The sequence below is a fragment of the Mytilus californianus genome, unplaced genomic scaffold (genome assembly GCF_021869535.1).
Source record: "Mytilus californianus isolate M0D057914Y unplaced genomic scaffold, xbMytCali1.0.p SCAF_10, whole genome shotgun sequence".
In the NCBI taxonomy this organism is placed as follows: Eukaryota; Metazoa; Mollusca; class Bivalvia; order Mytilida; family Mytilidae; genus Mytilus; species Mytilus californianus.
The window spans coordinates 69,970,257-70,031,204 of NW_026262582.1; the positions used below are offsets into that span (position 1 = coordinate 69,970,257).

General features: G+C 32.0%; 1 protein-coding gene across 5 annotated transcripts; it reads left to right on the forward strand.

Moving 5' to 3' along the window:
* The first annotated feature begins 17,762 nt into the window (after positions 1-17,762).
* Positions 17,763-42,551, forward strand: LOC127718436 (uncharacterized). Of its 5 annotated transcripts, XM_052224450.1 has the most exons (16): positions 17,763-18,418; positions 19,105-19,198; positions 21,259-21,357; positions 22,707-22,769; positions 23,375-23,401; positions 24,090-24,181; positions 28,968-29,155; positions 30,580-30,873; positions 31,463-31,605; positions 34,247-34,499; positions 35,629-35,849; positions 36,168-36,312; positions 37,138-37,153; positions 38,944-39,179; positions 40,635-40,852; positions 41,654-42,551. In XM_052224450.1, exons 8-16 carry the CDS (start codon positions 30,594-30,596, stop codon positions 41,774-41,776), a joined length of 1,635 nt encoding a protein of 544 aa, XP_052080410.1. In that variant the 5' UTR covers positions 17,763-18,418; positions 19,105-19,198; positions 21,259-21,357; positions 22,707-22,769; positions 23,375-23,401; positions 24,090-24,181; positions 28,968-29,155; positions 30,580-30,593; the 3' UTR covers positions 41,777-42,551. The 5 variants fall into 5 exon arrangements, with proteins under 5 accessions (XP_052080410.1, XP_052080408.1, XP_052080412.1 ...); XM_052224448.1 differs by having other exon boundaries at positions 28,968-30,873; XM_052224452.1 differs by lacking the exons at positions 28,968-29,155; positions 30,580-30,873.
* Positions 42,552-60,948: the final 18,397 nt, after the last annotated feature.

A 60,948-nucleotide genomic window follows, 5' to 3' on the forward strand; every position in this document is an offset into this window, starting at 1 on the left:
GGCAGTATACCTTCATCAATGCAAACCTTGTGGTAGTTATATAAAACAAATACTGTAAATTCAGACTTTTTGCGATGTTTTTATTATTGTAACAATTGCGACGGAATAGGTTTCTAAAAAACAAAAAAAAAACGACATTTTAAATTGTAATAGTAATATGTGTATGCTGCATTTTTGAAATCGCAATGATTATTCTCACATTTGTATTGACTGTTCAAAAATGACATGGAAGCATACAAACATTTTTGAGTTAACAGTAACCTTTTTAATGGAATGTCAAAGTACCAGTTATGAGTTTTTTATTATCATATTAGCACTGTTAAATATGAGCTGCGAGTCATGCTATGAAGCTTTTAGTCAAGCCAGCAGCGAATGCGTTCCACAATACTTCGATATCACAAAGCCATGATATTCCACTTTATGAAGCCCTGAACAGAGTTATAATGGCAGAGAGAAGAACGTTTAGGTAATATTATCTGGGAATATTAAAACTAAATTACATAACGAACCTTGATATTCATTCAACCTCTTACCCTTTACATGAGTTATGCAGCAATCTATCGTAAAAAAAATGTATATGAAGACGCATGTTTATTTATTATATACGTGTTGTCTCCTGGTACATGTGGTAGCCTACTCCTCTAATGAGCTAAAATTAATATTCAAATAACCGTTTACATTATTCCTAGTTAAGGTGATCATCTATAAACATGAGTAACATCTACAGAAAAAAATGTGTTGTTTGATATGCTTTATAAACATATTATTATCTGAAACGCATAAATCGAATGAAAATCAATATTAAATTAGGTAACCCAGTTTTACAATTGAAAGCTTTACAAACTGTAAAACACTGTATGTTAGCATTTTTAGCAAATCCTCTCTTATTATAGTTCAATGAATATGCTTCAAGTATAAGTTCCAAAATAAATGAAACAAATGATAAGGAAAAATAAATCCTGCGCCCTATGTTTCGTACGTATATGACGAAATACTTCGATACGAAGCTGCTACTGGGGAAAGTCATAATCCAAAACAAACACCAGTAACCAATAATCTTAAAAAGTGCACTTTTTAGTAACCGGTGCCAAAATTGTCTGTTAGTACGATTTTTCTGATAGTATAAAAACGCATAAAAATAACAAGTTTATAATTTTAGTACGTCAAATGGTTATATCATATATACAAGACTCATCACTGACGTTCTAATCAAAACTGTTGGAAGGTCGATCAATTACGAAAGGTGAACAGCATGCAAAGCTAACATTCAAAACAGTTTTGCCAAAATTTGACCCACCGCGTTTCCCTAGGACATGTTATATATATGTATATTAAAGGACGTTTGTTTGTCATTCACTTTACCCGTTGTTATATAAGCAAACGAAGAACACCGGTTTCATATTCTACACTATAAAATGAATTTTTGACATCTTTACCTATTATGTCTGTTTGTTTTGTTCACACATCGTTGTCAATATAATGGAATTTTATGCGACTGTGATACAAGTGAGAGGTTTATCTAGCTATAAAACCAGGTTTAATCCATCATTTTCTACATAAGAAAATGCCTGTACCAAGTCAAGAATATGACAGTTGTTATCCATTCGTTTGATGTGTTTGAGCTTTTGATTTTTGCCATTTGCTTAGGGACTTTCCGTTTAGAATTTTCCTCGGAGTTCGGTATTTTTGTTATTTTCAATTTTATTATCTAAGACAGTAATTTTGATTTAAACATCATCTGAAAATTCTGAACAATAAAATATTCAGTTATTTACAATTGATTCGTAAACTTCATGTTAGATATAATGTTGGAATATTTTTATAAGTCGGAGTTCCTTCTGACACTTCAAAAACATGAAGATCAAATAAGCCAGATCATTTAATTTCACATTGTGATATATTAATGATGTTCTTTCCATTAAAAATCCAAACTGTTCTGATTGGGTGCCATTAATATATCCCCCAGAACTAGACATTAAGGAAACAACAGACACGGCTTCCACTGCCTCATTTTTTAGACGTTTACCTCGAATTTGACATAAGCGGTAAGCACAGTACCAGAATCTATGACAAACAAGACGATTCTAATTTTGAAATTATAAATGTCCTCCACCTAAGCAGCAATATACAAACATCACCTGCATATGGAATTTGAGAAGATATTGACACTATTTCTTGTGCTATTTAAATACTATGAATACATATTTCAAAATTTGGAAAATTATTTAAACTCCATGATATCAATATATTCACAAAAAAACCAATACTATGTCTTCACAAAATGATTTCTATATTTTGTGGCATTAACAAAAATATACACTTTAAAATATTGAATATTGAGCATTCATATAAATGATATATTTTGTATGAAAACGGTGATTGTTTTTCTTAATCTCGAAAACAGAGATCATGCAATTACTTCATATCTAATATCTGAGTGTACATTCAAGCAATTTAAACTTTACAACAGAAGATTCGCACCAATCAAAATTCTATTTTTCATAGCTGATATTTTGGGGAAATAAGTTTTCCATCTATTTTTTATAACGCGTGCAAACAAGCGTCTCATAAGGCAACCAAGTTTAAAAACAATTGTTTTGGTATGTGCAATCAATGCAGTCAAATATTTAAAAAATTAAATGTTGAGTTTTTGAAAGCTAATATCAACAACAGCAAAAGGAAAATCCAAGTTTCAGTTTAAAGTGAATGGAAAAAATTATGATAACGCTCGTCTAAGTGGTGCAGAGTGGAATCAAGCGTTTGGTGTGTAACGAGGTAGTATGTCTTCGAAAAATGTTACAAATGATAAACAGTGTTTTCGATAGACCCAGAACTGGTGCTTCTAGAGTGACGACACATCAGCAGGATGGCCATATCCGGTTGCAACGTTTCACCAACCGTTTTATGACAGCAACTTCAGCAGCAAGGGTAACCATCGGACGTCACAGACAAAGAATAGGTTAACAGACTTTTCGAAACATCTCCAAGACAACCGACTTCATGCACGCCATCCTCACAAAGTTCTTATCCTTAGACAGCGGCATAGAGCTCAACGTTTACAATGTCAATGTCAATGTCACATTTACTATGAATTCGCCAGCGATGGCATGAGGTGGTCTTTACGAATAAATCCCTCTTTAACATTTGAAATGCCGACAGTCGCAATGTTTCTAACTCATCCGGATTGAAGAGTATTCCAGCAGGACAACGTTCGTCTGCATACTACCCGAATCTCTGAAGCATTTCTAAATCATACTTACATTTGCGTGATGCCTTGGCCATCGCTATCTCCGGATATGGTGCCCATTGAACATATGTAAGATGACATAGGACGTCGTATTGGCAATCGACAACGAAGGCGTGCCTGAGTGTACGATTTACGTTGTGCATTGACCGAGAAATGCCACAAACTGTTCAGAATATTATCAAATTCATGCTCCTTTGAAGCATGACACTTGTTGATGCTAGGATGCAAGATACTGACTTTTTTAATTGAAGGTTGTGGTCTTTGATATGGTGTGTGACGTCATTGTTGACACTCGATGCAACACATGTGACATGATATTTATTACAATATGCTGTTATGTGTTTATTTAATATCAATATGTGACAATATAAGTGGAGCGTTTCTATTAGTGTTCAGTATATATTCGACATATAGAAAAATTCACAAACATTCGATTTTAAGAGTATACATGAAAGTTGTGTTACTAACGAATAAATTTGATTTAAGGTAGTTCGGGGGTATAGAAAAAAAAGACAGAATTTTCTTATACTTTGTAGATTTAAACTTTGTTGCATGGTTATTGAAAAACAAACAATAAAATTTGGGGGTCACCGGCCATCCAAGAGATTTTTTACCTCTGAAAATGAGTGCAAATAGGTTAATTTATCAATGGATGTATAGGGAAAATGGACATTAAACCTCTTTGATTGAATATTTACAGCAAAACAAATGACAAAAGTTTTTCATTTTTGTTCATACTGAAAAGCTTGATGTCTTTTTTGTTTTAAATTGGAATAAACTTTGGGGTCACGTGTAATATAAGAAAAATAATTTATTTTTTATGACAGGCTTACCGTGAAAGCAGACTAAAAGTAACAATTCTGAAAGAGCAATTTTTTGAATGGAGAAGCTTATATCAACATATATTTTTTAAAGTTTCCATGGAAATTCAGTTAAATTTGGAAGGGTAATTAGGGCCTATTTGCAGAAGCAAAAATTGATTGTAAGAGTTTCCCGTGGTAAAACACGGACATAGCCATTACTTCATTTTAAATGTCGTCAACATGTTTGTTTCAATTTCCATCAGTAAGAATCAATTAAAACTTTAAGGTTCCACTTTGTAAATACAGCTGTTTCACAAACCACGCCTCTTTTGGGGAGATATATAATATTCATAGATATTTTGTTTTGTTTACGTACTGGTTCCCATTTATGGTCCCTATGTTTCATCTCATATAGACATACCTTAGGAGTGTTTTTTTTCATTTTTTACCAGTTTAAATATACATGGAAGCTGCGAAAATTTAATTCTTAGGAAGACCGTAAGTAAAGGGAGGGATAGTACAGAATTTTAGTATTAGTTTAAACTCTTAGAAGTTCGGGGCACATAAAAGTTAAAAATATGACGCGCAGCCACTTGTTTTGACCTTTGAATAAAATAGTAGTGCATATCAACTTTCCATTCTAGGATTTATATTTATTTTACGAAACTTCATAGTAAAAGGGGCACAGTTTTAGCGGTAAAGAGAGTTCCTGTTGGAAATTGCATTGTCTATATTTACAGAAGAGCGGCGAAAGATACCAGAGGGACATTCAAACTCATAAACCAAAAATAATCTAACAGCGCCATGGCTAAAAAAGAAAAAGACCAACAGACAAACTATAGTACACAAAACACAACATAGAAAAACTAAAGGTTAAGCAACACAAACCCCACCAAAAACTCGGGGTGATCTCAGAAGCTCCGGAAGGATAAGCAGATCCTGTTCCACGAGTGGCACCCGTCGTGTTGCTCATGTTAGTACAAACCCGGTAATAAGTCTAAGTCGGTAGGTCAAAATCGTGAAAAGGGGACGAGATTGTAGTTACGACATTAGGAACATATCTGATATCATCCGTGATGAAAATAAAAAAACCTGCTTGAAGGCATCATGATCAGACATGTATATATCTCTAGGCAATAAAATATTCATATACATGTCTGATCATGATGCCTTCAAGCAGGTTTTTTATTTTCATCTTTGAAATTTACATAATCTAATTAGTTTCAGATACTTACGATATAATCAACAACGTAATCAAATATTTTATCTAAATGTTTAGCAAAGTCCCTTATATATTATCAAACTTGAAATATTTACATTTTCGACAGACTCCTTCCTACAACTTATTACAAATAAGATACCGCCCTCCCCGCCCCCATAGAGTTTCCACAAAACATATATTATAAAGCTTTCACAGTTTGCATGGTAAAGCATGGACATAACCATTTCTACTATAATTGTAATTTGTCATTATTCACATATCTCCTTTATCATGTACATGCAGCGTCCATAGGAGGGTTTTTTTTTTAGTTATTAATTTTAATGATTCCACCACTGATTACCATAATCTTTGAAGGCAGTCGTCTCCATACATTTCGTTCTCTTTTGTGCACAGTAACAAACATAGCTTGTCTTGCATGGATAGATAAATGCATCTTGGTTGAAAATAGCAAAGATTGGAAATAAGTATCATTTCCTCCAAAATGGTTTGGGGATGTAAATAAGAAATGATAGATTCTTCTTAAACTTTGCACAGTTGATCCTCACAATACGTTCATCGTAAAATAATTAACAAAAGTTGGAGGCTACCCGGTACCGGCCATTTAAAAAAAATATTAACTCAAGAAAAAAAATGCTTTTTAGCTTCTTTTGTTAAGATATAGGGGAACAATTACTCCTTTCCCCTTACATGCCTTACCAGTCATATTTTATGAAGAAATGAATGATAGACATTCTTCATTTATAGATATGAAGTACCACAATTTTAAGGTTTTAAAGCCTTTGCCATAGAAATATGTGCATCAGTAATATATTAGATGTTAAATTCTCCAAAAAAGTACACCTGTATATTAAATGGGAATTTTTGATTCACTAGTAAATAGTTGCTGCCAAAATTATTCAAAGAAATGTCGTTATATATAATATATATATTTATACGTCTTCGTAACAGACATAACTACTTATTCATATAGCTGTCTAACTTTCTTGCAATGCTTTTTCACAAAAGGAACAATGTAATACTTGGATTTTCTTTAAATTATACAGAGAGAAGCTTTTCAAATGAGATTTCAGGCCATTTTTAAAAAATTTAAAATGCCTCACATTGTGTCATTCACAGGCCAAAGCTGACTTTACAATACGGACGTTGCTAATTGTTGAAGTACTAAAGTTGTTTGTAGTGTTTAACATCATTGTTCTTTGGTCTCTGGCGGATATTTAAAGTAGAGAGGTTCAAAAAAGAAACTTTTTAAAACTTCTGACATTAAAGAGGACATTGCAGATATTTAGGCCCACTCAATGAGATATTTTAGTCCAATTGTCAGATATTTCAGTTGACATGTCATATCAAACTTAAAACAAAACTTGTATCTTATTTCTTAAATTGGGTGATTTGAGATGCCAGTTTGTCTATTTTTTTGGTATACTTTAAACACTAATCTATCACAATAGAATATACGTGTATGTTGTGTTTCATACTAAAATTGAGAATGGAAATGGGGAATATGTCAACGGGACAACAACCCGACCAAAGAGCAGACAACAGCTGAAGGCCATAATGTTTGTTTTTGCCAAAAGAGGGACGAAATATACCAGAGGGACAGTCAAATTAGTAAATTAGTACACAAGGATCCTACATTAGCAGATCCATAATAAAATTGAAAATGGAAACGGGTAATGTGTCAAAGAGACAACAACCCAACCAAAGAGCTGAAAACAACCCAAGGCCACCAATGGGTCTTCAACACAGTTAGAAAATTCACACCCGTTTTAGCTGTCCCATAAATAATAATGCATGTGCATCGTATGTCAGATGTTACATGCATTTAAATGTCGAAATAGCACTACCAACGTTCACTTCCTATGATGTATGTTTGTATATTTTTTCAAAATATTTCACATAATTTCTCTGTTGCTACATGCTCAAATTTGCATTTGTTATGCTGAAAGTACATTCATTGTGTGGAGAAGAAATTTTTGTATCAAATAACATTTTGCCATTTAGGGCAAAAATATAACTTTTATTGTATAAGAACTATTTGTCAATCTGATTGTTTTAGCATAGCCTGGTTTGAATTAATCTTCATTGTGGACTTTTTAATTATGTCCACGAAAAGTGTACTGTGCTAGTTAAACACATACTGGAACATGTATAATTTTATTAATTATAGTTAATTCTGCAAGGTGAATATAATCATGACGATCATTTTATTACTGTGCTTAAACAATTTTTGTGTCAACATATGATAAGTGTGAGCTAAGAGTCTGCAAGATTTTTATACATAAATGGCATTCTGACTTTCTATCTGACAGGTTTTCGTATTTTTATATTTGTGTTTCTAAGCTTTTATCAAGTTGTATTATTCATTTTTAAACTCTGAAATGTAGAGTATCACAAAAAAAGTTTGCAAAATGTCTTGTATGAATGGTCCTTGTTAAACAGCCTTTATGTAGCAAGTAAAATGTGAGGATCTAGTTGAAGTCCATCATAATGATTTCACTAAATTTGTATAAAAAGCACTTTGCAATGTCTAATGTACCTGTTTCATTTCACATACATGACATACTATCTTTCTTTTCTTCCGTAGGATAGTAAGTGGTTCAATTATATGCCTCTTGAGACTAAAATTACATGAAAGTTTTTCCCTGAAAAGTGAAAAAAAAGTTTTGTATCAGACCAGAATGTCTTTAAAAAAAATTGAATGCAAGAGTGTTTTTGTACTCACACTTCTGGTATCATGTCACCTGAGCATGGAAATGAACAATAAGAAACATTTTTTTATTAACTATAGCTTCAGTATAAGTTTTTAAATGTAAATATGTGCTACGGCCTAAATTGACCCTGAATTATTTTTAGTCTTATTTGGCATAAGACCATTTAATACTTAAATGATATGCTATTTGTAATTTTTTTTCCATACAATGTACATTTTGTAACAAACAAATTTCACAAATTTTAGATTGATGGAAATATTACATCTTCATGTAAGCCCCCCCCCCCCCCCCCCCCCCCCCCCCCCCCATCAATCGAAAACCTCTATTTTAAGGCACAGACTCATATAAGTTTAGTTTATGAATAATTTCAATAAATCTGACACATCAATTGAGTATTTTATTGCTTTAAATATATGATACATTTAATATTAGGTGATTTAAAATGTAATTTTTTGCAATATTTAAATTTTTAAAGCCCCGAATGGTGATTGTTGAAATTCTTCAATTCAAACATCAAAATTTATAACACCCAAAGTTCAATATGAAAGTGGTCATTTTGTCTATACTATATATCATACTTCAATGAAACTTGGTCCACAGTCATATTATTTATCAAGCTTTGTTCATAATAATTTTTATTAAGATTGCTTAAGTCTTTCTATCCCATCAGATAGGACCAGAGTTGTCGTCGTCCATAGTGTGAGCATTTTTATACTTACTATTTTTTCATACACCTTCCAAATCTATTTCTCCATGTTTTATGCCTTAAATAGAAAGAAAGGATAAATCTACACTGACAAAAAATGGGTAATGAATTCTAAAGTAAAGGTGTGAATTGGTTTGAATTAAAAAGGTTAAAAATTAGTATGTATGAGGCTGTCTAAAGTTTTCAAGACCCCCTCACCATAAAATTGTCCATATTTTGAGCTTGAGCTGATGAATTTTCTATAAAATGGATATCATTTGTCCAAAAGTAGTAAAAAATGCATTTATAATATTATTGAGAAAGCGCAGGTGCTATTTTAAATTTTCATTTATTGTTTTAAAGAAATGCAATACGAAATAACTGTGTCAAATGCTGACCAGTCAACAACAATATTATGAAAAGAGGTAAGCTAGTAAGCTATAAAAATAAAAAAAATATTTTTTATGACAAAACAGGTTTTCCTGTTTGGAAGTAAACGTTTTGGTTTTTCCCTTTTGAAGATTCTGCACGATCAAGTAGGAGGGTATGGATGAGTATTAAAGGATAGAGAATCATGCATATAATGTGCACAATAAATAAAAAAAAAAAAATAGAAAATAGACAAAACAGGAATTGATGCGAAAAAAAAAAACACCAACATTTTATTTGCAAAACAAATCCATGTGACGACTGTCATCGGGGCAAAATCACCTGCATTCGAATATTCCAGGTTTGCAACAAGAAAAAATGAAAATGCTGTTTGCAAAACCTCTTACTTTCATGATCTTCTATCCCAGAAACCCAAATGGTCCTCCTCCTATGGATAGGCAAAAACACCTGAACTCCGTCTAAGGTCATAAGTTATCAAATAAATTACACGAGTGAAGTACCATGAGCTATGGTTACATGTATATTTCAGACTCAGTGGTGGAGGGGTTATTGTTTTGTTGTGAAATCATTTCCGAACATCTTACGCTTGCAAATGTTTTTTCAGGGGTCATGAATCGCTCTTTGAGCACTTGGATTCAATTCCTTAGTAGACGATTTAAAATACTTAATTTACAGTTTTTCCCCTTTCCATGTTTTGTTTACATCCATAGTTCGCATATTTGCAGGACCTTTTTTATAGTATAAGACAAGGGTGAAACTGCTTCATAAGCTTCCAAAATGAAGATCGTAATCTATAATTTTTGATCGGCTTAATGGTATTCGTGAAAAGCAGTTCACCTGTTCGATTATTATGAATTGTCTTGTCTTTCTCTCCTCTTCGACGTCAGGAACATGCTCCTTCTTTTTAGAACGGAAGTACATTAGCAACAACGAAAATTGCAACAATAAACTCTATAAAGTTATGAAATTGCAGTTTTTAATAATTCAACTGTTCCTCAATGTATTAAAAAAATATTATTTCAATAATCAAATTTTATTGTTATAGCAATTTACGACAATAAGCTTGACCTACGATATCATTGTGCAACCTCCTGCACAGACGGCTCAAAAATTCAAACCCCCGAACTACCTTAAGATCTGCCAATTTGTCAAATTTTAATTTCTAATTTAAATAGAGTGGTTATCTATGTTTTAAATGATCTATTGAACCTGATATGAATACCTTCCAAATTCAAAAATCAAGTCTTACATCCAACAAATTTAAATTCAGAGACTGCTGTAGTCAGAAATGATTTGTTTTCAAAGTTCTACAGATGTTTTGAACAGTAATAATTACAACAATTGTCATAATAAAAATCAAACATATATATCCCCCTAACAAATATTGATTTCATGGGTCGTCTTTACTAGACAATTAAAAATTGAATGACTTTGACATACTTAATATAACCAAGCAAAGTTTTAAATCTCTTTAACCATGAAACTAATTTGATTTGTTGTTTGGTTTTTGTCTATGTTGCCTACTTTTTTGTTGATTTATTTATTGTTTGTTTTTGCCTGATTTTTTAGGGGGTAGGGACATTTGTCCGTTTGAAATTAGTTAAAGTCTAGCAATACATTTTTTAATTTTGTTTTCTATAGAGGTTATTCTATATACTTTTCATGAACATGAATTTACTATTAATTTGTATTGCCTACTTCTTTTATTTTCCACAGTTTTATACATTTGTACCCCATTTTTCCTTTCATATATTTATAATCATTTTTTCTATTTATTAATTTTACTACATCAAACTGATCGAAACACATGTTTAGTTTGAATAATATCAAGCCCAATATAGATATAATGTTCAAAACAACAAATGCATCAATATTTCCGGTACTCAGTGACCTTCCGGCACTCAATATTCATCCGTTTAAAATGACAGGCTAAAATGTTAAAATTGTGTTTTATGTCTAAGGATACTAAGACTTGTGTGGATATACTTGAATATCATTTGATGATGATACACAACATGGACGAATATTATATGAACCTAGTAAGACAAGTTAAAATTATAAACGTAATACAATTCAGTAAGTCGACCACGCTATATTTATGTATTGTTTAGTTTAAATGGAACACTTATGTGATATTTATAGAAACATGTCACCATTCAGATTTGATATACGTTTAATCGATTTTTTAGATTTCCAAAGGCATTTAACTTTAATAAGTTAAATCATGCATAAGTAAAGCACTTTTTCTATAGTTTACATAAAATGTGAATATAATACGATTTAATGTATAAAAAAGGAGATAAGCCTGATTTTGTAAAAACATTAACAATGGCTTCTCAAATTTTAATTCACCCATAAAGTGTGCATTATTCCTTATTATGAATTTTCAGATTTTAATGTATACACATACGATGTTCAGTATAGTCATGCTAATACCATCATTTTACTTTTTTTCCAGAATAAATTGATTGTTGTTTCGTTTCTCATATTAGTTTCAAGTTTTTATTATTAGTTTTGACCTAGTGCCCGATAGACTTTATATTTAGAAACATTGTTGTCCAAATAGTCAAGGTAGTGGATATTTAAACAGTTTAGTCATTTCCTTTTAATTCAAAAATGTCAAATAAACAAATATAAATTGTTCAAAATGAATTTAACAAAATTTCCTTCCAATGATCGAGGACATTTGTCATTTATTTTCACATAAACAAAACCTAATTGATTTTATTTGGTTTTTATACTCATAAAATGGTCGGATATAGTAAGCTTTGTACTGTTCTGTTTGATTTCGACAGAAAAAAAATGCTAAAAAAGGGTGAAGTTATCTAGTATGATATTCATAAACATTTTTGTACAACAAATTAAACAACTGTCGATGGTCAATCTGGACCATGCCATGTTAACTTGTTGTTGGTTGATTTACTTGTAGGTCTATTTTTCTGTTTGTGGTTCATCTGGTAGTTGTATTCGTCTAACATTTTTGGAAAACTATTTAACCCCAAAAGAAAGATTAAGTTACGAGAAACCATATCTTAGAAACCGGGATGAGATATAAACTTCAAATAACCGAATACTTATACATAATATTATAAAGATATAGGAAGATGTGGTATGAGCATGTATGTAAAACAAAGCTTATTCAATTTCAGTTGAACATACAACCGCTGTTATCCGCAATAGCACCAGGGTGGCAGTATGTCAGGTTTTATTGAATAATACAGTGATTACACATGCTTGCAACATGGGCTCTTTTGTTTTTTTCTATTCAATGTAACTATTTTCATGTTATAACTTCAGTAATATGTATAGAAAGGTGTTTTTTTCCAGAATCAGCTTCAGAGTTGTATCACCCTCTTGAAATCATCATCAATTGCATAGCCTTTAATATTATTTCCCTCTTCTCAAAAGTATTTACGTGTTTTTCAGGAGTCTGTTTTTAAAAAACACAAACTAAACATAGACCGTGTAGGTTGTACATGGGCTTCGTAATGCACCTAAAATAGTACAAATTGTACTGCCATTGAGGTCATTTCCACATTTTCTGTATATACAGTGATTGTCGAACCCAAACATTAACACCCAAAACTTAATACTAACGTTTAAAAAGATGCATCGATATCAAAACTGACCGGAGGTAAAGCCAATCTTAAAAGGAAATAAACATGATAAAGCTATGCATGAAGGAGATATAAAACAATTCTACATTGATTTCCTAAATTACACAATATTTCAAAACGTATTGACGAACCTTTTATGTTGTTCAAGATTGCATTGAAAATCTTAAACCTCATTCAAATTGAGAATATTGTCGAATCTAGATAATTGCCTATTGCATACGAAAGTGCCTGTGTCTTTTTCAAATGAGTCAAACTGTCCAAAAAATGAACAAATGTATACGTTTTGTCTAGAAATTCATAAAAAAAGTAACATATTGCATAAACATGGGGTTGTCATTGATTTTTTTTAATTTTTCATATTAATAGAACATATGTGTACATGGGATAAGATTGATTTATGACGAGGATAAAAATGAAGATGTTTGCATAACTTGTGTATTATAAAAACTCAGTTGTAAAGCTTGAAGCTTGTTATGAGAATAATTGAATAAGCACAAAAAATGCATGTTAGTCAGGGGGACTCGATGGCCTTAGTAGTTCATCCACTATATCAGTAGCCCGTCAGCGCTGAGGTTGTGATTTCAAACCCCGCATCTGGTTGGTGTATTAGACTCTTAATCTTAATTGACTAGGTTTGCCTGTTTTCCTGCCGAAGGTCAATAATTCTCTCCGGGCATTACGGCTGCCTTTAAAAATAAAAACTAGCCAACACATAAATAGCCAATAGAAATGAAAGTGGCATTAAGCACAATCAGTCAATCAATCAATACATCATAATAGTCAGTTTAGAACAATAAAAGTTACAGATACAAGTTCTTTGTATCATTCTATTTTTATTAAAATCTAGATTGTTCCCTTATATCAAATCAATGTTTTGATAACATTGGTGAGGTAGATCACCATTAAACAAGATTTAAAATTTTCATTCGTATTTCAGAATCGTCATATTTTTAATTGATATGCCTTGATCGTGTATCAACAATGAAATAAACAAATATGAAAAAAGTTTAAAAATATACATACAAAGATTCACAAATTTATCAACCCTATATGTCATTTAGTGTGAATTGTGTATTTTTTCCTTGTAAAATGTTATATTTCTGTGAGCATTTCACATGTTTGAACAGTATGCCTATTATATGTATAAAATCTTCCTGATTTTAATTGATCCAACCAGGTCTGCTTGATATATAAAATGATTTTGAGATATTCACAAGTATGTCTGAATAAAACCAAATATGTATTCTAAAGGTTAAGAAGCTTTTATCATTTCATTTGAAACATTTTTATTTTAAACGGTTAAAAAGAACTGTTTTAAAACTTTCCCTATGGCCGTGATTAGTAAATTTATATATTTAAATCAGATCCGCATATTCCTTTTTATATGCAATTCTAAATGATATTGGTTTTTCTCATTGTTGAAGCCTATATTTAGGACCATATGAGAATTTGGATCATACGTGTATGATCCGAATAATTAATACGATGACCGTTAAAAATTAAACGTTACTGTAAATATCATAGGGTAGCATGCTCTCTCAAGATTTTATACAACAATTATGACTTATTTAATCATATGTTAATAATTGTTACATGATAAAAGAGAAAAAAAATTATGACAGTTTAAATATATATTTCAAACATTTTTATTATATTCATTATTGATTTTTCCTTACGAAACACAATATTATGGCCTGGTAGAATGGTTGCAAGAACTAATTTGTTGTACTGTTTTTTTAGCCATGGCGTTGTCAGTTTATTTTCGACTTGTCAGTTTGAATGACCCTCTGGTATATATTGCCTCATTTTCAAGAAGAAGTCACCCGTTTTACTAACAGGCACTTAGAGCATTGAACCGTTCCTTATATTTAAGTGTTTCAATTCGTTTATATTTCAATTTGTTTTATTCTTTAAAGTGTTTTTGCTGCTATTCATACGATCTTGCAATACCAGTAGTTTATACGTTTTGTCCCTATATTCTTCTGAGGAAGAAAATAAAAATAGAGGGGCTGCACGTATTAATTACTGTTATTGTAAGCTTGTATAAATAGGACCTATCCAATAAATGAAAATAAGCAAATATTAGAAGATTATTTACGAATAAAAACTAATCAAAATACTTCGGGAAGAGATTATAAAAATACTTCGTTCCAAACGTATATTGTTTCACTTACGAACAAAAAAGTCGACAGGATACAGGCGCTTTGAATTGACGCTAGCGAAAGACAAGATAACAGATACACTTAGATTCCGACAAGATGTCAAAATAAAGGATTTCGGTTATTAACTACTGTGGATTCATTTATTTTCGTGGGTACCAATTTTCGTGGAATAAGGAAAACTTATATATTCGTGGATATTTAATTTCGTGGTTTTGCCAAAATCTGCATACAAGCCTATAGAAAATTTGTCATTCGTTAAACATTTAATTTCGGGGTTCACCTGTACCAACGAAATCCACGAAAATTGGTATCCAACGAATAATAAGGAATCTACAGTAACATACAATTAAAAAGATGTTGTATACATCAAGACTGTTTTACCCAAATGGCGAGCCAAGAAATGCAACCTAAATTGCATTGCTAAAGATAAGTATTTTTGAAAATAATCAAGAAATATTGAAAGATTTATTATCGTTAATGATTAATACCTTTATCTAGAATATGACATACATGGAAAATCCATCTTACTGTCCCCATTAGTAAATCAATTTTTCATTTCAGCCTGAACAGCTCTTTTAATACGAACACTAAATTATTTAGTCCTCTTATGTCATTTAATTAATTTTCTGACATACGTGTATACCCTACAGTAAATTTGGCACTGTTCAGAAAATTTGACTACCGTCAGTTTAGATCTGTTTTATGTTAAATATAAAACTAAAAGAACCAATAGATTCAAATGTACAAAACATCAACATACCAAATTGTCTAAAAGATGCGGATCCGTTTTATTATATAATCATTCGTTTACTTACATTGTGTCGGGAAAGTGAGAGGTTTAGCGCTATAAAACCAGGTTCAATCCACCATTTTCTACATTTGAAAATGGCTGTACCAAGTCAGGAATATGACAGTTGTTGTCCATTCGTTTGATGTGTTTTATCATTTGATTTTGCCATTTGATTAGGGACTTTCCGTTTTGAATTTTCCTCGGAATTCAGTATTTTTGTGATTTTACTTTTTATGTCGACTGCAAACTAAATGTCAATAGAAAATGTAAAAGACTTAGCGAATTTAGATTCAAGTTTTACAGTTAATGATTAATTTTTAGACGAAAATGCATTTAGTTGTGCCCTGTTCTAAGTCATTGTTACATATTTAAACAGTTCGACCCCTAGAACTGATCCTAACATATCTACCTAAGACCAGTTTTGGACAGTTCTCTTCTATATAGATATAGGAAGATGTGGTATGAGTGCCAATGAGACAACTCTCCATTCAAGTAACTATTTATAAAAGTAAACCATTATAGGTCAAGGTACGGCCATAGTCTACTAATTTTCAAAGCTTTATTTATGACAGATTGTTTGGACATTTTACAGAAGGTAAGATATAATTCCACCTACACATTGACAATGATTTAGAGTGCTAATATTTCCTTTTTTTATGCAAATCGTGTGCCAGCTTTAAATTCAGTTCTTTTTGTACCTCGGATAAATGTTTTTACGAATAAACGACTATATAATCATTCGTTTACTTAAATTGTTGTCGGGAAAAATTAGAAGTGCCCAAATTTCTTATTTTTCTTCAAGGAAAACATTTCATGCAAAATTGGATACAACTTACTAATGATTTTATATCAAATTATGAAATTAAGACTAATTTTGACAAGAAATAGATGTCATTCCCCCCCCCCCCCCCCCCTTCCAAACACACACAAATTAGTTTTTAAAGAATATGTGTGACACATATTATTACAACCCGTTAGCAACTGACTAGACACACACAAAGTACACGCACATGTACTCGGGTGCACATTGTAAATTCCCATTTTGACCGTGTTAATGTTTTTACATTATACGAACGTTTATTAAACCAGTTTGTCTTAAAATGTCCTGTACCAAATCAGGAATATGGCAGTTGTTAGCACACTGTACGTTTCTATGCATTTGGCGTTTGCTTTTGTTGTAGTTCAGTGTTTCTTTTGTTCCGTTGTTATCCTCTTATAATTGATGTGTTTCCCTCGGTTTTAGTTTGAGTCCCGGATGTTTTTTTGCTTAATCGAATTATGACTATTGCAAAGCGATATACTACTGTTGCCTCTATTGATAAGAAAACGAAATTCGTGCAATTGTCTTTAAAGGTTATGTTATGTTTGGTTTGCATCAAAGCGTATTTCATTTGATCAGTATTAATAGTAAAGTGGTCATGTCGACTATTGCTTCGGGGAAAGATTAACATTCTAGCTTACTGGTGTTTTGATTTTATTCTGTTCACAGATAATATATTATAGTTATTTAATTTATAAGAATTAAAAGACAAAAAAAAAAAACACACAATCGTTTTTTTCGCAGTTTTTGTTTTTGTTTTTGTTTTTATTTGTTGTTAGTTGTTTTTGTTTTCTTCTTATTTAGTTCATCATAATAACATTGTTTCTGGAAATAATCAGCCACGTGTGGTCTACTTATGACTTAAGAAAAATCTTGTTGCTTTACTATTTGATATATATTGAAATAGTGGCATGTCTATGCTTCACGCTAAAGTATAAGATACTATTGCTTTCATCCTTAAAATGCTTTAGCATACTATTTTACACAATATATATCTATTTTGCAGTGAAAGTATACAGTGGATAATACCGTACACCCAAAACCAGGAGAACTTCTTTAAGCTGTATAAATTTGTACATCTTTATGGGACAAATATAAACCGTGAATTATTGCAGAAGTTTATTGATTTAACAGGTGTAACGCTAGAAAAATTTATAAACGATAATCAGCATGAAATTTATTATTTTTTCTGTGATTTACCTTGTTGTCAATGTAAAAGGAACGCTGTATCGTATAAGTGTGCAAGAATCAGCAATAAAAAACAAATGCTTATAATTTTTGACAAATAGTCCAATCGCCTTGACTACCGTAAACAACAAAGACAACGACAACTTTGTTGTTTGAAGGCAACTAATAATGTAAAGCTGACAGATCTAGATCTTACTTTTATTCGATTCTTTCTTGTTAATTTTTGTTTTGAAGTATTTTGGGATTGCCATTTAAGGTATGTCAAAAAGACCTTTTCAGATTTCCTAGATGAAAGTGTACACAAAGTTTATCACTTATCGGTGAACAAGATATGCTGCTGCAAATTTAATACAGACAAGGATACTCCTGAAAAACGAATTAGCGAATCGCAGTTTGAAATCATTTTTAAAAAGGAGGGTACACCTTGTCAAGCATATTGCTCTTGTTTGTATAAGATAAACAGTGATATAACCTTACCTTCACTGATAAATCGGGATAAGGATTTGACTACTGAATTAACAAGGTACTTCTGTTCGTGTCATAAATATCTTGAAGATATTATTGAAATTCGGAACGAGATTGTCCATGTGTTGTCTGATTGTAGCATCAACGATGCTACATTTTAGCAATTTTGGAATACAATAAAAAAAAAGCATACTTGGTAGTGCAAAAGCTTTAAACAAGCATGACGTTTATGATGAAAATTTGCAAGAATTACAGAAGGAGTACAACAATTCGTGTTTTCAGAAGCAAGTGGTCGACTGGATAAAAAAATCCGAACAAGTAAGTATAGGACTTATATTCATGTATTTAATAAAAGCCTTAATAATCTTAATTATTCTTGATATTATATATAATACATTTTAACAACGAGATACATTTTTGTACGTTGTATATTTATAACTATATAATTTGTGACGTTAGAAAATATTACGGATGCCATCACTTGTTGGTTGACCATTCTGCAATATTTGATTCACAAATGACGACAAATATATTGCAATTGTTATAACCATTATCCTTTTTCAATTGTATGTGACATTACCACACAAGACTTATTTTGGGGCCCTTTATAGCTTGCTTTTCGGTGTGAGCCAAGGCTCCTTGTTGAAGGCCGTACTTTGACCTATAATGGTTTCCTTTTTACAATGCACTTAGATGGATAGTTGTCTCATTGTCACTTATACCACATCTTCTTATATCTAATTAGCAACCAAGTTTGTATTAACATTAACAACTTGACGGGGGTAACTTGATGTGCACGGCCTTGCTACCCTACCTCATGTTTTGTTTTGTAATCTGGAGTTTGCTTTTTGTTCGTTGTTCGTTTTCCCTCATAATCATTTTAATTGGTATTCCTGGTCTCTGCAATAACTTATTATTTTAGAAAAAAATAAGGATAACTTGTTGTATTACATTAGTGTAAATCTATTTGGATATATCTGCTCCACTATTCGTTGTAATAGTAGGTAAATGCAGAAATATTGGCCAAAATAACTGATTTAACTGAGGGAAAGGTTATGGCAATTCTGGAAGATATTAATCCGAGAACATCTAACAGTGGTAAGTACTATCTATCTATCTATCTATCTATCTATCTATCTATCTATCTATCTATCTATCTATCTATCTATCTATCTATCTATCTATCTATATATATATATAGATAGATAGATAGATAGATAGATAGATAGATAGATAGATAGATAGATAGATATATAGATAGATAGATAGATAGACATCTAACTGTGGATTCATTTATTTTCGTGTGTATCAATTTTCGTGGATTGCAGAAAACTAGACTTTTATTGATATGTGATTTCGTGGTTTTGGCAAAGTCTTCATACAACCTATAAGAAAATTTGTAATTCGTTTAACATTTTAATTCGTAGTTCACCTGTTCCCACGAAAACCACGAAAATTGGTACCTGACGAATAATAATGAATCCACAGTAATTAAAAGCGCATCTTCATCATCATATTGATAGAGAGAATAATTTTGATTAGGGACTATCCGTTTTGAATTTTCCTCGGAGATCGGTATTTTAGTGTTTTAACCTTTTAACTGTCTTTTTGCAATATCATAAATGGAGTATAACAAAACTTCAGTAAAGCCTTACAAAATTGTTTGCAGCATGAAAATGAAAATTGAAAATGAATAGAAAAAACATTTCACTTCATATTCGACGTATGTAACACAAAATTCAAACAAGGTCTCAAATAAAACAAATTACAATTATCTCAAGTCTTTGTCATTGATTTCAAAATATTTTGTTCCATGCCTTTTTTTTTGGTCAATTTTTAAGAACTAACGTAAATGAATATCGATAACAAGCAAAGATCAAAACGCAGTGTAATTCACATTTGAACTTTACCTCAATATCAGGGTCATTCAGCAAGGAACTGAAATCAAACGACTGTAGGTCACTTATATGTATTTTGTATGCGTTTACTCATCATAATTCTGATTTAAGACATTACGGAGATTGCCTCAAATAGAATGTCATCGTAACATTTCGATATAGATATGTTTATACAATAACATGAATAATACAGTTTTTGAGAAACAAGCATAAAACAAAAGGTGTTTGGTTATACGAATCAGTTCAAAAGCATATCAAATAAGAAAGAAATTGTACCAAATATCTTATAGACATATTGCGCACCCAATAAACAGCACAAAAAAGAGGGTGGGAGAAAATAGAATAAGCCTTAAGGTCTTAAAGCATGCACGTGTTTCGAATAATTTAATATGATATAACAGTTCGTTTACAGACATGCGTTTCGCCTACATTAGAGTCATTGGCGCTTGAATAAAAAAAATCAACTAGTTAAAAGGAAGGCTAAATCGAAAAATAAGTTAAACAGCATTAAAAATGGAAAAGTGTGAAAAATTGTGCCAAAATACGGCAAAAGCAATCTTTGCCAGGTGTAGAATAATTCAACATCTTATAACAGTTAATTGTCACAAATATCAATACTATGTCAAGTCAACACAACAGCTCTGACTAGTGGGCGTGTGATTCTCTTTGAGATGAAACACCATACAGCTTTGGTATTAACCCAATGGTTGTAAAAACTCTCCAAAGTCTTATAATGTGGTGCGCCATATTCGTGTTTCGTCTGCATTAGACTCACCAGTGGTGCTCGAATAAAAACAGTTAGAAGGTAATACAAAAAGTTGAAAAAAACATCATAAATCGAAAATTTCAAAAAGTTGTGCTATATGTGGGTGAGTCAATCTAGGCCAGGGGATGGTACAAAAAAGTATGTGTTCGAACAGTTCAATTCTATTAAAACTGTACGTTTACAGAAAATGAACAAGTCATTGGTATTTGATGTCAATACAAAAGTACGGTACTGCTAGCCTGGTGATACCGTAGGGCGGCATGGACCAATTTTGTTAATTTGAGAAAAATCATGAAGATAGATACATTCACTGCATCATATCATGATATGATATATATAAGTAATTTATTGCGAAAGCAAGACTTTTATTGTGTTAACATATGTTTTATAAATATATTAGCATGATACATTTCTGTAAACGAAATGAAATACATGATCGAAAATAACTTTTCAAAATATTTTACCTAAACATAATTTCTTAATCTAATTTAAAGGTTGTGTTGTGAGCGTTGAAGTCAGTTTAAAAGATATAGCCATAGCTGTACGTAAGAGAAATACATCAGAGTGCTCCGCTGAGTATCCTGGGGAAATGGGTAACTATATATAACAATAATGAGTTGGTTGAACGTTATGACATTACTGTTTCATGGATAACTAATAATATGTTCCAATTGTCGAATTGACGGTCACGCCCTTTTTCCTCGAATTTGATCTACCGGATTAGAATAATCATTGGGTTTGTACTTACATGAGCAACACAACAGGTGCCATATGTGGAGCAATCAATTCAGACCGGTTCGTTAGTTTTTTCAGACAATTCAGTACGATGTTGATGTGAACAGGTAAATACCAACTACTGCACTTTGCACCTAGACTGAACAGATCTCAATTGACTGCAACCAAATTGTCTGAACATAACCGAATTTTTCAATGTAGACATGTCTGAAAAATTTCCTTAAAGACGGAAATGACTTAATAATGTATTGTTCAGATCAAAATGAGCGTTTCAAATCAAAATTAATGTACTAGTGAAATAAGGTTCAATCAAATAAATACACGCTGCTTAACCAATATTGTACATCGATGTTAAAACATATCATCACTACATGAAGAGGATATCTGCCTTTAGTTGAGCAACACAAATCTTGAATGGACAGCGTTTACATTCGACTGATTTCAATCTTACTCGACCATTCTGTTCCAGTCTGATTTTTACTGGAAATTACTTGACCACAATCTTAACCATAATCGACTCTAATCTGGACCTTACTTTAAATCTGAACAAGTACTCGACCAATCTGTAACAGTCTAATAGAATTGAGAATGGAAACAGGGAATGAATCAAAGAGAAAACAACCCGACTTAAGAGCAGAAAACAGCCCAAGCCCACCTTATTGGCCTGTACTTGACCCATTCTTAACCTGTTTGCAATGTCTGAATCATTGTCAGTTAGAAGTTTAAACTGTACTTGATCAATTCTTAACAATACTCGACCATTTTATATCCATGTTATCAAACTTGATTGAATGATTCAGGCAAAGATAAAGTCGGTATGATATATCTTTTATAAAACGAACTGAACTAACCGATAGGCATATTTTTGCTATTTATTTCATATGTTATCTGATCGTTTTTGCTTATGATCGTCTTCTTTTCGATTTCAATGGCAAGATTGTAATACAATTTCTCTAATAAAGTAGCTCCTTTTCATCAACCTAACCCAATCTTATATAGTATCTTTCGTAATTCTGCATTGATCATTCCCATATGTATGAGTTCGCTTTAAGTGTGGTTGAGTTTTGAATTATGTTGATATGTTTTTAAATTATTGTAACCTACAGTATTGCTATATAAAGTATATGACTATGATTGACTTCCACAAATTTAATATCGGCTGTAAAACTTAATTGTTGTTAAAATATACTTATCCTATGTTTTCCAGAAGTAAAGTTCAGTGTGAATATCCCAAATATGTGTACAAAGAAGCAAAGTGAAGACAGCCAAGGTATAAAAAAATCAACAAAATAACCTTCTATGTTAAAAAAAATATTATGAAATATTTTATTGCTTAATTTTAATATACATGTATGTCGAAATGTTTAATCTAGAAACATAGATTAAAATCGTGTACCCTAAATGACTCATCAGTGACGCTCGAAGCAAAATAGATAAAACGGCAAAATAAAGTACGAAATTGAAGAGCATAGCGGACTCACTCAAATATTAAAATAGACACTTACACAACATCAAAGAAATAACAGCTTGATAATATAGATGTACGATTCGTCTATATTAGACTCAACAATGGTGCTTGAATCAAACAGTTGAATAACCAAATCACACACGCAATTGAAGTGCATTGCAAAACACACAAATTCATAAGCGTTGTGCGAAATACGGCTAACGTAATTCTTGATATGAAAACAATAACACACATTATGTCAAATCATTTTTAATTTGCTTCTTATTCATTAAACTGATCAGAAATCCGTGTGGTGCTTATTTACCGTATATTTATATACACATGTATATATAAGTGTGATTTACAACCTCTAAGTCTAAGTCTCTAGTGTTAACGTGTAATATATAATGCATGTTATTCTATTGCAGAGAGTGAAGACGACCTTTCGGATATAGGTAAAAGTATAACATGACATTAATATTTTACCTCAGTAATATTCTAATTATAACCAATGCTTTTCTTGTTTTCTGGTTCGTTGAGTTTTCAGTACAATTTATGACCAAAATTTTTATGCATTTTCCGGACATGACCAAGGAAATAATATTACACTTTATAAACCTTATGGAGTCGGTCCAACTTGGTAAAAAGTTCAGCTAAATATGGCCAAATATTACTAACATTAAACAATAAAGTGTTACATTTCTCGAAATCATTTACTTGCAGGAATAATTTAATTTTAAGGCAACATCAAGGATCTTTTTTTTTATTACAGCTGGTTTTTTTTCTCAATCCGCCCTAAAAAAAATTAACAATATAATTAACACGATGACACATACGGACATTCTGGCAAATTCGTATGAAAACGTGACCAGTTCATAACCAATCAGATGCTTTGTTATAAAATAATAAACTTCTTATCATACTAATGTAGAACACACATTAGATGTTTATTTTGATTAGATTCATAATGAACTGGAAAATATGCATATCGAAATTCATCTTTTATGCATATATACAAGACCATAAACGGATGAAATACTATATCATTACTGTACACAATCAAATTCCTGTAAACTTTTTCTCATAACTTTATTAAACAAGTTTTTGTTACCTCCGTCATGTCGTTATGCATTTTATTTGTAGACGATCCAAACGATACTTTTATATGTGGAATATGTAAAAAGGACTTTATTCAACTGGATGAGTTTTTTAGACATAAAAAGAAATGAAATATGGTAAATATTACCTTAAAAATTAGAAATGAACGTTAAGGTGGTATCAAACGCCTGGACTTGATTAAATTTTCTTAAAATTGTCACAAAATATTCACTTTGACCCTTTAACAAAAATATCAAAATTTTCAAAACACTTGAACCACACACTTTATCGGAAACGTTTCATTGGATATATAGCAGTTTGACAAACACTAATTTTGATCATTAAGAAGCTTAACATTTCCTTAACAACAGAACGTGATTAAAACGTAAAGCTGATTTTTACAGAGTAGTCTCCCTGTAGTGTTATGTACCACCTTAATCATATACAGTATTGTATTTTGTTGATTATTCGCATCGTGCATATTGTTTAATGCTACACAAATCAGATTATATTTTGATCATTGAGAAGCTGAACATTTCCTTAACAATAGAACGTGATTAAAACGTTAAGCTGATTTTTACAGAGTAGTCTCCCTGTAGTGTTATGTACCACCTTAATCATATACAGTATTGTATTTTGTTGATGATTTGCATCGTGCATATTGTTTAATGCTACACAAATCAGATATATATATAAGTCAATTAAATTCACATATGAAATTTCCGACTCTAAAATATCTTTCATGGATACAACTACATCTATAAAGGACGGTGTCATATCAGCACACTTCTACTGTAAACCTACAGATAAACATCAGTACCTTTCTCCCCAAAGCTGTCACCCAAAACACTGTACAAAAAATATCCCGTACAGTCAAGCTCTCAGAATAAAGCGGATTTGCTCCTCTGAGGAGGCTGTCACTAAACGGTTACAGGAACTTTGCGGATTTTTGACAAAACGAGGTTATAAGAACTGGGATATAGATAAGGGGTTTGCGCGTGCTAACAATAACAGCCGCAATGACCATTTTACAGTACAAACAGAAACGGCGAAGCGAAATAGTTCCGTTTGTTTTAACATACAATCCCGCCTTTACTAACCTCTCCCGTTTGATCCGTGCCAATTGGCAGATTATTGCCAAACATCCAAAAATATCCAAGATCTTTCCCAAACCTCCTGTTAAGCTTTTAGGAGACCAGGAAGTCTGAAAGACTTATTTTTGAGAGCTAATGTCTCCTCTAATAAAAGCTCTTCAACTATAGGATGGTGCAAGTCGTGTGGTAACAGACGACGTCTGACTTGCCAACAAATACTAAACACTAAAACATTTACTTGCCACTTCACTGTGTCCGTATACACTATATATTGCAATGTAACTTGCAAAACCCAGAATGTTGTATATCTTCTTCAGTGTCGTTGTGGCATGCAGTATATTGGCGAGACAGAACAGCCATTCAACAAACGCATGAATAGTCATCGAAGTGACTACACCTCCCCGTAAGTCGTCATTTGAGATCACCTGGGCACGCCCAAGCTGTTCTAAAAAACCTTACCATTACTATCATAGACCACAACGAGGGTTGGTTAAGGGCCGACAGACTTGCTCGGGAAAGTTTTTGGATAAGGAAGTTATGGACAGTTTCCCCAGAGGGCATTAATGACAAAACATAGAATGAGTCCCTACCATCACTTGTTTCCAGTAACTCAGGCTTCAGAACAGGACTCTTACAGTTTTAAGGAATTTATTCCACCTCCAAAACATCAATATTGAAAAATTTACCAGCGTATTGATTGGTGATAATTTGTATAACGATCATGATTACTATTACAGTTTATTACTAAGATCAGAATCATTTGATATCTTACTGATAAAGGATATTAGTTATTCGAAATATTTAACATTTGGTCATGATTTTATATTTTTTTAGGTGATGTTTTACCCTTTTAGACTTGCTTATTATATATATGTATATATATATACATATCAGTGAGCTTTTATTTGAAATTAGATATGAACCCATTCAAAGCGGTAGTCTGTCCAATGTGCAAAGTGTATAAGCTGCTTACATTACTGACGTTGTTAAAACATTGATGAGTTTAACGATATCAATTTCACTGTACCATTTTACTACGCAATTCAACAATGAATGTCTCTTTAGAAATGTTCGATGCCAAAATAGTTTAGTTTCCAAAATGTATATAAATATTTTAAAGATGATAAAACAAATACAAACATTAGATAATGGTTGTGATATCACACATCAGAAAAAAGTGAAATAACAAAAATACCGAACTGCAAGGGAAATTCAAAACGGAAAGTCCTTTATAAAATGGCAAAAATTAAAAGCTCAAACACATCTTACGAATGGAAAACAACTGTAATATTCCTGACTTGGTACAGGCATTTCCTTATGTAGAAAATAGGGATTAAACCTGTGTTTTATATCTAGCTAGATCTCTCACTTGTTTGAGACTTGTATTGAATTCCAGAGAGCATGCATGTAATTAGAAAGACTGAACATTTTCAAAAGCTTCAACTTTAGTCAGAATGACGGGAAATCCAATCGAATCTTTCAAATACGTTAAAGATAAAATGCGTTAAAAATCGAGCATCGTTTTTGTTGACGATATCAAAGTTTAAAGCACACCAACGTTCCTCACGTTCACAGCTTTAAAATATAAGTCTTCTTGCCGAATTGTTCCTTTATTCAAATGAGACTGACTTCATAGAGGAACTTCTTAGGAAGAAAGTAAAAAGATTAGCAGTATCCTTTAACTTCACTTTCAGCTATATAGATGATGTTCTCTCAATAAATAATTCAAAATTTGGTGACGTCTAGTATGTTGAACGTATCTCTCCCATCGAACTTGAGATAAAGGATACATCAGATACAGTTCAGTCTGCATCATATCTTGACTTTCATCTATCAATAACAGAGGCTCGATTAAAAACAAACTTTACGACAAAAGAGATTATTTCAGCTTCCCAATTGTGAACTTTCCATTTCTATGTAGCAACATTCCAGCAGCGCCTGCATACGTAGTATATATCTCCAAGTTGATACGATATTCCAGGGCTTGTATTTTCCATCACGATTTCCTTGATAGAGGGTTGCTGCTCACAATGAAGCTAATAAACATTTGTTTCAAGTGATAAAATTGAAATTATTCTTCAGGACATTTTACGGACGCCATCACTAGTTGATTCACCGTTATGGAATATCTGTTTCACAGATGACAACGGAAATGTTCCAATTGTCGTAACTACAAACCGGTCCCCTTTTCCCCGAATGTGAGCTACAGGATAAGATTTATTTCCGGCTTTGTACTAACTTGATTAACACCACGTGTGCCACATGTGGAGCAGAATCTTTTTACACTTCCGGAGCACCTGCGATCATCCCAAGTTTTTGGTGGCGTTCGTGTTGCTCAGTCTTTAGTATTTTATGTTGTGTTTTGTGTCTTGTGTGTTTTTTCTTGTTTTACCATGACGCAGTCACTGTATTGTCAAATGTCCCTGTTGTATCGTTCGCATGTTTTTTTATAAAGCAGATTAAGATCTCGTTTTCATAGACTTGAAAACAGAAATCTAGTTTTTTGTGCATGTGTTAGATATACATTGTAGGATATTTGTTATTCTCATCGTATTTTGTCAAATGTCTTATCGTTTGTAGTTGTAAATCTTATTTTTTTCTGTTGTATTCGTGTGTTATGGTAAAGATAGTTAATTACCCAGTTCATTAATTAGATTTTAGTTTGGTCAACTAAATTTGTACGATAGATTTGGTTTACAGTTTGATTTAGAAGAAACACCAACATAGCTAGCTAATACTATTAATTATCTAATTACTACCACATTTTATATCAATTAGTATTGTAATTTTCATTGTTATTAATAAATGTTATATGATTATTATAAACCAAATCTTGAATTCTATCCTAATTCTATCCTATTTTGGGGAAATTTCAGAAATTCAAATGTGGCGTCACCTTTTTTTGCGTTGATCTCTTTGGCTAACTCGGCTGTGAATTTTTATGTGCTGGATTATGTTGTTTTATGTATCCGTTTTTATTCTGTTGTTAGTCACCACTTCGGTGTTATCATGTATATCTATTATACAGTCATGTTTATAAATTTACTGTTTGCAAAAGTATGAATTATTCTAAATACTAAGGATTTTCTTATCCCAGACATATAACCTTAGCCGTATTTGGCACAACTTTTTGGAACTTTTGGTCCTAAATGCTCTTCAACTTTGTACTTGTTTTGGCTTTCGAACTTTTTTTATCTGAGCGTCACTGGTTCGTCTTGTGTGGACGAAACGCGCGTCTTGTGTATTAAATTTTAAACCTGGTACCTTTTGTAAGCTATTATTTGTATGTTTCTCTGTCCTATATGTTCTCCCAGTTAGTTGTATTGTAGTCCTGTCATGTAATGTTGTCATTTTAATGTTATATTTAACATTGCCATAAAAGCGGGAGGTTTGGCTAGCCACAAAACCAGGTTCAACCCACCATTTTTTTCTTGAAATGTCCTGTGCCAAGTCGGGAAAATGGCCATTGTTATATTATAGTTCGTTTCTGTGTGTGTTACATTTTAATGTTGTGTTTCTGTTGTGTCGTGGTTCTCCTCTTGTGTTTGATGTTTTTCCCTCAGTTTTTGGTTTATGGCCCGGATTTGTTTTTTTCTCAATCGAATTGTGGGTTTCGAACAGCGGTATACTACTGTTGCCTTATTTATTGACCTTTTAAAAGAATGGAAAATAAATTAATTTGTTTACAGATACGATATTTAGAAACAATACGTTTTTAGATGCATTATTGGTGTTTTTCTCAAAATATATTCAAATAATAATTGAATAACAGATTATTCATTTAAAAATAGTTTATGCAGAAGATATAACTTTAATTTATTTACTTTAGAAAAAAGAGAAGCGGACGATACAAAAAATCACTCATCAATGGTAACTAAAAGTTAAGTTTTCATTATTATTTTTGTTGGTAACAAAAGATGTGTATGTGATCCTCATAAACTTGGAATAATGTTAAATAAAGACCATTTATGTTTTTGTAGAAAGAAAAAAGGACAGTAGAACGTAATCCAAGAAGAAGTAAGAAAATAAGAAATATATGATGACTATACCTATAAAAAGAAATATGTAGACATAATTCCTTTCAAAATAGTATTGTCTTGAAATGATTTGTTTTTTAAGAAATATCAAAACTACTAAAACACTAAATCCCTGGGATGTGTTTTAATTGGCTTTAGTCCCTGATACATGATTTTTATTATTAATTGTTTTTGGCTTTTAACTAGCTTTCAGAAACTGCGAGTACTTTCAAATCGTACTTTCGTGATAATTTTACCTGTTACACAATTTGTAATGCATTTTTGTTATTCAATGTATACTTATTTTGAGTTATATCTTGTCTCACTATTTTTAATACGTACTACCGTTGATAAGTATTTAGTATGACAATACATTTTCACTTTTATCCTCGTACCGTTAACAACAAATTTGTTTATTTTGTAATATATAAAAAAAAATTTCCGTACTCCTTACAACAAAATTATTATATTCAAATTTTCTTGTGAACGTTATTTTATCGAACGCTATTTTGTCCCAGTTAGAGTTGATGTGGTTCATACGTGTTTCTCGTTTCTTGTTTTTTATATAGATAAGACCGTTGGTTTTCCTGTTTAAATTGAGTTACACTAGTCATTTTGGGGCCCTTTATAGCTTGCTGTTCGCTGTGAGCCAAGGCCTTACTTTGACCTATAGTTCTTTACTTTTTACACATTGTAACTTGGATCAAGAGTTGTTTCACTGGCACTCATACCACATCTTCTAATTTCTGTTAACAAAAATAACGGACGTAAAGCTAAAATCAAAAAGTGGAAAGTCCATAAAAGCTGACAAAATCAAACGTTAGATTACATCAATCAAGGTAACGAATGAAAAGCAACTAATATCATGCCTAATTATAATAATGATCGACCTGAATAGTAACATATACTAATAAGAAATCCTCTTCAAGAATCAAATTATGATGTATTCCTATTGTAATTGTATAATCATACCATAAAATTGAAAATTGAAACGGGGAATGAGTCAAGGAGACAACATCCAAATGAAAGAGCAGAAAACAGCCCAAGGCCACCAATTGGTCTTCAGCACAGCGAGAAATTCCGCACCCGGAGGCGGGATTCATGTACATGTATATTTGTAGAACCTCAATTGAATCATATTATATAGCTTGGCTGATACTTTGAATAAAACAATAACTACAAATAAGTTAATTTACATCTTAATCAACATGAAAATATATTCTCGTCTGTTGAGTCACCTGGTGTCCCTCGTCTGTTAGTGTCAATATGATTTGAAACTGTCCACTTCCATTTACTTCTACAATCCAAATACCTGTGAAAACCGAACAAAGAACAAAGTCTTAAGGGTGATTTGATTCGACAGGTTTATCTGTACATTGATATATTATCTCTTCTTGAAATTGTCCAATGCATGCTCTTTTACAGAAATATTCTACCAAATGAAGATAACAGGAGCTGGTAAACGGTGGACAACAACTTCAATGAATATGTTTCAGAGTAAATCAGACTATTTCAATACTGACAAAACTGAAGTTTGTCATCTTGAATCAAGTTGTTTAATTGTATGGGCTGAATCTTCTCAATCTGACTTCGAATCTGCAGAAAAACTGAAGGAGCATTGTATTCACTTTACACAGAATATGTTTAAAAAATGCTCATTAGAATCTGAGGAAACGTCCGATATCAATGTGACTGTCAAGTTTTCTGAATTATTTAAAGGTACAAAACACCTTTATTTGTCTTGCTTTTGAAGCACTTTTAATTATTTTTATATTTGAAGTTAAGAATAAGAATTTCCTATTAATTAGTAATGCGTAAACACCATTTTCTGTGTGTTTATAAGATCTTTTCATTGTGTTCATTAACCAACGCTTCTTAAATAATTTTATGATTCATTTTCAATACATGATTTTATTTAATGATTATCTCATTAAATATTTAAAGTTTCAACTTTGATTAGTACATATTCCAAGCAAAGAACACGATGAATTGATTGTAATTCAATGATTTTGAACAATGCAGTTTTCGATTAATATGTTTCATAAGCATAACATCATTCTTCTTTAAACAGTAAAATTGATGGTCAATGGGACCGCAACCTAACGACCAACACAATAAATCCATTTTCTGTTAATGTATCGATATCATAAGATGATAAAAACCTTAAGTTTTAATACCAAATATATGCATTTTGATTTTTTTCACATTGCAACGATTAAGCTTTGTCGTTCAAGATAAGAATATGATTTTTCTGTATAAGCGTGTCTTGTAAAAAAGTTGACTCAATGGTTTTTTTTTTATCTATAAGAATCTGCAAATGATGACGCAGACCACCTTGAATGTGGCAAATGTGGACAAGTATGTCTCAGCATCAATTTGTTCATAGCACACAAAAAGGAATGTGTAACAAATCGTAAGAGACGAAGAGGAAACGAACAAGATGAGTCGAAGGTATGCATTGGACAATATATTTGTACGGAGTTAACTTATCACAAGGAAATAATAAAAACTAATATACATACGTTCTTTTCAGTGAATCAGATTGTGTGATGTTTGGATTCAAAACAACTTGGTCCTAAAAAAAGAATCAACAAAACACGATCATAATTTGATTACACAATAACAAAGTTAATTCAATTTTTCTTGATAAGCATATATGAAGTTAGGAAGAAAGTGACAGTTCGTCCATGTCTTAGACTGATTTTTTTTAACAATTTTCTTGTTCCGTCATGATGTGTTTAACAAAGGACTAATTTGGAGCTATGTGTTTAACAAAGGACCAATTTTGAGCTATGTGTTTAACAAAGGACCAATTTTGAGCTTATAAATTACAACTAGCCTAAAAATAACTTTTTCTTAACAATTTGTAAATGCAGTTGATCAACAAGTTAAGACTATTCCCGACACAGTATAGTATATATAAAGTTTTCTAGATCTGTAAAGTAGATGCATTATGGAGATTTTGCTGAAAAAAATGCTCAGTGATTACACATTATAGAATGAGAAAATGTACAGTATATTTAATAAATAAGAGGCAATAGAAGTATAAGAAAAAACCTCATTAAAGATACCAGGCTTATAATTTTGACGCGCGTTTCGTCTACACAAGACTCATCAGTGAGGCTCGAATTGAAAATGTTAAAGGCCAAATCAAATACTAAGTATCCGGTGGATGTTCATATAGCATAAACGTATTCGAACAAAGACATAAAACCTCAGCGATACAGAGAAACTCCAAATGTAAGAAGAGTGGGTGCTTTGACAGGCAAATCGTTTCCTGTAATAAATGCTTCTTCACTCTTTAAAACCATAGGACAAACTCGTTAAATTAACGAATCAGAGGACTTTTCGTGAATCAAAAGATCTTAGACTGCGAAAATATTGTCGCTAATGAGGTGATAAAAATTGAGACAAAAGATAACAGAAGAACCCTAAAACTGCATCTGATTATCAGGTTATATTTCAAAATGCCCTATGCACATGTCAGAAATTTACTTCTCAGTACTCGACAGCTTGAATCAAAAACTCGAAATTTAAAACCACCAAAGTTAGAAAAGTACAAATGTAAATACTTATTACAAAACCAAAAAACATTTACGTCAAGTTGATAAAAGTTTTTAAATGTCACAACATTTTTAATAGTTTTAATTCATTTTTAAAATGTGATGATGTCTAAGGGTAAGATTTTAGTATATTTCCAATCCGTAATGCCGAGTAGTTTGATATAGCTTATCGACGTATTTCTTAAAAGTAACATGACAGGCATCACTTGTGAACATAATCCACTTACCCTTACGGACTACCTGAGATCATCCTCTGTTTTGTTAGTATTCATGTTGTTCAGTCTTTTTTTAGTTCCCTACCGACGAAGTCGAAGAGGACTTTAGGTTTGCACTCCGTCCGTCTGTCTGTGTGTCTGTTTGTCTGTATGTCCATCCGTCAGTCCGGCAAATCAGTTTTCCACACTTTTTTCTTCGTGCTTGAAGCTATTGGTTTGATATCTGGTATATAGTTTCATGATGACAAGTTACAGATCAAGTTCGAATTTTGTTCCGGTCTGATGATTTTGTTAAGAGTTATGGTCCTTGGACTAAAAAAATTCACTCAAATAATCAGTGTTCCACACTTATTATCGTCAAGCTTGAAGATATTGATTTGATAATAGGTATTTAGTTCTATCATGACAAGTTATAGATCAAGTTAGCATTTTGTTCCAGAGCAATGAATTTTTAACCGGTAGATGACTATGTGTTGCCATGCAATACTCTCAGAATGCTTGTTCTTTTTTGTCGTTTGTTTGTATTATTGTAATGGATTAGACAGGGTTTTTTTTCTAACTTATGAGTCTGAATATTCCTTTGGTATCTTACTTTATTATCCAATTAAAGGAGGTTGTATGATAAGAGCCATTATTTGGCCCTGACATTACAAAAATAGAAAGATGAATTCAAGCTTTCCAAAACTATATTTATTTTATGGATTAAATGACCAGGTCAATATAATCCAGACACTTTGGTGCAGGAGAGTCACTTGTGATGTGCCTATGACGTCAATCACAGGTCGAACTTTACGTATGGAAGAAAATGGCTAAATCAAAATAAGTATCAACTTTACCAAAAACATATTTTCGAAACGTTAACATCTTTGTTAAATACATTTTGTAGCAAAATCTCTTGTTTGTTACAGATGCTGCTCGTTTCTTCATATAATTGAAAAGATCTCAAAGTGAGACTATATTGGCTTAAGTTGTTTTGCACTAAATTAACGAAATCGTTTGAAGTACTTATGCCAATATGTTAAACAAAACACAAAGATGTTAATACTCAGGTCTGACAGACTTATTATAATACTTTTTGATTTTCGACTTCAAGGAAGAGAAAACGTGACCTTATTTTACGTTCTCCTTTTTTAAGTAGCAATATTAAAGTAATATATCATCGAACAGGTAAAGTTTTTTGTGAAATTATATTGAAACTATTTAATTTACCTATCAGCGGTAGCATTTATGCTTTATTACTGAATTGAGTAGAAAAGTACGAAGAGGAAATGATATTTTTGAAATTATAGAAAAGTAAGCTACAACTACTTACAGGGAGATATAAAATCTGCTCCAAAGAGTAAACAAAGAAAGACTGTTAGAATATCAAAAGAAGAAGAGAACTTTTTACGAATATCAGTGTTGATAATGAGGGTCGCTACAGCTGCAGTAAGAATTGCCTTTAATAAAGAATTCCATGGGGATGCATTGCAAAGAACATTATTTGAGGATCCTAAAGTCTTAGTTTCCTTAAAACGAGAAAGAATTATAAGTCAATTTGATTTGCAACAAATATTTCGAAGATCTGGTAAGTCATAATAGTAAAAAGTAAAAAGTAATACCACGTATTTTACAAAACTTTGCGGAATTCTTGGTCCTCAATTGGTCTTGAATTTCGTAACGTATTTTACTTTTCTTTTTTTTTTTTTTTTATTAAAGCGGCAATGATGAGGCTTTTGTTGACGATACAAGGCCTGGCGTACAAATTTATAAGCCTGATAGTCCCTTTGATCATTGTTTTTTTTAGATTTTTGAATAATTCAACATTTTGTAAACCGAAAATGATAGTATCAATGTAATATATTTTTATTGTTGCTTAAAATAGAAATTAAAAGTAGGAAATTTTGCCAGTTCTTATTTCAAAATATAAATAAGAAGATGTTGTATGATTGTAAATGAAACAATTATTCACTTCGGATCAAACATCAAGAATGTGAGAATACATTTGTATACAAGTCATCGTACAGTCTTCCTTGGTAGTAAAACAAATATAGAGTATAGGAACCTCTCAAATAGCTTGGGTTAAAAAAATGCTGCACAGTTCAAATCGAGAAAACTGATAGCCTGATTTTAAAGCAGTAAACAGAACATGGTTATTACAGACAGCAAATAATGACATACTATGAACTGCAAGATACTATAAGTTATATGGTTCGCTACTGACCCCCTACGGATCCATAGAGGGTTGGTAAAATCCATAGGGTGTGAGGTTAAATAACGAATTTATCGCACGCAGGCTTTTCACTGCTGCGTTTTGTAGAAAAATAAACAATTAAATACAACAACATCAATAGGTGACGTCACTAATAACAGAAGACGTGACGGCATGAACCCCAAATGAAATCTACGGATCCATAGGGGGTCACCACGTGACGGTGTTAAACCAATCACAACGTCATAATTTACCCGCGGTGCGATAATGGGAAAGAGAAGGCTAGTGAGGCAAAATGTAAGTAAGTTAAAAACATGATTTGTAGCCATCTATTCTCCAAATCAGCGGGGACATAGGCTTGAAATATAATCGTTTTCCCATTTTGTAAGTACCTTTTTAAGACACACAGACTATTGCCTACAAAATACGATTGACGAACTGGAATAAGCAAAATCCTTTTTTTTCTGTTGAAAGATTTTTACCAACAAATAATTGTTCGTTTCAGGGCTAGCATCGTCATATTCCTTTAGTTTGAAGTTTATGATTTGGTTGATACAATATCGAACCCCAAGCGATGTTTCTCGTGGGTTGCAAGATGATCCAAAACATATCAGTATCCACGCAGGTTTATCAAGAATTTTAAAATATAAAAACAAGATAGCTCGCATGATAGATCCTAAATTACAAGAGGACAAATTAGAGGAATATTGGACTGATATTTCCAAGGTAGAATATATTTTTTTCTATAGATTTGGAAAACCGAATTTTCAAATAAGAGCATCAATACATAACAGGAAAGGTTTAAATATTGAAATTTCATTGTATCGTAAGAACTTTACAATTTGCATATACTCTGGACGAAATATTATATCAGTGTCTGTATTTATTTAAGACAATTATTCCACAATAGAAGTGATCTTGATTTCAAGTCCTCCAAATAATCGTTTTAACAAAATTTCTATTTATTTTATTGCTAGGAAATAATTGTTGTAACAATGTTCCTCTGGTGTTATAAATAAAACTGTCATACATTTATCATTATAGGCTATTGTGCGACTTGGAGGAGAAGGATTTTTGCAGAAATGTAATGACCTGAAAGTCAGCATATTAAATGAAAATTACATTGATATGTTGACAGAGATAATAGAAATTGCTAAATCAAATGATTCAAATCAACAAGGCTTTAAAAGTAAGTTTTAACTCTTTTTGATTCACGACTGGCTTTAAATATTTTTTAACTGGCGATTTCGTTTGAATTCGTTACTCATTTATGCCAAAACATATATGCGAGCATATTATTGATTCAATTACAGCGAGTACTGTCAGTAAGTACTTTGTGTGTAGACATTTTGTTAGTTGTTTTGTGCTTTTTATCGATGTGATGAGTCAGTACCATTTCAACTGATTTTTGTTTGTTTATTCTAATATACCAATGTCACAGGCCTGTTGAGGTAAAGGCACCAGATATTAGCAACAACAGTTTACCGAATGGCCTTTCACAATGAGCAAACCACATACCACATAGCGAGTTATAAAAGGTTCCGACATGACACATTTATACAATTCAAACGAGAAAACTAACGGTCTGATAGAAGTACAAAACAATAAACGACAAACGACAAACAGCAACCAACGAAATCCACTGAATTACAGGCTCCTGACTTAGGACATGCACTGACAGAATGTGGCGGGGTTAAACATGTTTGCTGCTGCCATATATCTTAATTCGGATCAAAACAAAAAACAATATACTTAATAGGAGATATATTTATATACTTTGCTTTGTGGTTTAGTTAAGCTCTATTTAACAACACTCTATACATATTGTTTCTATGTTTCTAGTGAACACATCTGTATAATTATGCAGAAACAGTGTTTTAATGATATGCGTGGATGTATGAATGAACTATTAACCTTGAATGAGGATTTGAAACATTTAAAAACAGTATCTTCAATTTAAACAACCATGCTATCTATATTTCTTTAATTGTTAATATTTTTTTTCATTTCATAGGGTTTCTAGACAATTTGTAAGTATATAATCTTACGTTTTTCTTTCTTTTTTCCTTCTTTAGAAATTAGTATTTACACATTTATATACAATACAAACCAAAGGCATAGTAGTGGCATATTAAGTACGAAGATATTAATTACCTACTACAAAGAAAATGCGTGTATCTTTTAACCCTGTTGAGGTAGATGGGGTGTTTAAATTATAATCCATAGAATTTTTTAATAATTTGCCAAAATGTAGTTTATAGCATGCTTTTTAAAAAAAAATAATAAAAAGAATGGGTCACGGGGCTTATTTTCACGCTACAGGTTGTGCAAAATTGACAGATTTTGTATAGATTATGTATGGAAAACCTAATTTTCTGCCATAAAAGGAAAACTACACCATAGAATTTTGAGATAAAATATGAGAAGATAGCTCTAATAGTATGCTTTCAGATAAGAAAAAGAAAAAATGGGGTCACGGGACCCGTTTTCTTGCAACATAATAAAATAGAAAAATTACTAACACATTCTATTGTAAAAGTAACTTTATCTGAATTATCTGCCCTTACATTTGAGTTGCCTCCCCTTATGTGGCAAGGTTGGACAAAATAGAATCAAACAAAAGTATACTGTTTTTTAGTAAAATACAACCATAAATATGATAAAATATGTCATTTTCTATATTCAAATGAAAATTCTTACACATGAATTACCTACTTCTCTAAAAATTTGCACCTTTTATTAAAGATCTAGACCGATTGTTTTCTGGTATTTCAAAATCCAAGATGGAGGAAGACACCCTATCTACCTTATTATTTACATTAATTTGAAAGCCTTCATCTAGTGAATTTTCACATGAAAGAAGTGCTATTCGTTGATGCATAGTCATCCGATAAGATTGTTATTGACATATTACCGTTAGGGATTACATTGCGTGTGCATCATAAATCCACCTAATTAGGGTTAGGGTAATGGTCATTGCAAAAGGTGGTGTTTTTCTCTGACTGTTAATGACGTCTTACACTAAATCCATTGGATGTTGGATGTGTACTGATTGATATTTTAGTCTTAGATACATGATTTATTTCGTTAGTTGTTATTGCTTTGAACTAACTGTCAGTAAATGCGAGTACTCCCAGATCTGTACTTAATGTCTTTTTGTTTTTGGAATGTATAAGTACCCATCCACGTCCACTTTGTGTTTTTGTTAGATGTATTTCTATTAGTATCCATCTGATGAATTAATCCTTTTTCAACTGATTTTTATAGTTTATTCTTATGTTGTACTGTTACACTACTGTGCCAGGATAAGGGGAGGGTTGAGCGCTCACAAACATGTTTAACCCCGCCACATTCTTTATGTGCCGGTCGCAAGTCAGGAGCTTGTAGTTCAGTGGTTGTCGTTGGTTCATGTCTGTCATATTTGTTTTTCGTAAACTGTTTTGTTATAAATTAGGTCGTTTGTTTTCTCAATTGAATAGTTTCATATTTTTTATGTCGGGGCCTTTTATAGCTGACTATACAGTATGGATTTTTCTCTTTGTTGACGATGGATAGATAAATAGATAATACACTTAATGAATGAGCACAGTTTTCTTAAAACTGATTATTTTTTTAGTATTAAAAAGTGAGAAAATTGACATGATGTTTGGACTATGTGAAAATTTACTTTGAAGAAATAATTTTCGTTCGTTCTGCAATTGAGAACACCAAAACAAATAATGAAATATGTGACTTAAACTTAATGAAATGGTCTTACACATGTATATGAAAAACACTTTCATTACTCAAAACTTTCATCAATACAATTGCTTAATACAAGGTTCTACATCATGCCGAAGACAGTTTCACCAAGAACTACACCTGAATCAAACTATATAGGGATTGCTGACCTGCTACTGAAAAATGGTCCTCCTGCTGTGAGAATTATATTCGACAGGGAATTCCATCCTGATGTATTGCAAAAAGAGCTTAGAAAAAGAACTGCACGATTGGCGCATTTGAAAGGTAGAGGATTGATAAATCCAGCTCAGTGGAACAAACTATTTACAAGAAAAGGTATGTTTAGTACAGTTTTAATGATTTTTAATCAAACTCAATTTCTTTCAAACTTTCAAATATCTAGTTCTGAGAATTATAAGAATAAACTTTAAATGTATTAACCGTTTTTTATATTTAAGATTAAAAGAATTGGAATTCATCATTATTCGAGTTTTTATTGCATACTTAAAAATATGTATCAATGATGTTATTATAGAGTGTTATCGTGTTTGTTATTCAGTGAAATAAAAAAACAAACAGGTGATACCAGGGAGGGGAGTTAAATAAACTTTAAGTGGAAGAACCGCAACAATTTGAATTACCTAAAATACAAACAAACTATAACAGTATACACAACATGGGAACATATACTCCGCAGGATTAAGGATCTTTTGGTCCTAGATACGTACTCAGAGTGTTGCTAACGGCAAGAGAAATTCCGGTAATAAGTATCGTTCGGTGATGTCATAACCGACATGTGGTCTGACGTGTAATTACTTGTTGAAAGTATCCGTGGTAATTTTTGACTAAAATTTTGGTTAACTTCAAGTCACAACAAAAATCAAATTACATCCTGAATCTTTCGAAATGATTACTTACCTTTTTCAGTAAAGACCCTTTGTTAAACACTTCCTTGTTAGCAATTAGTTTCAGTCATGAAAATGAGAATTCCGGGGGTCGTATCAATTTGAAGAAATATACTACAAATGCAAGTGTTTGCTAGTATAGAGTACATGATAAGCTGGTCTAAATATGGAAATCCAAAACGTGAACAGTGTGTAATCTACAAAATCTCTTTTAAGTAATAACATGGAACAAGAATTGTCTTTTACGAATAAAGAAAAAAATATCCAGTTGGTTACAACTGGAATTCCGACTGTCTAAATAACAAAACATTCACCAGATGTACAAACAAACTTTATCCATCAAAAGCTTAAAGTTTAATATTATATTATGCAATATGCTTAGAAAATTTTCATATAACAATAGTTTATGGATCTGGTATACAGGGGGGTACACCTTCACTGTTCGACATTCAACAATGACCATATCCTATATATAATAGCAATCTATTAAAGCCATCGCGATATAACAAAATATTAAACAATGTAATCAAGAAAAACCAAAGGTCTGAATAAAGTACAAGACAAAAAACGAAAAACAAACCTGATACACAGGAAAAAAGACAACCATCGAATATATGTCTCCTAACTTGAAATAGGCACAAAAACAGAATATATCGAGGGATTAACATAAACTCGTCATTGATACCAGGCTTAAGCTTAAAGTTAAATATCAGACGCGCGTTTCGGTTACTAAAGATTCAATAGTGACGCTCTGATAAAAAAAAGTTTAAAAGTCCAAGTTAAATGTTTGCGGTCGCATAATGTTGAGGCTGTATTTTGCATTCGTACATTTAGTGTAGGTTTTTTTTAAAGAACTTAAAGACATCAATTGTATTGTATGTTTTAGATAAAAATAAATCAAAAACCTTTGATCTATCTCTGATGATTTGCTTGATTCGAAACTTCACAACTATAGACGTTACATACCAATTGCCACGACCAGAAGATAAATGTGAAGGAGCAGACCTATCACGGCTTGAATACTACAGAAAACAAATCGCCTACAGTCAAGAATGTGACTTGTCAGTCACAGTTTTTGAGAAGTACTTGACTGATATAACTAACGTAAGATTACTTTTTTTTGTACGTTAAGGACAAATATGATATAATTAAATTCCAGTTTATGTTTGGTTTCTTATATTTGTTTCATTCCTGTATTTTGTTGATCAGTGTAACCATAATATCAATATCTTATAAAAAATAAATGTAAAGATTAAACCGTTGTTTCGGTGCAAATTGATATAAATATCTATTAACATGAAGCTAAATTGCATATGTGACATCATTATAATGATATTTAAAAACGCAGTTAAGGATCTAATATGTGATACTTAGGATTTTCAAAATAGATTGTGTTTATAATTCTGAATCTGAGGTAGTTTGTTTTAGTTATAAACATGATTTAAGATGAATGAGGTTACAAAGATGCAAAAGTATTGCTTTGCATGTAGTATACAACAACACAAAGACATTTTAAATTGCTCTCTTTTATGTGAGATTAATTACAAATTGTACTTATTTACTCAGTCGACAATGTTCTTTATTAAAACAAAGAAATAATAAAGTAAACACATGATTGATTGATTGTTGGTGTTTGATGCCACTTTCAACAGTCCTGCCTATATCGTGGTGGTCAGTTTTTATTATTGGGGAAGCCGGAGTACTCGGGCAGTACCACACACAGCAAAGTGAAAATCCTAGACAATTAAGATTGAAGTCGAACGCACCTGCCACGTGTTGAGTTTGAACTAACAACATCAGAGTTGACACGCTAGTGGTACAGTAAATGAACTACTTAGTTCACTAGGCCACTACGACCCCAAGGTAGAAAGACAAAATTAATAAGTGTCTGTTCTTTGTTTTTAGGCTATAATCAGAATTGGCGGTACTATGTTTTTGCAAAGATGTGAAGACTTGAAAATGGGTAAACTGGATCAAAAGGACAAAGCAATATTACCTGAACCAAACTCTAGCAACATTCCAAACTAGCATGCTCCTGACAATTTGTTTACAGTAATAAGCTATGATAAATATCATGTCTTAATTAATTTCTTATTTCAATTATGTTAGTCATTTGTTCGAGATTAAAGGATTGTGTATCGATACATATTTTTGATAACAATACCCAAGAATTTACCTCCCTTAACTTCTCCGTTGATAAATTGATTATTACGACTTTTGGGTTGAAACTCCAACAAACAAATATGAGCATAGATTAGATATACTTTAGGTCCCATTGGTTAAAAAAACTCCTCGTGTATTCTCGTACGTTTAAATTCCTTTTTTTTTTAAATCTGTGGGTTTTGGCGATCAATAGGAATTTAAATTCGTTTTCGATAAAGAACTATTTTAATAAGCACTCATTAATAGAAATCTTAGTATTTAGAAGGTGGGTCGAGTGGAATAGAACGCTCAATTCTCCTGGTATGGAGTAATTGAGTGGCCATGAAAAAGTACGATGATGAAATACAAATTTCCCCATAAGAAACATTTACCTCATATCCATTGTTTGTAATGGTCATATAATTTATCCATCCGTCAACTTCCATTTTTCACTACAGATTCATTCATGCTAGATTTGTAATATAAGAGGAAATAGCTCATTTTATACAAAAATGTATGTTATATGTAACGTTGACTGTTTTTAAAGAAAGATGTAGCAAAAATGATTAATAAATATGACTAGTTATCTGTGTTTGCATTACTGCAAGAACATTTTTTAGCTTAAAGAATGGCGTATGAATAAAAGCCCTTTCATTGATAATATTTTTTAATTTTTTCTATGTATTGTGTGCTATTTTGTCCCATGTACATTTACTCAATATCCTTTTATTTTTTATTGGTTATATGTCATACTAATGTTCTAGAATGTCTAAATTGAGATTTCACAAAAATATATATAAATTATATTACACACCATTATTTCGTTTCAATAAGTAATATGAATCAAAATAATTTCATTGAATTAGATAAATCTTCGCCCTCTTTAACAGGTAACTCTTGTCTCCTATTACAGGCGTATTTCCCGGTCATGAAAAGTACTTGGGTAAAAGTAAATCGCAGTTGTTTACCTAGAGCTGCATACGCCGAAATGTTGTGCGTCTGATTTAGTATGATAATAAACTAATCATAGATACCAGGATTAAAACTTTGTACTTATAGACGAGAAATATCTTATTTTTTTTTCACATCGGTTCTCTCGCTTTTGGCCGTCATGTTAAAACAAAACCTAAGGGCACTTACATACTTATCTGAAAGTGATGAGAGTGGTATGTATGAAACATACAGTAAAAGAATTAGGATAAAAATAGAAGGAAAAAATAGAGCAAATAATATATATCTGGATTAAATAAATAGAATTTTTATGTTTAACTTTAATTGATAAGTTCCGTTTGGATCTTATATTCCGGCGGAAATGAATCGTTTAGTTCATAAAAGTTACATAAATACAAAATAAACAATCAACCAATATGTGCACCATAGAGATCTTTTATCAATTATGTCATGTTTATGAGTTTGTCTGAATATTTAAATTCCCATTTTTTACCTAAAACGCTCCGATTTCAAAATTAAGAAAATTATCGTAATTTTGGTATTTGTTCACAATTACTATTATAAACTCATCAACACTAATTATCATGACACCACTTAACGATATTAAGGCAGCTAATTTTCTCTTTTGTCATTACCTCAGTTTTCAAGTTCGGACTGAATACTAGGTTTAGACATATTCATGAACATATTTGTATTAAAAATCAAAGAAGTGTTACCCCTGACCACCGTAGCATATCAATTTAGAACGGATATTTTGTTGGATTTCGGGTTGCTGAATTTTTATTTTAGTGTATAAAATAGAGAGATGTGGTATGATTTTCAATATGACAACTATCTTACAAATGAAGCAGATTTAAGCATTAATATGTCACCGTACAGTCTTATTGTGTACTATTTTGTACACTTGTTTGTCTTTCGTCGTTTTTCATTTTGGCCAGGATGTTGTCTATTTTTCATACATCTACATTTTTTATTGTCCCTTGGTATCATGTTGCATTTTGTACACAGTTTAAATGGCTTGCAGAAAGTATAAATCACCATTCCTATCAACTTTCATTAAGAGCCAAATTCTGGTAAGATTAACTAAGCTTTAGGTTGATGAAACCTTAGTTTCCGAAAGAAAATTTAAATTGTTTAACAGTGCATTTAGAAAAGAATGTTAAAAATGATCTCAATACTGAAACACTGATCATGACTATTTATCTGATAATACACAAGGGGACTAGCAATCAACCAGTGTCGGTATTTGAGACAGTGTTGTAAAATGAAAATAACAATTGATCAATTTGGCGTGCACGGAGTGCTTTCCTTCGTCTACCAATTATTAATAAATGAAATCTTTGTGTCCGTTTTTTTTCAATTCACTAATAATTGTTTGAAGCAAGACTATATTTTTCTTTCGTGTTTTGCCTTCAAATGCTGATCAGGTTTGGTCAAGGAATTCAACAAAACCGTGAATTTCTGCATTGTTTATGACGTTGCTATAAGTAAGATACTGTAACATACAGTAAACAAAACAGACGTAAAGGACTGCATAATTTCATATGAGAAGATTAAATGCTTTGAGCTTTATTACATTAAATACCTAGTTTATTTTATAGTTTGTTCTAATGTTGTACTGTTACACCACTGTTCCAGGTAAGGGGAGGGTTGGTGCCTTTAAACTGTTTTAACCCCGCCACATTATGTATGTGCCTGTCCCAAGTCAGGAGCTTGCAATTCAGTGACTGTCGTTTGTTGCTGTATATCTTATTTGTTTTTCGTTCATTATTGTGTACATAAATCAGGCTGTTAGTTCTCTCGTTTGAATTGTTTTACATTTGTCTTTGCAATTTGACTAAGAGTGGATTCCCATGCCGGTTTATTATAAAAGTTAAAAGATGAGATTGACAAGGTGGTATTGACAATAAGACAACTTTCCACCAGAGATATAATTGTTAGCAGCAATAGTTCAGAATTTAACAAATATCAATCCTACATTGCATAGCAATGTATAAAATGCCCCGACATGATAATTGAAGCGAGAAAACTAGCTCTAACATGCACGAATAGCAAGAGACGCTTGCTCTGTCTTGTAGCACTTCATTTTGGAGTTTATGTGATACCCTCGGGGTTTTTTGTTTGTTATCCTGACTTTTATCTTTTCAATTAATGCATACGATCCAAACACGGGTAAACTACTGTTCTACAGAGTTGGTTAATTAATATGCTAAATAAATATTAGACATGATACCAACATACATAATTATATGCAAACCTTCATACGCACATACCATTTACAATTAAAAAAATTTCTTCAATGAAGAATGTATTTTTTTCTGAAAATCTTATTTTCTTCCTGAAACAAATTATCGTATCTATGCATCACCTTTTCACAACTGCTATTTTTCCAGACAAACAATTCCTTGTATACAGTCCATACATAACAAAATATCGGTTATGAAGCATAGTTTGTTATTTTGACATTAATTATTGTATTTAAGGTTTTACATGATTTAAATATGTACTACTCAGTCAAGGGATTATATCCCCATAGTTGTTAAAACCTAGTGGTATTATGCTTAAAGTGAATTGATATTATGCTTAAAGAAAATTGATATTATGTTTAAAAGAAATTGATATTATGTTTAAAGGAAATTGATAATATGCTTAAAGGAAATTATTAGCCCATACTTGATTGTCGTTTGTTGTTGTATATCATATTTGTTTATCGTTTATTGCTTTGTACATAAATAAGGCCGTTAGTTTTCTCATTCAAATTGTTTTACATAATTTTGTCATTTCGGTGCTTTTATAGCTTGCAATGTGGTATGGGTTTAACTCATTGTTAAAGTCCGTACGGTGACCTATTGTTGTCTTTGGTGGAGAGTTGTCTCATTGGCAACCATACTAGCGTTTTGTTTTCATTTTGCAACGGAGCTTAGATGACAGCTTTTTATCCTGTTATCTTTTGAGTATATATGTTGTAAATTATAATAGATGACACCTAAAGAATTAAAAGTGAATGCATGTACTAGTATGTAACAATAAATTTATAATAAAGAAAAACAATTAAAAAGTTCACTAATTTAAAAACATATCGTTGTTTACTTAACCACTTTTAACATTTATCATGTGTTACGTTCAATCACAATCATTCGTTCCCTAAGGAATATATATGTAATATTGTCATTTCTACATATCTCATTTACTTTGACAATATATTACCAAATGAATAGCTGTGCACTTTTTATACAATATTTTGATTTACTCGCATTATTTCTATTTATACCAAGGAAACAAAAGTTATAATTGACCACGTTATATTTGATGTGATAAATATAATTAGCTGTACATTTTCAAATATTCAAAACATTGTACAAAAAAAGGTCGTCCGCATGTTCATTCAAAGAATTGTCTGTTAGATCAACTAAAAGTTTGTCCGCAGTGAAAGCTTGATTACTGAAATATTGTGATACTGTTTACTCGCGTGGTGGCATTCTAGAGAACTTTAAAGATCTTCACAGAAAATTTTAGATCTCGGTCTTTCTCTGAAATAAATTTTGTCTACCCTTTACACCATCATACCACGTAACAATGTGGAAACTCGTTTAAAAGACATATTATACAATGTTTTTCACCGTGAAAAGGATACAGTACGCTACAGATATATTGTTTCGGGATACAATTTGGCATATTTTGTTTAAATAAACCCGAGTATAAAACATGCCACATCGACGAACAAGTGATCAGTACGCTTGAGTTTCTCATGTTTGTGGGATTCATAGGTAGACACTTTTAGCAGATTATTAGCATTCGCATGGGAACCAACTGTGCGCCTCTACTTTTCGACCTTTTCGTTATTTCACACAAGTCAAAGTTCCTTCAAAAACTTGTAAAAAATAAGGAAATCAAAGAAGCTAGATCATTTAAATAATGTAGATACAATGTATAAACATTTGTTCGTTAAAAAGATACCACGAACCCGCAGCGCTAATCAGTTGTGTTTATTATTTAAATTATTGTTGGGACGTCTTTTCAATATTACAGTCCTTTTTTAATTGGGCTCTATTATCAGTGAGTTCAAATAACCACATAATCATCTTAAATGATTCACAAGGAAGAACAAATAATTAGAAGTATACAGGATGTGGTAGTAGATTTAAATGATTAAATAATATTTGAAAACCAAAATCGTATGCACTTTCAGTAGACTGTACTAAAAATGCCATTGAATTATTAATAATCTGAATACTACTATTTAACATGTTTAACAAACAAGGCATATTCGAACTAATTTCTAAGTATATATATAATGCATAGGTGATAGAATTTTTAGCAAGAAACATAATCACAGGCCCATCAAAATTTACTCTCATAGAAATTTGCCAATATGCGAATTGAAAGATATGTATTGAAACAGATGATGTCAGTCTAGTTTCATAAAAAAAGGACGAATTGAATATTATCATTTTCTTTTGTAATACGTGAAATAGCCAAGAAACCAAAAAATAAACGGGAAAATCCGTTCTTATTGCAAAAATAACAACAATAACACACAAAATAAGAAAAAAAGAAAGAAAGAAAAAAAGAAAAAAAAACAAACAAACAAGAGAAAACAGGAATTCAAACCTAAATCAAATCTTCTCTAATATTTATGATATTTTCATATTTCCCTCATCTCTAGTGAAAAATTTGTTCTCAGCAAATGATTGGATAATCAAAATTCGTGACCTGTCGGAACTACTTTTTCAAGGTCAACAACAGCTCTGGGCCTTCTTTGATAAACGCCCTAGTAACGTGTAAACAAACTATCGCGTTCGCATCGTCTGCAATTTTCATTAAAAGAAAGAAATGTCCTTCAATGAAAACTTGAAAAGGGGACAAAAATTCTGACTTGTCGGGGGGCAAATGAGAGTTATAAAAGATAAAATAGACAATTTTGGGTTCCCGTTGTGGGAAATTCAGCTAGAAGGTGGATAAATATAAATGAGGCCAGATACAGGTTTAATATTATTTTTTAGCCTGACAGGACACACATACTAGAACATGACTCCCCACCACCTATTCCTAATGAACTCCTATATCTGTTTGAGACAGATTTGAAAGAAGTTGATAAAACGCCACAAGAAACTCCTGTAAATATGTCAGAACCACCTGAAGCACCTCAAATAATACAAAAGTCTAGTACAAATACATATTTAAATAAAACAAATACATCAAAACAAGACAGTTTGTTCTAGTTGATGTACCTACTGTAGAACAAATTGTCGAAGATCAAGAAAATCAAGGCACTGCCAGAAAAAATGTAAGTGATATGCGCACACTTACACAGTTCCTGCAACAGAAAAATGAAAAATGTCAATATTTTTTCTCTGTGAGCAAAAACTTATGGAGAAGGTAATGAGCCATCCACTCTACGTGGTATGATGTGTACTTTTGACAGAATACTGAGAAGCAATGATGATGGCTACGAAATAAGCGAAAGCGTAGAATTTGCTAAAACCAAAGGCAAAACAGATAGAACTGTAAAAAAATGGGTAAAGGAAATGGAGAAAAAGAGCTGAAACACTCACTGATGAGGATATTTAATCAATGTTTGAAACTAAGCAGCTGGTATTGTCCATCCCTACAACTCTTTTGCACACTCTCTGGTTTTTTAACACAAGTTCTTTTGGCCTCTGTGGTGTAACTGAACGTTATCAGATGACACAGGGGGGGATGTCAAACTATGTAAAGACTCTAAAAGTGAGGAGTACTTGCAAATGAATGAGCGAAACACCAAAACATTTGATTTTTTTGATTTTTGGTGTTTTAACGCCACTTTTAAGCACCGCTTTTGGGCTATTTCGTGGCGGCCAGTTTTTATTAGTGGAGGAAGCCGGAGTGCCCGGAGAAAACCACCGACCTTCGATAGGAAAACTGACAATCCTAGTCAATTAAGATTGGAGTCGAGTGCACCCGCACGAACGGGGTTCGAACTCACAACCTCATTGTTGACTGGCTAGTGATTACAGTAGTAACTACTTAGACCACTCGGCCACCGAGGCCCCAACACCAAAACAAGGACAGGGGCCAATCTAAAGAACACACGCGAAATTCCACAGAGGGCCTGGGCAAATGCAACTGATCCATCAAAATGTCCTGTAGAGGCATTCAAACTTCACAATTCAAAAAGACCTACAAAATACAGTAAGCCTGAAGATCCGGTTTACATTTCAAGAGAACACCAATCCTGACAAGTCCATCCTTTGGTTTAAGGCACAAAAATTTGTGTTAACAAATTAGGAAAATTCATAGGGAAAATGGCTTTAAATACAGATAATAAAATATTGTAAACAGGTACATGTACAAACTCTTTTTTATCTATCTTCACTGATAACAATGTGAAGGAAACAAAATGAATAACATATACATAAAAAAAAAATATCATACAAATTAGTGATACCCATTCTTAGATTATTATGATTTGCATATTATTATCAAATTTGACCAATCATCATGATCATGAAAGTTAAAAATAATAAATTTTTAGGACTAAAAATGATTGCATATTATTTTCAAATCCAGATTTAAGAAACATATTGTTTAGTGCTACTGGCTAATTTCATTTAGATTTCTTTCTAATTTTTCAAACCCAGATTTGTTTTCTATATTGTGATCAGTAAAGTATTGTGCTTCTTCATCATTAAATACTAATTGAATTTTACATAATTTAATACAATGTTTCAAGATATAAATAGATATATTCAATATTGATTCTACATCGGGGGATAATCAGGTTTTTCCAAATCAGACAGCAAAACTACGGAATTTAAAAGTCCAAGCATTGGCGAGGATTTTTAAATTTCAAGATTGAAGAAACCCATTTGTCCACAGTGATAGATACAATGTACATGTAACAGTTGAAGAATCTGTTTCTTTTATAAATCAGTTTAGTTTTAAATTAAAGAAACTGGAAGTCATCTTTGAATGTTACCAATACGCAGGAAAAAATGGGAACAACAGGTTGATTACTCAAATTTTAACAATGGTCAAATTAAGCTTCTTGTACATGTATATTTCCATTTAAATTTTAGCAAGAGTAAATTGACATATTTTGACTCTACACGTAAACTCCAAGTCCATGAATCGAACTTAGATCGCTCATCTGTAGATGAGTGTACGAACCATTGTACTAACAAGGATAGTCAAAAATACATGTAGAATAATCTGTGTCAAATACTCAAATTTCAATAGTGTTTATTTAACCCCCCCACCCCCCCCCCCCCTTTTTTTAATATGAAACTAAATTTCTAGAAATATCAGAAAAAATCCTCAACCCTGACCTTTGAAATTTTTGTTTTAAGGTTGATAGCAATCTAAACATAACATTATGTAGCCTTTTAGTCCTTCAAACCAAAAAAAAAATATTAAGTTTTCACGAATGTATAAAACCTTTGTACATACCACAAACAGACATAAAAATATAGATTCCACCACTGCATCAATGTGATACGGCATTTGTCTACTCAAGATAGTTAAATTTTAAATCTGAAAACGCGAGACTTGCCGAGCTTTTTGAATTTTTATAATTTAGCTGCTGTGAGTGGAGAAATAAGCATAAACATTATGGGAAAAAAATTTAATCAATCAATCAGAAAATGTATTAATATAGAATAACCATACACTGTCTCGAAATATAAATGTTAAATTTTACAAGGCTTAGAAACAGGTAGAAAGCGAGGCCATGCCGAGCATTTCCATCCTGTTTTGAGCCGAGTACAAATACAAATTATATTTCGACACAAATTATGGTTATTCTTTAAATACTGCAACTGTTCCAAACGAAATATTTCGGGTAAAAAACCATCATTCTTCAATTTGGAGCGGACGACGTTAAATTTCCGTAAACCTGTATTTTTTTATTGACGTCATAAATAACACTCTACGGAAACGCATTGTCAACGTCATAAACAAGGCGATATACGGTCAGTGACTATATATCACACATGAATGTACGGTCAATGCAATTTGACTGCGCAAATAGCACAGCTGCAATATATATTGTTTTAGAATAAAAGAAATACGTGTGGTTTGCTTGTTGTACATATACAGTGTACATGTGTATAATCAAAATATTTCTTTTAATCACTGCTTTTAATTATAAATTCATGTACATGTTCATGTGTATATGTAGGTATTATCAAAGAACACAACCAAAATGATGAGAACCAACCTGTAGATAAAAATACAAACAGGCGCTTTACCAACAAATCCATTCAGCTAGAAGGTTTATGATTCAGAAGCTTGATGATGAGGGAATTGAACATAATCATATCAAACAGGTTTTTAGTTATAAAAATATTACAACAACACCACTAATTTTATACAGTTTTCATCACTTCAATTTTTGACGTCATTCATTTTTGTCATGATTGAATTTTGTACAATCATTTGGCGAGAAAAATTTTGATACTAGAGATAAAATATACTTTTCTCACACATATTGAAAAATGTGAAAAAAACATCAAAATTAGAAAATTATCTATATATATACGCCCATAAAACTAAAATTTCCAATCTCTGTTTTATGTACATGTTTGTTGCAGGGTTTGAAATAGCCGTTTTATGTTCGTGTGGTTGAAAGTGAAAAAATGAAATTTCATACTTTTCAAGCATCCAAGTCATTGACTAGATTTACCTTTATCAGAAACAATCAATGCAAATTATCAAATATTTAAATACTTGCCTTAAGCAACAGAAAAAACTTTAAACCTCTGCTTTACAGTGGACTATGAGACTTCCAAATTGTACATTGTAATCTTACAACTGTATAGCTCATTGTGGATAAGGTTTCTGCAGCTCTAACTGAAGTAACAAGGAGTTGCCTTGTTTGTTTTCTATTTTCAACATTAACGCGAAGGTACCCAAATTGTACCTATTTTGACAGTTTAATCACCTATGTTTAAGAAACATTCAAAATTTCCATTCTATGTTTATTTTAATTATCATTTTGTCAGAAATTGATGCCCGTGACGTAATTCATTTCTTCATTGATAATAGTTGAATTTTTGTGGACGTCACATGCGACATTTCTTTTAATTTATCCTTTTTCACTGGATACTTCATATGTTGATATAAAGATTCCGCCACTGCATTTAGTGTGTTACGGTATTTCTCCACTCCAGACAGTTAAATTTTGAAATCTAAAACGCGAGGCTTGCCGAGCTTTTTGAATATCTAAAATTTAACTTTTAAAAAGTAAGGAAATATCGTAATACACGAGATATAGTGGTGGAATCTGTTTCTCTAAAAAAAAAATTAGACGATATCTAAACAATTTTATCCTTCTTTTTCAAAGATTTGCAGAAAAATGTGTTCTGACTAATCAATTGCTAGAAACACGTTTTCTCTAAAGATGAGAAATATTTCTTTTCTCATTGGATCGAAAAATGGGAAAACAGTACCAAAATAAGAGAATTATGTCGTGACCGATTTGTGTATATTTAAGTATATTTTGCTTGATAGAAACACGTGCATAATGGCAAATAATAAAACTATGAATTGTTTTGTCTCTAAGAAAACCTTTTAGATTGTTGTTGCTTGTTTTGCACAATAGATGCAATTTGGGTACTATGACATTACCATACTAATAAGTGATATCCTTTCAAAAATTGTCAGATTATTTAATGTCCTTCAATGTATCAAATTTCACAATTTCAAAATTTAGTCAATCTATACTTCTTCCCGGAAGCTTGCACACAATATTTTTTTTTCACATATGGCTCGTACTTAAGTTAATATTCATTCAATGCTTATGATTTTTTTCTCCTTGAATTTTAGATATCTGGACACAAAACATACAGAGTATAACCACTTACTCAAAACTGAACCCCCAGAAACATCAACAGATCGCCCGATACATCTTATGTAACCGAGATGAACATGAACAAATACAGTCTTCACAGACAACGAGGACGGTTACGATGGGACATCAACAACTTCATCAAACTGAGACACAACTCATGGTCGGGCAAAGTTACGATGCACCGCTTGCAGGAATGAATTATATCTTTGGTGCACCTATTTATGGAGGGACATTTAATATCAACATAAACAATACAGACGAAACGCCGATTCATCATCGAGAGTGACAGTTCGCAAGATGATTAAACTAATGTGGCCAGACATGATAAACTTCCTTTCAATCTCCTTCGTGTTCATTTCAGTGACCTTAATTCTCCGCGAAAAAGTTTTTTTCTTATTATCACCGCTCAGTAGATAAAAACTTCTATTTTTATTGTTCTTTTTGGAAAAATATAAACATGTTGGAATTTAAATTAAATTGGATTGTATTTTTTTTTAAGCTGGTGATCCTATGGATAAAATCTGTCGTAGAGTTGTCACTGGTTCAGACGTACTTATAATATAATCATTCTGTGACTATATCCTACATTAATTTGTAAGATCCTGTATGATAGATAAATCATCTGATCTGTAATATTCCATCTTCATGCCTTATATATCATGTACTGTGTTACGACGCTAGATAAAAACTGACGAGGAAGATAACACCCGGCCACCGAAAGCTTGATTGTTATCAAGCCTAGGTGGCAGAGTGGTATAGCGCGCCGGGCATAGTGCAAGTCGATTTGGTGCTACGATATCTCTGTAGCATGAGTTCGAATCCCGGCCAGGAAAGAACAAAAAATTCCATGTGCAAATGTACAGATTTAACATTGTTGGGTTGTTATTTAGACGAATTATATACAATGTACTATTATACAGAATGTGTTTTCAACCTTGTATCACCATCACTGCTGATTCGATGGATAAAATCTGTCGTAGAGTTGTCACTGGTTCAGACGTACTTATAATATAATTATTACTATGACTGTATCCTACATTAATTTGTAAGATCCTCTATGATAGATAGATCAGCTGATCTGTAATGTGCCATCTTCATGTCTTATATATCATGTACTGTGTAACGACGCTAGATAAAAACTGACGAGGAAAGGTAACATCAGGCCACCGAAAACTTGATTTTAATCGAGCCTAGGCGGTCGAGTGATCTAGCGCGCCGGGCATAGTTTGATTCGATTTAGTGCCACGATATCTCTGTAGTATGAGTTCGAATCCCGGCCAGGGAAGAACAAAGATTTGCTTCCGCAAATTTACAGATCTAACATTGCTTGGCTGTTATTTAGACGAATTATATGTACAGAATGTGTTTTCAGCCTTTTATTACCATCACTGGTGATCCGATGGATAACATATGTCGTAGAGTTGTCACTGGTTCAGACGTACATAATTTATATATATATATATGTATTTATATAATAGACATTTGAATTACAATCAATGGGTAGCCCAAATGTTTCGTCGATGTGTTTGTTATAAGACATACATAACAGACTTCAAGGAGGGGCAATGGTTTAATTTGAAATATACAGGTATGTTGATGAAGTTCTTGCCATTAACAATCCAAACTTTTCTGATCGGGTCCCATTTTTATATACCTCTGAACTTGAGATGAAGCTCTTCTTTCCTCATCTTTAGACATGTACCTCGAATTTGACAATATCGGCCATATCAGTACCATAATCAATGACAAATGAGACGATTTCATTTCGAAATTATGAATTTTCCTCACCATAGCAGCAATATTCCATCTTGTATAGAGAATACAATTCTCAAATCAAAATTCAAGAGCTTGGAGCTGTTTTTCATACTCTGTACAACTTTGTCGTTTCTTGCTGCATAACATATTAATTTTTCGTGTTTTGTTGTTAACCTAAATCGGACGTTTTTTTTTTTATTTTCTCGCTTTGATTGTTTTTGTATTTGTCAGGTCGGGGCCTTTTATGTTTTCTATTATGAATTTTGTTCTGATTTTTTAGTGCAGTTGTTTTTGTGTCTTTCTGGTATTTGTTTGTGTAGTGTTGGCTACTGGATTCCAAGAACATGGAAAGTTTTTAATGAATAATGTTTTACATTAATGCATGAGCTATCAACTATAAACGTGTTTTGTTAGCATCTTTGTCAGATTTATTTGTACTTTTGTTTGAATTTTTCAATCAGTTGTGTTTGTATGTATGTTTGCATAGTTAAGGCTGCTGTGTCCTCATTATTGTCTTAAGCTAGTTGTGTCTTTATTGGTTGCTCACCCAATTTTGTCTAAATGACGGAGATATAAACAGCTGTCAAATAAGTTTTAGTAACTGAAAGACCAGGTTTGGCCCACGATTGTCTCCAGAAAATGCCTGTAACAAGTCAAGAATTTGCCCACTGTTTTCTTTTCGTTCATTTGGTGATATAGTCGAGCGTTCGTTTTATCAGTTTATATCGACTTCCCGCTTTTTGAAATTACTATGGAGTTTGGTGCATTTGTAAATACTGATGTTAGGTGAGTTCAACCCTTTTCATATGATTTCATGGTTTGTTTTAATGTTGTGCTGTTACATTGCTATCCCAGGTGAGGGGTTGGTTGGGCGCCAACAAACATATTTTACAACGCCACATTCTGTATGTGCATTAGTACGGAGCCTGGTATTTAGCTGTAGTCGTTTTTTGGACGAAATCATATTTGACATTAAATTTGTGTTCTTTTTTCAAATTAACTTAAATCGAGGGTATTGTATTTTCTCGTTTGAATTTGATTTTTTTGTCAGGGTGGGGCCTTTTATGTTTGCTATGCGGTGTGGGTTTTGCTTATTGTTGAAGGCCGTAAAAGTGAAACAAGACTTTAAAATGCGTCCGAAGAGCTTATAAGAAACGAGTCGAATATTTTGTAGCGAATGATTTATTTAACAATTTGGATATACAGTAAAACCTGTATAAACCGGCCGGCTACGGGACCGTAAAAAACAGCCGGTTTAGACAGTGGGCCGGTGTATTCAGGTTTCCGTTTTGACCGGAAGTTAATGACTTGTGACGTCCGATATATTGCACTGTAAAAGTTCTGTCTGATTGTAAATTTAATTATAAACTGATAAATACAAAACGCAAAAAATGCATTAACTTTGCACGATCGTTGTTTTTAATCTTTTTATTCATTGTCTAAAAAAAATTAAGAAACTGGTTGTTCCTCCAATTTGAAATATTATTTTAACCTTTTTTATATACCCTCGTATGAAAAATAAACCTCGGTAGCATCAGTCTCTGACTTGTCAGTGACACTTTCACTTTGTGTTCATTGTTTTCATTTGCATCAGAATCCTCGCGTTATTTGAATTGTGCCACGAAAGTTTTGTTTTACTTCATTTCCGACGTTGGTAAAAGCCAGAATTTTATGAAACGAAATTTCATCTCGATCGAAACATTGTCGTATATTGTACAATATTCATGGATTGTAGTCATCCGGGTGATCTTCATTATATGGGTCAAAGGTTTTGGGGTTCACAACAGGGAACCTGGGATTTCGAAAATACGATTTGAATTTCTTATTCCGCGATTTGAAAAGAATTATCTAAGTTACAACGTGAGTTTTGTCCTGAGGTTCTCATCGTGATATATTCGGCGTTTCTTTTAATCTAATTTACACTTTTATAGTGTTTCACTATATATTGTACCATGTGTAACAGTAAGTTCACGGGTTAACACCTGCAGGGCTAATTGATTATCATGTAAAACCATCTTGAATAAACAAATATGTTTTGATTGCATATCTAATTTCAAATTATTTAGAAAAACCGGTTTTGACAGGTAATAATTGATGTAATCAAGAATATTGGGACTGAATCATTAGATCGGAATTCGGAATACACAGGGTCCGGTTTACAAAGGGTATTTTAACAAAGACTTTGAAGGGAAAAAATGGGACTTTATTTTTCGGCCGGAATAGACAGGAAACCGGTTTGTTCAGGGTCCGGTTTACTCAGTTTTGACTGTACAAATATTTTTATAAATACAAATATTGGTATGAAAATATTAACAAATAAAAATGTGAGCATGTTCATAAAGACCAATTTAAATGTGGGTTCGTGAATAATTACAAATGTTGATTTATAAATCTTATAAATAATTACTAAAATTTTAATGATTGAAACAAATTAAACTGTGAACATATTTCATTTTTCATGCATAATATTCAATGTTAACATGGTAAATGAACAATTATAGTACCAAAATGTGGCTTTTTCTAATAAGCAATGTAATATTGTATCCTAATTCTTCTAAGTTTAGTTTACCGATAATAGAAATGAAATGATTATAAAACTGCAAAAGAAGGTGTTCAAACTGTCCGGAATGTGTCTATACACAAATCAGGCGAAATTGATGCTGTTGAGATAGTGCCAAGACATCTTTAAGACCGTCAAGAGTGTGTCGAGATATATTTAGACAGTTTTAAGAATATCAATAATTGTGTCAAGACATATCCAGACAGTATTAAGAATGTCAAGAATATGTCAAGACTGTTCGAGAGAAATTTAAGACAGTCGATAATTGGTCAAGACTAATCAAGACACTTATCAGATGATAAAGATAGTGTCGAGAACATTTTAGACAATGATAATACTGTCAAGACATATGTCAAGAAAAATCAAGAACTTATTTTAGACGAATTCAGACTTTGTCAAGAATGTAAAAAAATATTTCAGACAAAGAGAGAATGTCGAGTAAAAATTCATGCAAATTCAGACAAAACTTGGTCTTTTCAGACTTTTTACTTTTGTAGTGCTGGCTTCACAGTGTTTGATCATAATTGAACAAAAAAGTGTAGTTGATATTTACGAGACATCATAAATAAGATTTTAATTCAATTCAGTTTTAAGTTGAAAATAGACCTTTCTTTAGATATTTTTTTCTATATTGGGATTATTTATCATAAGTACGTACTTCCGTTTTTTACATACTGTCAAAAGTTATCTAGTGAAGTTGAAACATATTTATATATATATATAACAATTCATACCATTCATGTTTAATCATCTCTTCATTTGATAAAGGATTCATACTAAAAAAAAATTACAACAAACAACTAGAAATAAAAAAAATCATCAATGCTAGGATCCGAAAATAGCCGCCTCAAAAAAGAACATGACAGTACCGAACACAAACCACACACTTCTCCTCGGAAATAAACACAGAAATATGATTGTTGAATTACACTAAGTATTATTGGTAAACACATATGCATGGTTCTACAATCTGTTGATACCTATATTTGAGCATTGCAAAAGTTCAGCTTTTTTTAAATGTTTTATGACGGCTGTATACTAAATCCATTAGATGTTGGATGTTGACTTATTGAGATTTTATACTTATGATTAGTTTTATAAGTTTTATATTGTTTATGAACTAGCAGCAAATAACTTATAGTACTGTAAGAAATTTACATTGGGTTATTTTAGTTTTGGGGGTGTATAAATTCCCTGCCACGTCCGGTCTGTGTTATTTTCCTCTTTTGTATCGATCTGATGAGTTAAGCCCTTTTCAATTGATTCTTAAAGTTAGTTCTAATGTTGTTCTGTGACACCACTGTCTAAGGTTAGGGGAGTGTTTGATGCCAGGAAACATGTTTAACCCCGGCCACATTATGTATGTGCCTGTCCCAAAGTCAGGGACCTGCAATTCACTGGTTGTCGTTGGTTCATGTCTTTCAAACTTGTTTTTCTTAAATTGCTTTGTAATAAATAAGATCGTTAGTTTTCTCAATTGAATTGATTCATATTTTTCTTGTTGGTGCCTTATATAGTCAAATGTATGGTGTGAATTTGCTCATTGTTGAAGGCCGTACAGTTGCCTATAAGTGCTTTCATCCACTTCATTTTAACTTTGATGGATAGTTGTCACATTGGCATTCATACCACATCTCCTTATTTTTATACAGAATCCAAGAACATACATTACTATGTGGTCCAGATAACCTTATTGTGTACAAAAATGTGATGGGGTCAAATCAGTGTTATATGTGACATATCCCCTTTCCCAAATCTAGACATAATATGTCGTAACGTTAAAATACAATAAAACCCCTCCACAGTCCAACTACCAAAAGGATGACCACAAACATGAACAACAGCACATAATTTCTAAAGCAATGTCAACTATGCTTGTAGTTTAATACTATATTTATTGATTGTACCCTTTTTAAACTATGGTTAACCTTTATTGGACGTTGAAATTGCATAAGTTACCTAATGTATCATTTACCTAGTAGTCAGTGCTTCGCCACTTCGCTAAAAGCATGATATATAAAATGCATTCATTAAATTCGTGCTTCGTCCTCTGAACAACAAATTTATTAAATTTGTAAAAAATGCTTACTTCCGTACTCCTTACAACAAAATTATTATATTTAAATTTACTTGTGTACGTTGTTTTATTTAACGCCATTTTGTCCAAGGTAAGAGTTGTCGTATTGACACTCTTCCTACATCTTTTTTATTACTACCTGTAACTTCTATGTTGTAAAGGCACCTACGTTTTAATATTGTATTTATATTGTGTCATAAATCAAATTATTCGTTCAGTGACTGTTTACTTGTTTTTGTTTAAATGTTTTTTTTGATCGAGTTCAGCCGTTTCAATTGATATTTTATAGTGTGTATTTTTGTGTTGTAATGTTACACTACTGTCTCAGGTTAGGATGAAGGTTGGCGCCTGTTAAAACGTTAAAACCTGATGCATTTTTATGCACCTGTCCAAAGTCAGGAGCCTGTTGTTCAGTGGTTGTCGTTTGTTGGTGTAGTTCATAGGTGTTTCTCGTTTCTCGTTTTATATATAGATAACACCGTTGGTTTATTGTTTGGATTGTTTTACATTTGTCATTTTGGTGCCCTTTATAGCTTGCTGTTCGGTGTTAGCCAAGGCTCCGTGTTGAAGGCCGTACTTTGACTTATAATTGTTATTGTTGGAGAGTTTTCTCATTTGCACTCATGCCACATCTTCTTATTCATATTGATAAATTTAAAGACTTTTAAGAAATATAATTTCCAATGTCATCCGGCTAAGTTGACCGTATATGGTTTTTGGTATTCTTTTTTAGACCCCCTCTTCTCATATAAATACTCGAGTATGTATGCATCTTATCTTTAAAATGAGGATATAGGTTAATTTAGGAAAGCACTTCGAAATAGAATGAATAAGAAGAATTGTTTTTATTGTTTATTAGTTAGTATTCATGAAATATGCGGCCGACATTGCATGCACGAATTGTAAATGTACTAACAACAAAAAGATGATTATCAATAACTTTAAAGACACTGCTGAGCATAGTCTTGGCAACAATCGCCAATATCCATACAAACGTCATCACAATAACAGTCAGGACCACAGCCTGTGTTTCCACCACAAATTCCACGACAGGACTCACATTCTGCGGAAAAGTAAAAACACATACATTTGTACATTCAGCAGCAACACACAAGTTATAAACGCTACTTGAAATCGTGCAATAAATGATTATCAAAATATATCAGGTACTTCATCTTTAAAAGTAAATAGTCTTTCAACAAATCAGTAACACAGGAGATAATACACTCGGAAACACTACGTGTATAGTTTAAGACGAAAATTGGTTACGATTCCAACATGTTTTACGAATATGGTTTATTTTGAATAATCAACATATTATTTTCATTTTTTTATTTTAAAGATCTAAGCTTGAGTTTACCAACTTTTGCTAACAAAGACTTACAAATTATCTCTTACTTATTAGTATAAGTTAGAAAATAGCCGACGACATGGCTAAATAAAAGACTAAAGAAGAAATAAGTTATGAACACAATCCACATACGGATTATTTGTTATCAACACAAAAAGGCAAATAATTGTCCACACAACACTGTCAATAAAACTAACCAATAAACAACACAAACAGGAGGGAAATCTTAGAGTAACTTTAAGTACTTCAACTGGATGAGGTTTTTTCGCTCCCAAATGGAAACTGTTTGCTGCTAGGCAATAACTTTACATTTTTTTCTAACCCGTTAAATGGTGTGCATATATAATTACCCATTACCCTATTTATTTACAAAACAGAATCATGATGTTAAAAGAAATGAGAAACAAAAAATAGCCACACTTATTCAAGAAGACACATACTGTTAGGTGCAGACCAAGCATAATATAAAATAAACGCACATTAACGCAAAGTGGTCATACTTCGGTTGATTCCATATTTTTCGCGTTTTCTAGTA

Bases quoted from the DNA above. Each gene is read 5' to 3' on its own strand.
- LOC127718436 (XM_052224448.1), top strand. From the start codon at position 30,594: ATGAAGATAACAGGAGCTGGTAAACGGTGGACAACAACTTCAATGAAT. The intron at 39,180-40,634 runs GTATGTTTAGTA...TGTATGTTTTAG, and splicing joins CAAACTATTTACAAGAAAAG to ATAAAAATAAATCAAAAACC. The intron at 40,853-41,653 runs GTAAGATTACTT...CTTTGTTTTTAG, and splicing joins ACTTGACTGATATAACTAAC to GCTATAATCAGAATTGGCGG.